Raw genomic sequence first — 72,089 nt, 5'->3', positions numbered from 1 at the left:
ATTGTTAGATCATCTTGGTGGGTAGTCCCTTTAAGAATGATGTAGTGTCCTTCTGTATCTCTGACTACAGTCTTTAGTTTAAAATCTAATTTATCTGATATGATAATCGCTACCCCAGCCTTTTTTTGAGGCCAATTGGCAAGAAAGATGCTTCTCGATTCATTCACTTTCAGTCTGGGTGTATCTTTCGGTTCAAAGTGGGTCTCTTGTAGACAACATATGGATGTGTCCTGTCGTTTTAGCCATATGCAACGCTGTGCAATTTTATGGGTGCATTTAGACCATTCACAATGAGGGTGATTATTGATGGATATGTTTTTATTGACATCGTGTTACCTTTGAAGTCTTTCTTTCTGTAGATTGTCTCTATATTTCTTTTCAATGCTATTTTTGGGCTTTTTCCTCCTTTTAGGAAGCCCCTTAATATTTCCTGCAGTATCGGCTTGGTGGTTGCATAGTCTTTTAAGCCTTTCCGGTCCTGGAAACTCTTTATCTCTCCATCCATTTTGAATGTCAGTCTTGCTGGATAAAGTATTCTTGGCTGCATGTTTTTCTCATTTAGTGCCCTGAATATATCTTGCCAGCCCTTTCTGGCTTGCCAGGTCTCTCTGGACAGGTCTGACATTATTCTGATGGGCTTTCCTCTCTACGTAAGGATCTTCTTCGTCCTAGCTGCTTTCAAGAGGTTCTGCCTACAATTATAATTATTCATTCTTACTATTAAGTGTCTCAAGGACTTTCGAGAATCTGTAATTTGGGGGGAGACCTTTCAGCCTCTAGTATATAAATGCTGGTACTATTAACGAGATTTGGAAAATTTTCATGAAGAATTTGTTCCACTCTATCTTCTAGACTTCTTTCTTTCACCTCCCCTTCAGCAATTCCAATAATTCTGACCTTGGAACATTTCATGACATGATTTATTTCCCTGATTCTGTTCTCATGGCTTCTAAGCTGTTTGTTCCAGGCTTCCTCCTGATCCTTACTCTCTATCTGTTTGTCCTCCAGATCACTAATTCTATCTTCTGTTTCAGTTACTCTAGCATTGAGAGAATTTAGATTAGATTAGAACTCATTGAGAGCATTGTGGAGCTCATCCCTGGTAGCTTTCAGCTCTTCCCAGTATTGAAAACATGATCTCTGGCCGTTTTCAGTTCGGCCCTAATCAATCCCGTTTGGTCACCCATGGCTTTCTCCAACCTAGCTATTGTTTGGATAATTGTTAGCCTGAATTCTCTTTCCAACATATTGTCTAGGTTGTTAGCCATTAGTTCTGTTGCAGAAGGTCCATCCTCTGTATTTCTCTTCTGTTGGGCATTCCTCCTCCTAATCATTTTGGTGAGAGATGGCTGAATGGGTGTAGCTGGGTGTATCGACTGTGGTGCAGTCAAGGTGCATCCTGGAATGCTTCTGAGCAATCAGGGTTCCCCACCCAAATGAGAGGAAAAGAAAAGAAAAAAAGAGAGAGAGAGGGAGAGAGACAGGAATGAAAGGTGAGATAAAAGAGAAGGTTTAGCCCAAATTGGCCCCAAGGTAAGATTTATGAAGTATACAAACAGACACAGACAAACAAAAAGACTGATAAAAGTATATTACAAGAGAAAAATTATATATATATATATATATTTGCATATATATATATATGCAAATAAAGGAAGAACCTCGTCAAAAAGAACCCTGAGTGTAAGATTTATATTCTATCAGGACAAACACAAAAAACACAGAAATACTGGTGTAAGAAAAAGATGGGAGAGTGGTTGTAAATTCTCAGTGTGGGTGAGGAAGGTTGTTTTGATTCTTCCTGGATATATCTTGACATCTTTGTTAAAGGACTCAAATTTTCTAAGATAAGGGGGCATTAGGAATTGGTTTACCTATAGGGGTGGCATTGATTGGGGAAAGGGGATTACCTTGAAGTTTAACTCTATATGAATATTAGAAAATAAAAATTAAAAAAAGGAATAAACTAAACTAAACTAAAATTTTAAAAAAAGAAATTTAAAAAATAGAAATGCAAAATGAAAACACTGGTGTATGAATCAAAAAGTACAGGTTAGAAGGTTATTATGGAATTTCATGTACTGGACATCTCACTGTGACAGTAAATATGTTAAAAAATTATCTATATAAATAAAAAATTATCTATATTAAAAAAATGAGCCAGAATTGTGGGATTGAATTAATAATAAAAATTGTCCTATGAAGTAGTAGTGGTTGTCTCTTGTAGTCTTTTTTTTTTTTTCTTCCACGGTTGGTTTTCTGGGGGACGGGCCTGCCATGTGTGTTTTCAGTCCCTGAAATTCTCTCAGCTAAGTCCTCCCGCCCAGCTCAAGGGGGTTGGCTGTGAGGAAACTGGTTTTTTCAGGCTTTTGTTCTCTGGAGGTTTTTATATTTGTTCACTTTTGTTTTTCTCTATCGCCTTGACCACTTTTGATGGCTTTTGTAGGTTTAGAGGAAAACAAACTGCACCCTGACCTCCCTCTCAGAGAGAAGCCTCAGTCCATCTGCAGAGCCCATATAAATCCCACCATGGCTGCTGGCAGAGCAGGTTCACAGTCGCGGTCCCTGGGGACTCAGGGTTTTTTTGCTTGTACCCAAAACCAAGGCAGCGGTGGCTGTCTGGGCAGCTCAAGACTGCCAGAGAAGTTTGAAGGAGCAATCACACACTGAGATTTTCCCACTGACCCAGGCTGTGAGTGCCTGGTCTTTCTGGTCTGAGAGCACCTGGCTGTCTTTTGTGTGTACCTCTCTCAGGGGTGGGCACGGGGCACAACTCGGACTCTGGCACAGCAGGGTACTTGCGTGGGGACTGCAAAAAGGCTGTGCTTCTGTTGACTGGCGAGGCTCTCAGTCCCTCACGGGAGCCAGGTGCCATGCACTCTCAGGCACTCTGTTGTTTCAGGGACAGGGACATGGTTTCTCTGCCGCACTCTCTCTGGTTCTGCGCCAGGGGTGGCTGTCCTGGGTCTGGGGACTTAAGCCCAGACCCTAACATCTCGATTCCGCAACTCCCCACCCCGCCATGATCCTTTGCTTTTTTTGAGTGCTTTCTACCAGACTCCCTTTAATGCTGGTCCCCAGGCACAGGGCACACTCCTGTTGGGATATTACTTTCCACGGGTCACCTCTGGTGGCTCCCTCCCCCTTTTCTTTATCTTCATATATCAGTCCGACTTTCCCACTCCACTTTACCTGCCCACTGGTGTCTTCAGCTCCAGTAGAGATCCAGACGTGTATCATTCTGATCTAAGGCTGATTTCGTGGGTGATTGGAGATCTTTGGAAGATAATCAGTTCACTTTAGGGTGCAGGTTGAATGGGCCCCTCCTCCTACTTCCCCACCATCTTCTAACCCGATAAAGAGGCATATTGATAAGAATACAATAATCGGGCGCCTGGGTGGCTCAGTGGGTTAAGCCGCTGCCTTCGGCTCAGGTCATGATCTCAGGGTCCTGGGATCGAGTCCCGCATTGGGCTCTCTGCTCAGCAGGAAGCCTGCTTCCCTCTCTCTCTCTCTGCCTGCCTCTCCGTCTACTTGTGATTTCTCTCTGTCAAATAAATAAATAAAATCTTAAAAAAAAAAAGAAAACAATAATCGTAGGAGATCTTAAAATGCCTCTCTCAGAAATAGACAGATCATTGAAGCAGAAAATCAATAAAGATACAAGAGCATTGAATGACACATTGGAACAGATGGACCTCATAGATATATACAGAACATTCCACCCTAAAACAACAGAATACTCATTCTTCTCATGTGCACATGGAACCTTCTCCAGAATAGACCACATACTTGGTCACAAATCAGGACTCAACCGAAACCAAAAGACTGAGATTATTCCCTGAACAATCTCAGCTCACAATGCTTTGAAACTGGAGCTCAATCACAAGGAAAAGTTCAGAAGGAACTCAAACTCCTGGAAGCTAAATATCCCCTTACTTAAGAATGCTTGGATCAACGAGGAGATCAAGGAAGAACTGAAACAATTCATGGAAACCAATGAGAATGAAGGCACTTAGACCCAAAATCTATGTGGTACAGTAAAGGTGGTCCTAAGGGGGAAATACATAGCCATCCAAGCCTCCCTCAAAAAAAATTGAAAAATCCAGAACACAACAGCTGTATCTACACCTTAGAGAACTGGAGAATCAACAACAAATCAAACCAACTCCACACATCAGAAGGGAAATAATCAAGAATAGAGCTGAGATCAATGATGTAGAAACAAGAGATACAGTAGAACATATCAATGAAACTATAGGTTAGTGTTCTGAAAGAATCAATAAGATCAATAAACCATTGGCCATACTAATCTAAAAGAAAAGAGAGAAAGCTCAAATTCATAAAATTATGAATGAAAAAGGAGAGATGACAACAAATACAAAGGAAGTTGAAACAATCATCAGAAGTTATTATCAACAGTTCTATGCCAATAAGCTAAGCAACCTAGATGAAATGGATGCATTCCCAGAAAACTATAAACAACCAAATTTGAATCAGGAAAAAAATTGACAACCTGAAAAGACCAATATCTGGTAACGAGATTGAAGCAGTGATCAAAAACCTCCCCAAAAAACAAGAGCCCAGGACCTGATGGATTCCCTGGGGAATTCTACCAAACTTTCACAGAAGAAATAACACCTCTTATCCTGAAACTGTTTCAAAATATTAAAGCAGAAGGAAAACTTCCAGACTCTTTCTATGAAGCCAGCATTACCCTGATCCCCAAACCAGGCAAAGACCCTACCAAAAAGAAGAATTTGAGAATAATATCACTGATGAATATGGATGCTAAGATTCTCAACAAGATCCTAGCAAACAGGATCCAGCAGCACATTAAAAAATATTATCCAGGAAAACAGCATGGAGGTTCCTCAAAATGTTGAAAATAGAACTGCCCTATGACCCAGCAATTGCACTATTGGGTATTTACCCTAAAGATACAAACGTAGTGATCCAAAGGGGCACGTGCACCCGAATGTTTATAGCAGCAATGTCCACAATAGCCAAACTATGGAAAGAACCTAGATGTCCATCAACAGATGAATGGATCAAGAAGATGTGGTATATATACACAATGGAACACTATGCAGCCATCAAAAGAAATGAAATCTTGCCATTTGCGACAACATGGATGGAACTAGAGCGTATCATGCTTAGCGAAATAAGTCAAGCAGAGAAAGACAACTATCATATGATCTCCCTGATATGAGGAAGTGGTGATGCAACATGGGGGCTTAAGTGGGTAGGAGAAGAATCAATGAAACAAGATGGGATTGGGAGGGAGACAAACCATAAGTGACTCTTAATCTCACAAAACAAACTGAGGCTTACTGGGGGTAGGAGGTTTGGGAGAAGGGGGTGGGATTATGGACATGGGGGAGGGTATGTGCTTTGGTGAGTGCTGTGAAGTGTGTAAACCTGGTGATTCACAGACCTGTACCCCTGGGGATAAAAATATATGTTTATAAAAAATAAAAAATTACATTAAAAAAAAGATAAAAAATTTAAAAAAAAATATTATCCACCATGACCAGGTGGGATTAATCCCTGGGCTACATGGATGGTTCAACATTTGCAAATCAATCAATGTGATAGAATAAATTAATAAGAGAAGAGAGAAGAACCACATGGTCCTCTCAATTGATGCAGAAAAAGCATTTGACAAAATCCCGCATCCGTTCCTGATTAAAATGCGTCAAAATATAGGGATAGTGGGAACATTCCTAAACTTCATAAAATCTATCTATGAAAGACCCACAGCAAATATCATCCTCAATGGGAAAAAGCTTGCAGCCTTCCTGTTGAGATCAGGAACACAAGGATGCTAACTCTCACCACTCTTGTTCAACATAGTATTAGAAGTCCTAGCAACAGCAATCAGACAACAAAGAGAAATAAAAGGTATCCAATTGCCAATGAAGAAGTCAAACTCTCTCTCCTTGCAGATGACATGATTCTTTAGATGGAAAACCCAAAAGACTCCACCCCCAAACTACTAGAACTCATACAGTAATTCAGCAACGTGGCAGGATACAAAGTCAATGTACAGAAATCAGTGGCTTTCTTATACACTAGCAATGAAAATACAGAAAGGGAAATTAGAGAATCGATTCCATTTACTATAGCACCAAGAACCATAAGATACCTAGGAATAAACCTAACCACAGAGGTAAAGTATCTGTACTCGAGGAACTACAGAACACTCATGAAAGAAATTGAAGAAGACACAAAAATTTGGAAGACCATTCCATGCTCTTGGATCAGAAGAATAAACATTGTTAAAATGTCTATACTGCCTAGAGCAATATATACTTTTAATGCCATTCCAATCAAAATTCCACAGCTATTCTTCAAAGAGCTGGAGCAAATAATCAAAAAATTTGTATGGAATCAGAGGAGACCCTGAATAGCTAAGTAAATGTTGAAGAACAAAAATAAAAAAATAAAATGCAAAAAAAAAAAAAAAAAAGACTCAATCAGTACAAAGCACATGGTATAGGGCTCAGCACAAAATAAATTCTAAACTGAATTTACCTATTACTACTATTACTACTGCTACTGTTATTGTGAATGTTCAATAAATGTTATAAATGTTTTTAAAATAAATAAATAAAAAATAAAAAAAATAAATAAAACGGATGGCATCATGCTACCTGATTTCAAGGTGTACTACAAAACTGTGATCACCAAGACAGCATGGTACTGGCATAAAAATAGACACATAGACCAGTGGAACAGAGCAGAGATCCCAGATATGGACCCTCAACTCTATAGTCAAATAGCCTTCGACAAAACAAAACAAAAAAAATGTATACAGTGGAAAAAAGACAGTCTCTTCAATAAATGGTGCTGGGAAAACTGGGCAGCTCTATGTAGAAGAATCAAACTTGACCATTCTCTTAGTTCGTACACAAAGATAAACTCAAAATGGATAAAAGACCTCAATGTCAGACAGGAATCCATCAGAATCCTAGAGGAGAACATAGGCAGTAATCTCTTCGATATCAGCCACAGCAACATCTTTCTAATATGTCTCCAAAAGCAAAGGAAAAAAAAGTGAAAATAAACTTTTGGGACTTCATCAAAATCAAAAGCTTCTGCACAGCAAAGGAAGCAGTCAAGAAAACAAAGAGGCAACCCACGGAATGGGAGAAGATATTTGCAAATGACTATACAGACAGAAGTTTGATATCCAGGATCTATCAAGAACTCCTCCAACTCAACATACACAAAACAGACAATCATATCAAAAAATGGGAAGAAGATATGAACAGACACTTCTCCAATTAAGACATACAAGTGGGTATCAGACACATGAAAAAATGTTCATCATCACTAGCCCTCAGGGAGATTCAAATTAAAGCCACATTTAGGTATCTCCTTACGGCAGTTAGAATGGCCAAAATTATCAAGACAGGAAGCAACATGTGTTGGAGGGGATGTGGAAAAAGGGGAACCCTCTTCCACTCTTGGTGGGAATGCAAGCTGGTGCAGCCTCTTTGGAGAACAGTATGGACTTTCCTCAAGAAATTAAAAATAGAACTTCTCTATGACCTTGCCATTACACTCCTGGGTATTTACCCCAAAGATACAGATGTAGTGGAAAGAAAAGCCATTTGTATCCCAGTGTTTATAGCAGCAATGGCCATGGTCGCCAAACTGTTGAAAGAACCAAGACGCCCTTCAACAGACAAATGGATAAGGAAGATGTGGTCCATATACACTGTGGAGTATTATGCCTCCATCAGAAAGGACGAATACCCAACTTTTGTAGCAACATGGACGGGACTGGAAGAGATTATGCTCAGTGAAATAAGTCAAGTAGAGAGAGTCAACTATCATATGGTTTCACTTATTTGTGGAGCATAACAAATGGCATGGAGGACTTGGGGAGATAGAGTGGAGAAGGGAGTTGGGGGAAATTGGAAGGGGAGGTGAGCCATAAGAGACTATGGACTCTAAAAAATAATCTGAGGGGATTGAAGTGGCAGGGGGGGTGGGAGGTTGGGGTACCAGGTGGTGAGTATTATAGAGGGCACGGATTGCATGGAGCACTGGGTGTGGTGAAAAAATAATGAATACTGTTATGTTGAAAGTAAATAAAAAATAAATTTAAAAAAATGAGGTGGAAAGCAAAACCATCATGTACAGTGTCTGGTTTGTAGGGCGCTGTCACAGGGACGACATGCCCTGGAGCGGTGGAGGTGGCCCCACCAGGCTCCTTCCCCAGGTGCCTGGCTCTACATCCAGCCATTGCAGCTCTGGTCTTTGGGAACACCTGTGTTTCCCCTTGATTCCTGGAGTCCATTTGTCAGCAAGATGCATCCCCAGGCATCAGAAAAGCCTACGAGAGACTATTTTGGAGTCTGGAAATGCTCAAAAATATTTTTAATGGCAATTGCTTTTATTTTTTTTTAATGTATGCACTTCACAATTTCTTTGTTATGTTCATTTAGCCAATGTATAATCCTAAATTTTTGTTGTAATGTCCAACGATTCATTAGTATGCATTTTTGTTCACAAGAGGTTTCATAGGAATGCCCCACTTTGGGGAGGAACATGTAACTTCTTCATTAATACGTTGGGAATGTATTCATTTATTTAAAAAGTAAGGTTAAACTTTGCAATCTCTGTTTGTTTGTTTGTTTGTTTGTTCTAAGTGCTTTTTGTCCAGTCTTGGGAAACCCTTTTCAAATATCACCATGGAGGCTTCCTGATTTGTCTCCCACCTTTCCACTAATTAAAAGCATGTATATGCCCTTTTGTCTTCCCTTAAATATTTTTTAAGATTTTATTTATTTAAAAATAAGATTTTATTTATTCATTTGAGAAAGAGACACGAGAGAGCACAAGCAGGGGGAGAGGGAGAAGCAGACTCCCCAGTGAGCAGGGAGCCCGACGTGGGGATCCATCCCAGGACCCAGATATCCTGACCTGAGCCAAAGGCAGATGCTTAATGACTGAGCCCCCAGGTGGCCCTCTTTCGTTAAATATTATAAGAAAGCAGGAAAAATCCTTCTCTATGATTCACGCTTTTCCTTGTTATGTTATAGTGTGTTTGTAGAAGACTCAAAAGCACAGACATTCTTAGGATGTGGTACATCCTGTATGTCCTAAATGTCAAAGCCTACTTTTTGTGTAAAAGTGATTTACAAGAATAGCATTCCATCCTTGGCCTTTACTTGCAATTGTGTGGAAGTCTACATATATGGGGAAATGTCTCTGATGTATTTTACACAGAATGGACATTTAAAAAGGAGTAGAGCAGTTGTACTCATGGAAGAGTGTTTCAGAGGCCTTGCTTGGAGGTCTGTTTTTACAGTTATTGGCTCTACGATAATGGAATCTATATGAACACAGTTGGGTTCAGGCTGCCTCTACCAGCTGAGAGAAATTCCTATGTCCCACACCCCTGGCCACATGGGAGCACCCCTGAGGATGGGCAGAGCACTAACTCCCAGTGACCCTCAGGGCTTCAAAACCCAGACCACAAGGAAAGACAGCCATGGGGATTGGATATCACACTCAGAGATGATAGCTGAAAATCTGTCACCAGTGCCCTTTGCCCACAAATAAAAATCTATACAACCTTGCAGAACATGCAGAATCAGCCATCAGTCTGTGCTTCCCCAGTCTCAGGTAGACTGGGAGCCACAATGAACCACTGGAACTTCTAAGACACCCAATGTCCTTTCAGAATTAATGGGGTTTCTGCTCTTGTGTTTCTTGTGCCCAGACTCCATGGGACCCACAGATGGAAGCTGCAGCTCTAGGTCTCCCTGGAAACTCTATTCCAAGACTAGTGCCTTTGTGGTCCTTTTTTCCATGACTATGCAGTTTGTATCTCCATTCTGGCCAGCCCCTTCATGCACCCTTGTGGGGACCCAGGAATATCGGCCACTACCTTGTTATTCTATGCCCATGCCAGCTCTCTCCTATGGCTGGGTATAAACCCGGGGTCATCTTCTTTGTTAGGTTTGCACTGGATCCCAGGACCTGGTGCCAAGCTCCTACAACCATCTATGGTAGGAGGAATGCCATCCCTGCATGGTTTTGGAGAGCACAGTAGTATCAACATGGAGCACTGCACAAAACAAAGACAGGCTCTGTGTCTATTACCTGCATTTGTTACATCTCAGGTTTCTTGTATATAATATATGCATCGGGTTTACAGTATTATTTCAGAGAATGATTCCGAATCTTAGATGGGATATTGCATTTATTAATCTATTCCAGAAGCTCTACTGAGCCATCACCCTGTGCACCCAAGGGAAGGACTTTGGAATAAAGCTATGAACAGGATGCATTTTTCTCAAGTCCCTCAAATTGTCTAAAGAAAATCCTAATGTGAATCATTTTTTTTTTTTTAAATACAGCATGACTCCATGAATCCACCTTTGCTATCCTGCACGTATGGGGAGTGGAGGTCACGTGTGTGGGAAAATAGCTACACAGTGGCATTTCTCTCACAGCCCATCCCGTGTCCCACACATGTTCTCTCTGCCTTAGAGTCGTGGGGACCTTCTCTGGTTCATCTCTGTTTCCTGGGTTCCCTCCACGGAGACATGGAGCTCCATGGGCTACAGGTGCCCCTTGCCTAATGAGGGAAGGCTGAGGCTGTGTGCACAAAGGACATCTGCATACCTCAGCTCAAAAAGCCCCAAGGCAGAGTCTGGGGGAAAAGGAGCCATAATAATGCAGGGCATAACGGCTGAATGAAAACCCACCCAAATCCTTTTGAAAACCACAAACAGGAAGGAAAGTGCTGTGTCAGTGGCTGTTGCATTTGTGGTTTTTGAGGTTTGAACTTTTTTTTTTTTTTTTTTTTTTTTTTTTTTTTTTTTTTTTTTTTTTTTGCTGTGGGGTGGAAGGAGCTTGGCTAGAGGAGATTGTGGATCCCCAGAGCTGAACCACACTCTGAGGCCCAGGGAGACCTGAGAGTCTTCAGGAGAATGACAAGGGACCCAGCTAGGAACGACAATATGGATGCCCTGGGGACAGTTAGGGGAGGTGAGCGTGGAGGAATATCCATAGAGGGATGATCCCATGCTGTTGGAGAAGACAGGACACCAATGGGGAGGAGAACTAGAGAAGAGGTACTGGTGAGAGTCAGGGTGGATTTGGAACGAGGCAAACTGAAAAGGACAGGTAAGACTCCAGGAGAGAGTGCGCCAAAATGAGGCCGTGTCCCCACAAGGACATGTTTTGTTCACCTTAGCAGAAAGATTGTGAGAAAATACAAAATTCAATTAGACCAACCCTATTAAACAAAAAAGCACCCAGGTGGTCACTTCTCCTGGCATTTGTAAACACAACAAAATCAAATTATAATCTGTTGCACTCGTTACCTGCAGAGACAGGCTCCAAGGGAAGGGTCTTTCTAAGAACAATGAGGGCACAAACTTCATTTCTCAGCAAGGAGTCTTGAGACAAAGCAGAGCTTAAACTCAGCTTCCCTAGAATCCTATGGGGAAGAACCACTGTCTGATGTCTGCTTGCTCACTCAGCCAGGGTTTTCTGGGTGTACAAACGGGCGTCGCTCTTCCCGGTACTGGGAACATAGCATTACATAAGGTGGAAAAAGCTCTCCTGCCCCATGGAGCTAAGCTCTGTGTGGCCATCCTTCTCCCACCTATTATGCCCTTTGCCCTTTTTGTTTAGGTGACCATATGTAGGGACTTGTGCCAGAGCCTGAACCAGATGTGTGGTGCCCATGAGTCTGACTTATCATTGAACTGCACTGTCAGAGGGACACCAACCATGTCCTCCTGTTTCAGAGTACGCTTGGCAGGCAGAGGGGGACACGGCCTTCTCGAAGCCCCCGGAGATAGAAAGGGACACAGTCCTCAGCATGAACCAGCCTCTGTGTTTGCACTGAGAATCCCGGCACCCTTCTGCCTTCTTCTCTGGCTTATCTCTGCTGCTTTGCCCACACTCATGTCTGTTTGCACTCAGAGAAATCTAGTTTGTTTATGAAACTGGCCTTGGGCAGATGACCTCGAGCCTTCAGATGGTGCCCAGCACCAAGCTTCAGGGCAAGCCCTGGTCCTTAGAATAAAGACCCACATGTGCTGAACAGGTGGCTCAGTAGGAGAAGCATAGGACTTGGGGTTCTGCTCAGGTCATGAACTCGGGGTTATAAAATCAAAGCCCTCCTCCTTGTTGGGGGGGTCCTCGCCCAGCAGGGAGTCTGCTGTACAGTCCCACACCCTCCACCCCTCCCCTCACTCTCAAATACATAAATAAATCTTTAAAAACAAATTAATAAGGGCCACAGACCTCATGGGAGCCCCAGAGACCTGAGTCATCTGCCCCTGCCTCTGACTGGGGGACCTTATCTCCGGCTCCTCCTCCTCATCTGGCCACACACAGCCCGCCTCAAGGGCTGATTCCTGCTGCCTCCCACCACAGTTCATGTGTGTGTGCCCTGCAGTCTCAGAGTGCTCTGTCCTAGGCTTCCCTTCCTGCTTGTTCCTTGGATGGCCCTTCTGTTGTTAGCCCAGAGACCACTGGGAGCCTCACCCAACCCAGCAGGCTAACTCAGAGTCCCCTCATGTTCCTATTGCTGCTGAGCTTTCTCCCAGCCATTACTCAGTGATTGCACAAGATCTCTTGATGCACCCTGAGGTTCCCTGGGAGCTGGTACATAAGGCTTTGAACTTGCCCTTGTGTCTGGGCCTCCGGTAACCACAACATGTGTTGTGGTCAGATTGGATGACTTCGTACAGGCATTCACACCATCACTCCAAATTCAGCAGACCGGAAGTCACATTTTGCTCCAGGAGGGACCCTCCCTGCTTTTGCCACCTCACCATATTTTCCCAAACGGCGATCACATCTTCTCTTAGCTTTCTTCTGCTCCTTACTCACCTATCCAGGCATCACCACATAAGCCCATCTGCTCATGTCTTTATCCTGAGCTCAGTAGTGGAGGGTAAGAGGTTAAAGTTTGGCAAACACTATAAGAAATTATTATGCCATATAAGAAGGACTGGGTGGCTCAGGTGGTAAAGCGTCTGCCTTGGCTCAGGTCATGATCCCAGGTCCTGGGATTGAACCTCATATGGGGCTCCCTGTTCTGCTTTTCTTCTCTGCAGCTTTCCCTGCTTGTGCTCTTTCTCTGTCAAATAAATAAATAAAATCTACCCAAAAAAGAGAAATTATTTTGCCTTACAGGATAAGGAGGCTGTGGGGTAGTTCAGAAAAATAATGGAAGGACAGCTCAGGAATTCTCCCAGTGCCCTAGCAGTGAGAAAAGGAGTAGGGGCTCCATTCAGACATCATGGGACGGGTTCCCCTACACATGCCCAGTTCCCTGGCAACGCAGGGGGACCGGGGAAATGTGAATTCTGTCCTTGTAACTGAGGGCTGGTATGTGACTTGTTGCCAGGAGGGGATCTGCTGGGCTCTTGAACTAGAGCCAGGGATGAAAGCCACGTTGTGCCGGCATCTCCGGAGGCTGTGTGCTCCTCCCTTCCAAGCCAGACGGTGAGCGCAGATAACTGGGCTGCAGAGGAGGGCCGCGCTGCATTAGCAGGCAGCCATGGCCTCCGGGGCACCTGGGGAGCGGCTGCGTGATGAGGCCCGCTGCCCTGTGTGCCTGGACTTTCTGCAGGACCCGGTCAGCGTGGCCTGCGGCCACAGCTTCTGCCGCAGGTGCATCTGCGAGTTCTGCGAGAAGTCCGCCAGCACACAGGGCGGACTGTACACCTGCCCTCAGTGCCGCGGCCCTTTTGGGCTGGACAGCTTGCGGCCCAACCGGCAGCTGGCCAGCCTGGTGGATGGCGTGCGGCAGCTAGGGCTGGGCACGGGGCCCGTGGGCATGCACCAGTGCGCGCGACACGGCGAGGACTTGACCCTCTTCTGTGAGGATGACGAGGAGGCCCTGTGCTGGGTCTGTGACACTACCCTGGAGCACAGGGACCACTGCACCGTGCCGCTGCAGGAGGCTGCCAGGGGTTACCAGGTGAGAACTCGGGCTCGGCAGGGCAAGGTACAGGAGGCCACCAGGGGTTACCAGGTGAGAGCCTTGTGCTCTCTGCAGGGCACAGGTGCAGAAACCCCAATGGGAGCAGCGAGGGCCATGCTTTAGGGGCAAACCCAGAGGAAAGCATCCTGAACTGAATGACTCCTCCCAGCTCTGCTCTCCCTCCCAGCTCAGTGCAAGCTGGGCCTCCTTGCCTGGCCCTATGGTGACCCCCCTGGGACCTCTGTTCAGGAGCTGGAATGCACCACTTCACCTGACCAGATCACTGGAGAGGGTCCCCTGTCCCTGAAGCCTTCCCTTCCGCAGCCCTTGGCTGCCATCCTGGCTTTGTTCTCTGCCATGCTAACATTCCGATCCCAGACTAGAGCTCTACTGTGGGAGGCCGGACTTGTCAGTGCCTGGAGTGGGGGGCAGGCTTTCCAGTGTGGTCTGGGTTACAGTTGTCCATCTTTACTGCCAGTGCCTCCTAAGCTGGTCAAATAATGTCCTGTTTTCCATAGTGCTTAGCTCCATATTAGTTAAAACTGTCACCAAAACAACCCTGGGTTCCACGCACACTAGCATCTTCCCAGTGCACAGCTCTTATCTCCTGTAAGGCCTGCAGTAGAATCTGTCCCCTGAAGTAAAGATTCCAGGAGCTAAGTCCACTCAACACGCATTCCAGGACTGAAAACATGAGCAACCTCAATGAAGAGGGAACTCGTATTGGAGGAGTTGGCACCAGAAGGGGCATCTGTGAAACTCTAAAAGAATACCCCATACTGGTGCACTTCAAAAGCTCTTTGACATATTCTTTTTTTGCTTGTTTAATTTACTTTTTTTCAATTTATTTATTTTCAGAAAAACAGTATTCAATATTTTTTCACCACACCCAGTGCTCCATGCAAACCGTGCCCTCTAAAATACCCACCACCTGGTACCCCAACCTCCCAACCCCCGCCACTTCAAACCCCTCAGATTGTTTTTCAGAGTCCATAGTCTCTCGTGATTCACCTCCCCTTCCAATTTAACCCAACTCCCTTCTCCACTCTAACAACCCTTGTCCTCCATCATATTTGTTATGCTCCACAAATAAGTGAAACCATATGATAATTGACTCTCTCTGCTTGACTTATTTCACTCATAATCTCTTTCAGTCCGGTCCATGTTGATACAAAAGTTGGGTATTCATCCTTTCTGATGGAGGCATAATACTCCATAGTGTATATGGACCACATCTTCCTTATCCATTCGTCCGTTGAAGGGCATCTTGGTTCTATTCACAGTTTGGCGACCATGGCAATTGCTGCTATAAACATTGGGGTAAAGATGGCCCTTCTTTTCGTGACATCTGTATCTTTGGGGCAAATACGCAGGAGTCATAGGGAAGGTCTATTTTTAATTTCTTGAGGAATCTCCACAGTGTTCTCCAAAGAGGCTGCACCAACTTGCATTCCCACCAACGGTGTAAGAGGGTTCCCCTTTTCTCCACATCCTCTCCAACACATGTTGTTTCCTGTTTTGTTACTTTTGGTCATTCTAACTAGTGTAAGGTGATATCTCAATGTGGTTTTAATTTGAATCTCCCTGAGGGCTAATGATGATGAACATTTTTTCATGTGTCTGATAGCCATTTGTATGTCTTCACTGGAGAAGTGTATGTTCATATCTTCTTCCCATTTTTTGATATGTTTGCCTGTTTCGTGTGTGTTGAGTTTGAGGAGTTCTTTATAGATCCTGGATATCAACCTTTTCTCTGTACTGTCATTTGCAAATATCTTATCCCATTCCGTGGGTTGCCTCTTTGTTTTCTTGACTGTGTCCTTGGCTGTGCAGAAGCTTTTGATTTTGATGAAGTCCCAAAAGTTGATGTTTGCTTTTGTTTCCTTTGCCTTTGGAGACATATCTTGAAAGAAGTTGCTGTGGCTGATATCGAAGAGATTACTGCCTATGTTCTCCTCTAGGATTCTGATGGATTCCTGTCTCACATTGAGGCCTTTTATCCATTTTGAGTTTATCTTTGTGTACGGTGTAAGAGAATGGTCGAGTTTCATTCTTCTACATATAGCTGTCCAGTTTTCACAGCACCATTTATTGAAGAGACTGTCTTTTTTCCATTGTGTATATTTTCTTGTTTTTTCGAAGATTAATTGCCCATAGAGTTGAGGGTCCATATCTGGGCTCTCTACTTGGTTCCACTGCTCTGTGTGTCTGTTTTATGCCAGTACCATGCTTTCTTGGTGATCACAGCTTTGTAGTAAAGCTTGAAATCAGGTAACGTGATGCCCCCAGCTTTATTTTTGTTTTTCAACATTTCCTTAGCGATTCAGGGTCTCTTCTGATTCCATACAAATTTTAGGATTATGTGCTACAGCTCTTTGAAGAATACTGGTGGAATTTTGATCACAATGGCATTAAAAGCATAGATTGCTCTAGGAAGTATAGACATTTTAACAATGTTTATTCTTCCGATCCAAGAGCATGGAATAGTCTTCCATCTATTTGTGTCTTCTTCAATTTCTTTCAGAGTGTTCTGTAGTTCCTCGAGTATAGATCCTTTACCTTTTGGTTAGGTTTATTCCCAAGTATCTTATGGTTCTTGGTGCTGTAGTAAAGGGAATCAATTCTCTAATTTCCCATTCTGTATTTTCATTGTTAGTGTATAAGAAAGCCACTGATTTCTGCACATTGACTTTGTATCCTGCCACGTTGCTGAATTGCTGTATGAGTTCTAGTAGTTTGGGGGTGGAGTCTTTGGGTTTTCCATCTAAAGAATCATGTCATCTGTGAAGAGAGAGAGTTTGACCTCTTCATTACCAATTTGGATACTTTTATTTCTCTTTGTTGTCTGATTGCTGTTGCTAGGACTTCTAATACTATGTTGAACAAGATTGATGAAAGTGGGCATCCTTGTCTTGTTCCTGATCTCAACAGGAAGTTTGCAAGCTTTTTCCCATTGAGGATGATATTTGCTGTGGGTCTTTCATAGATATATTTGATGAAGTTCAGGAATGTTCCCTCTATCCCTATACTTTGAAGTGTTTTAATCAGGAACAGATGCTGGATTTTGTCAAAGGCTTTTTCTGCATCAATTGAGAGGACCATGTGGTTCTTCTCTCTTCTCATATTAATTTGTTGTATCACATTGATTGATTTGTGAATCTTGAACCATCCTTGGAGCCCAGGGATGAATCCCACCTGATCATGGTGGATAATCTTTTTAATGTGCTGTTCCATCCTGTTGGCTAGGATCTTGTTGAAAATCTTAGCATCCATATTCATCAGTGATATTGGTCTAAAATTCCCCTTTTTGGTAGGGTCTTTGCCTGGTTTGGGGATCAGGGTAATGCTGGCTTCATAGAAAGAGTCTGGAAGTTTTCCTTCTGCTTCAATTTTTTGAAACACCTCCAGGAGAATAGGTGTTATTTCTTCTTTGAAGGTTTGGTAGAATTCCCAGGGAATCCGTCAGGTCCTGGGCTCTAGTTTTTGGGGAGGTTTTTGATCACGGCTTCAATCTCGTTATTAGATATTGGACTATTCATGTTGTCGATTTCTTCCTGGTTCAATTTTGGGAGTTTATAGTTTTCCAGGAATGCATCCATTTCTTCTAGGTTGCTAAGCTTATTGGCATATAACTGTTGATAATAACTTCTGATGATTGCTTCTACTTCCTTGGTGTTCATTGTGATCTCTCCCTTTTCATTAATAATTTTATGAATTTGGGCTTTCTCTCTCTTTTTTTTTTGGATTAGTGTGGACAATGGTTTATAGATCTTATTGATTCTTTCAAAAAACCAGTTTCTAGTTTCATTGATACGTTCTATTGTATCTCTGGTTTCTACCTCATTGATCTCAGCTCACATCTTGATGATTTCCCTTCTTATGTGTGGAGTTGGTTTGATTTGTTGTTGATTCCCCAGTTCTTTAAGGTGTAGAGACAGCTGGTGTGTGCTGGATTTTTCCATTTTTTTGAGGGAGGCTTGGATGGCTATGTATTTTCCCCTTAGGACCGCCTTTGCTGTATCCCATAGGTTTTGGACTGAAGTGTCTTCATTCTCATTGGTTTCCATGAACTGTTTCAGTTCTTCTTTGATCTCCTGGTTGATCCAAGCATTCTTAAGCAAGGTGGTCTTTAGCTTCCAGGTGTTTGAGTTCCTTCTGAACTTTTCCTTGTGATTGAGCTCCAGTTTCAAAGCATTGTGATCTGAGAATATGCAGTGAATCATCTCAGTCTTTTGGTATCGGTTGAGTCCTGATTTGTGACCCAGTATGTGGTCTATTCTGGAGAAGGTTCCATGTGCACTTGAGAAGAATGAGTATTCTGTTATTTTAGGGTGGAATGTTCTGTATATATCTATGAGGTCCATCTGGTCCAATGTGTCATTCAATGCTCTTGTTTCTTTATTGATTTTATGCTTCAATGATCTGTCTAGTTCTGAGAAAGCCGTGTTAAGATCTCCTATATTAGTGTATTCATATTGATATGAATTGATATGACTCTTTATCTTGATTTACAGTTTTCTTAAGTACTTGGCTGCTCCCATATTGGGAGCATGGATATTTACAATTGTTAGATCATCTTGGTGTATAGTCCCTTTAAGGATTATGTAGTGTCCTTCTGTATGTCTGACTGCAGTCTTTAGTTTGAAGTCTAATTTATCTGATATGAGAATCGCTATGCAGGCCTTCTTTGAGGCCCATTGGCATGAAAGATGCTTCTCCATCCCTTCACTTTCAGTCTGCGTGTATCTTTAGGTTCAAAATGGGTCTCTTTAGACAACATATGAATGGGTCCTGTCGTTTTATCCAATCTGTAACCCTGTGCCGTTTTATGGGTGCATTTAGGCCATTCACATTGAGAGTGATTATTGATAGATACGCTTTTATTGACATCGAGTTACCTTTGAAGTCTTTCTTTCTGTAGACTGTCTCTATATTTCTGTTCAATGCTATTCTTGGGATTTTTCCTCTTTTATAGAACCCCCCATAATATTTCCTGCAGAGTTGGATTGGTAATTGCATACTCTTTTAAGCCTTGCCGGTCTTGAAAACTCTTTATCTCTCCATCCATTTTTGAATGTCTGTCTTGCAGGATAAAGTATTCTTGGCTGCATGTTCTTCTCATTTAGTACCCTGAATATATCTTGCCAACCCTTTCTGGCTTGCCAGTTCTCTGTGGACAGGTCTGACGTTATTCTGATGGGCTTCTCTCTGTAAGTAAGGAGCCTCTTTGCCCTAGCGTCTTTCAAGAGATTATACCTACAATTATAATTCCTCAATTTGACTATCAGGTGTCGTGATTATTTTTTGGAATGTATAATATTGGGTGGAGATCATTCAGCTTCTAATACATGAACGCTGGTTCCATTCGCGAGTTTGAGAAAATTTTCATGAAGGACTTGTTCCACTATATCTTCTAGACTTCTTTCTTTCTCCTCCCCTTCAGGGATTCCAAAAATTCTGACATTGGAATGCTTCATGGCAGCATTTATTTCCCTGATTCTGTTTTCGTGGTTTCTAAGCTGTTTGTTCCAGGCTTCCTCCTGATCCTTTCTCTCTATCTGTTTGTCTTCCAGATCACTAATTCTATCTTCTGTCTCAGTTACCCTAGCTTATAGAGAGTTTAGATTAGATTGGAACTCATGAGAGCATTGTGAACCTCCTCCCTGGCATCTTGAAGCTCCGCCCTAACATTGTGAACATCCTGTCTGGTGGCTTTCAGTTCGGCCCTAATCAATTCTGTTTGGTCATCCATGGCTTTCTCCAACCTAGCTATTGCCTGGATAATTGTTAGCCTGAATTCTCTTTCCGATATATTGTCTATGTTGATAGCCGTTAGTTCTGTTGCAGAATGTCCATCCTCTGTATTTTTCTTCTGTTGGGCATTCCTCTTCCTAGTCATTTTGGTGGGACATGACTGAACAGATGTAGCTGGATATATCAACTGTGGTGCAGTCATGGTGCACCCTGGAACACTTACGAGCAATCAGGATTCCTCACCCAAATTAGAGACAAAAGAAGAGAAAAAGAAAAAAAAAGAAAAGAAGAAAAAAAAGAGAGAGACAGGAAAGAAAGGGAAGATGAAAAAGAAGGTTCAGCCTAGATGGACCACAAGGTAAGGTTTATGATGTAGACAAACAAAAAGAGATAAAAAGACTGATACAAGTATATGACAAGAGAAAAAATATATATGTATGCAAATAAAGAAAGAACCTCGTCAAAAAGAACCCCAAGTGTAAAATTTATATGCTATCAGGACAAACACAAAAAACACAGAAACACTGCTGGAAGAAGATGGGAGAGTTCTTATAAATTCTCAGTGTGTGCGAGGAAGGTTGTTTTGATTTTTCCTGGATGTATCTTTATATCTTTGTTAAAGGACTCAACTTTCCTAAGATAAAGGGGATTAAAAATTGGTTTACCTATAGAGGTAGTATTGATTGGGGAAATTCATATTCTATATGAATATTAGATGATAAAAATAAAAACGAATAAACTAGACTAAACTAAACTAAAATTTAAAAAAAGAATTCAAAAAATAAAAATGCAAAAGAAAAACATACGTGTATGTATCAAAAAGTTCTGGTTAGAAAGGTATTATGGAATTTGATGTACTGTACAACTCGCTGTGATGGTAAATAGGTTAAAAAAATTACCTATGTAAAAAATAATAAAGATAATAATAATGAACCGGTATAGTGGGAATGAGTAAACAATACAAGTTTTCCTATGAAGTAGTGGTTGTTCTCCTGTAGGTCTTTTTTTTTCTCTCTCTCTCTCTCTTTTTTTTTTTTCTTTCCAGGTTTGTTTTCTGGGGGAGGGGCCTGTCACCTGGCTTGTCTGTCAATGATGTTTCCTGAGTTAAGTCCTCCTGCCCCCCTCAAGGGGGTGGGCTCTGAGGAAACTGTTTTTTTTCATGCTTTTGTTCTCTGGTGGTTTTTATGCTTGTTCACTTTTTTTTTCTCTCACCTTGACCGCCTTTGATGGTTTTTGTAGTTGTAGAGGAAAACCAACCGCACCCTGATCTCCCTCTCAGAGAGAAGCCTCAGTCTGGGTACAGAGCCTAAATAACTTCCCCCTTGGCCACTGGCAGTGCAGGTTCCAAGTTGCAGACCCTGAAGACGCAGAATCTTTTGCTTGTACCCAAAGCCAAGGCAATGGCAGCTCTCTGGGAGCTCCCGAATGCCAGAGAGGTTCCAAGCAGCAATTGCACACTGAGATTTTGCCACTGGCTCTGGCTGGGTGTCCCTGGCTTGCACACACCTCTTTCAGAGGCGGCGCGTGTCTTGGTCACTGAGAACGGGGCGCTGGTCCGTAAGCACCAGGCTGGGCTTTTGCGCACCTCTGTCAGGGGAGAGTTTGGGGCGCTCAGCTTAGGCTTTGAAACAATGTCGCAGGTCCAAGAGCGCTGGCTGGGCCTTTGTAACTCTCTCAGTGGAACATGAGGAATGTGCGTGCGTATCTCAGGCTTTGTAGCAGGGCTCGCGCGTTCTGCCCACCGGTGTGACTCCCATCCCCTCACAGGAGCCAGAACTCACCCATTCTCTGGCGCACTGGCAGCTTGACCAAGACCTGGTTTCTCCCCCGCACTCTCTCTGCCTCAGCACCAGGGGAGGCTGTCCTGGGACCGGGGACTTAAGCCTCTGTCCCTAGCTGCCCCAATTCCCACAATTTCCCCCCTCAATCCTTTGCTCTTTTGGAGTGCTTTCAACCAGTCTCCAAGTTAATGCTGGTCCCCAGACGCAGGGCACTCTCGCTCGTATTGGGGTATTACTTTCCAACCAACCAGTCGCCTCAGGTGGCTCCCTCCCCCTTTTGTTTATCTTCCGATATCAGTCCTCCATTCCCACTCTGCTTGACCTGCCCACTGGCGTTTTCTGCCCCTGTAGAGATCCAGACATTTATAATTCTGATCTCAGGCTGATTTCATGGGTGATCGGAGTTCTTTGGTAGGTAATCAGCTCACTTTGGGGTACCGGCTGAAAAGGCGCTTCCTCCTACTCCCCCGCCATCTTGTGTTTGTTTAATTTATTTATTTGACAGAGAGAAATCACAAGTAGGCAGAGAAGCAGGCAGAGAGATAGGAGGAAGCAGGCTCCCTGCTGAACAGAGAGCCCTATGTGAGGCTCGATTCCAGGACCCTGGGACCATGACCTGAGCGAAGGCAGAGGCTTTAACCCACTGAGCCACCCAGGCACCCCATCTTTGACATATTCTGATCACATTTCAATGCCCAATATCTAGAACACCCACTACCCGAAAGGAGATGGTAGTGGTCTTCAAGTCTTCACTCTACCTACGTGGTTAACTGAAGTATTGTCACAATGAGATACATTGTAAACATTGGACTTCCTCAACATTATTATTATTATTATTATTATTATTATTATTTTAACTTTGATCCTTTTAAATCAAGGTTTTGGAATACTGCCCACCTCAACTTCCTTCTTGACATACCTGGAAACATCTCTTAGCTTTTCTTTCTTTCTTTCCTTCTTCTTTTTTTTTTTTTTTTCTTACTTTGGTTGTCATCTACAAGATCCAGCTGGTAGGTCCTTTCCAGGCACACTTTTGAAGTATGCTATTTCTGCTTTCTTTTTACCAGAAGTGACCTAAACGTAATGTGGATGTATGTAATATATCTAAAGACGTTCCATATATTTCAGTAATCCTTAACTAAATAGCAAATAAGTATCCATTAAACGCCTTGGCCTATAAGTCAAGACTTCCTAGGCCCTAAGTTCTGTTTTTACACTTCTTGTCTCAGCCAACCATGAAGTCCTTCAAAACTAACCTAATCACTGTTGTCCTCAAACAAGCCGCATCTTTTTCATCTCCTTGCTTTTTTAAAAACATTTTTAAAAATTTCTTTTCAGTGTTCCAGAATACATTGTTTAGGCACCACACCCAGTTCCCAATGCCATACATGCCCTCCACAATACGCACCACCAGGCTCACCCAGCATTGCCCCCATTCCCCTCCAAAACCCCCAGCTAGTTCCTCAGAGTCCACAGTCTCTCATGGTTTGTCTCCCCCTCAAATATCTCCAGATCACTTCTCCTCTCCAATTCCCAATGCCCTGCACATTATTCCTTATGCTCACAAGTAGGCAAAACGGTATGATAATTGACTTTGTCTGTTGGAGTTATTTCACTCAGCATAATCAATTCCAGTCCCATCCATGTTGATACAAATGTTGGGTATTCATCCTTTCTGATGGAGGCATAATACTCCATAGTGTATATGGACCACATCTTCCTTATCCATTTGGCCATTGAAAGGCATCTTGGTTCTTTCAACAGCTTGGCGACCATGGACATTGCTGCTATAAACACTGGGGTACAGATGGCCCTTCTTTCCACTAACTCTCTATCTTTGGGGTAAATACCCAGTAGAGCAATGGCAGGGTCATAGGGAAGTTCTATTTTTAATTTCTTGAGGAATCTCCACACTGTTTTCCAAAGAGGCTGCACCAACTTGCATTCCCACCAACAGTGGAAGAGGGTTCCCCTTTCTCCACATACCCTCCAACACATGTTGTTACCAGTCTTGCTAATTTTGGCCATTCTAACTGGTGTAAGATGATATCTCAATGTGGTTTTAATTTGAATCTCCCTGATGGCTAGTGATGATGAACATTTTTTCATGTGTCTGATAGCCATTTGTATGTCTTCATTGGAGAAGTCTCTGTTCATTCTTCTGCCCATTTTTTTTTATTTTTAATTTTTTTATTTTTTATAAACATATATTTTGATCCCCAGGGGTACAGGTCTGTGAATCACCAGGTTTACACATTTCATAGCACTCACCAAAGCACATACCCTCCCCAATGTCCATAATCCCACCCACTTCTCCCAAACCCCCTCCCCCCAGCAACCCTCAGTTTGTTTTGTGAGATTAAGAGTCACTTATGGTTTGTCTCCCTCCCAATCCCATCTTGTTTCATTGATTCTTCTCCTACCCACTTAAGCCCCCATGTTGCATCACCACTTCCTCATATCAGGGAGATCATATGATAGTTGTCTTTCGCTGCTTGACTTATTTCGCTAAGCATGATATGCTCTAGTTCCATCCATGTTGTCTCAAATGGCAAGAATTCATTTCTTTTGATGGCTGCATAGTATTCCATTGTGTATATATACCACATCTTCTTGATCCATTCATCTGTTGATGGACATCTAGGTTCTTTCCATAGTTTGGCTATTGTGGACATTGCTGCTATAAACATTCGGGCGCACGTGCCCCTTTGGATCACTATGTTTGTATCTTTAGGATAAATACCCAATAGTGCAATTGCTGGGTCATAGGGCAGTTCTATCTTCTGCCCATTTTTTAATATGATTGCCTGTTTTGTGTGTGTTGAGTTTGAGGAGTTCTTTATATATCCTGGATATCAACCTTTTGTCTGTACTGTCATTTGAAAATATCTTCTCCCATTCCCTGGGTTGCCTCATTGTTCTTGACTGTTTCCTTGACTGTGCAGAAGCTTTTGATTTTGATGAAGTCCCAAAAGTTCATTTCGATTTTGTTTCCTTTGCCTATGGAGACATATCTTGAAAGAAGTTGCTGTGGCTGATATCGAAGAGATTACTGCCTATGTTCTCCTCTAGGATTCTGATGGATTCCTGTCTCACGTTGAGGTCTTTTATCCATTTTGAGTTTATCTTTGTGTCATTGTAAGAAAATGGTTGAGTTTGATTCTTCTACATATAGCTGCCCAGTTTTCCCAGCACCATTTATTGAAGAGACTGTCTTTTTTTCCACTGTAGATTTTTTCCTGTTTTGTCGAAGATTAATTGCCCATAGAGTTGAGGGTCCATATCTGGGCTCTCTACTCTGTTCCACTGGTCTATGTGTCTGTTTCTTTGCCAGTACCATGCTGTCTTGGTGATCACAGATTTGTAGTAAAGCTTGAAATCAGGTAATGTGATGCCCCCAGCTTTATTTTTGTTTTTCAACAGCGATTCGGGGTCTCTTCCGATTCCATCCAAATTTCTGGATATTTGTTCCAGCTCTTTGAAGAATATGGTGGCATTTTCTTCGGAATGGCATTAAAAGTATAGATTGCTCTAGGCAGTATAGACATTTTAACAATGTTTATTCTTCCTATCCAAGAGCATGGAATGGTCTTCCATCTTTTTGTGTCTTCTTCAATTTCTTTCATGAGTGTTCTTATTTCCTCGAGTACAGATCCTTTACCTCTTTGGTTAGGTTATTCCCAGGTATCTTATGTTTCTTGGTGTTATAGTAAATGGAAGCGATTCTCTAATTTCCCTTTCTGTTTTTTCATTATTAGTGTATAAGAAAGCCACTGATTTCTGTACATTGACTTTGTTTCCTGCCACATTGCTGAATTGTTGTATGAGTTCTAGTAGTTTGGGGGTGGAGTCTTTTGGGTCTTCCATATAAAGAATCATGTCATCTCAAAAGGGAGAGAGTTTGACTTCCTCATTACCAATTTGGATACCTTTTATTTCTCTTTGTTGTCTGATTGTTGTTGCTAGGATTTCTAACACTATGTTGAACAAGAGTGGTGAGAGTGCGCATCCTTGTCATGTTCCTGATCTCAATGGGAAGGACGCAAGCTTTTTCCCGTTGAGGATGATATTTGCTGTGGGTCTTTCATAGATAGATTTGATGAAGTTCAGGAATGTTCCCTCTATCCCTACACTTTGAAGCATTTTAGTCAGGAACGGATGCGGGATTTTGTCAAATGCTTTTTCTGCATCAATTGAGAGGACCATGTGGTTCTTCTCTCTTTTCATATTAATTTGTTCTATCACATTGATTGATTTGCGAATGTTGAACCATCCTTGTAGCCCAGGGATGAATCCCACCTGGTCATGGTGGATAATCTTTTTAATGTGCTGTTGGATCCTGTTTCATGGCATCATTTATTTCCCTGATTCTGTTTTTGTGGCTTCTAAGCTGCTTGTTCCAGGCTCCTCCTGATCCTTTCTCTCTCTCTGTTTGTCCTCAAGATCACTAATTCTATCTTCTGTCTCAGTTACCCTAGCTTTGAGGGAATTTAGATTAGATTGGAACTCATGGAGAGCATTGTGATCCTTATCCCTGGTAGCTTTTAGCTCTGCCCTGACTTGTGAACATCATCTATGGTCACTCATTTCGGCCTTAATCAATTCCGTTTGGTCTTCCATGGCTTTCTCCAACCTAGCTATTGCCTGGATAATTAATAGCCTGAATTCTCTTTCTGACATATTGTCTATGTTGATTTCCATTAGCTCTGTTTCAAAAGGTCCATACTCTGTATTTTTCTTATATTGAGCATTCCTCCTCCTAGTCATTTTGGTGATATATGACTGAACAGATGTAGTTGGATGTATTGACCATGGTGCAACAAGGGGCACACTGGAACACTTCCGAGCAATCAGGATTCCCCACCCAAACAAGAGAAAAAAGAAAAGAAAAAGAAAAAAGAGAGAGAGAGAGAGAGAGAGAGGAACGAAAGGGAAGACAAAAGAGAAGGTCCAGTCCAAATGGGCCTCAAGGTAAGATTTATGAAATATACACACAAAAACAGACAAACAAAAAGATTGATAAAAGTATATGACAAGAGAAAAAAATTACATATATATATATATATATATATATGCAAATAAAGGTAGAACCTCATCAAAAAGAACCCCAAGTGCAAGATTTATGTACTATCAGGACAAACATAAAAACACAGAAACACTGATGGAAGAAAAAGATGGGAGAGTGGTTATATATTCTCAGTGTGGGCGAGGAAGATTGTTTTGATTCTTCCTGGATGTATCTTGATATCTTTGTTAAAGGACTCAACTTTCCTAAGATAAAGGGGGATTAAAAATTGGTTTACCTATAGGGGTAGTGTTGATTGGGGAAAGGGGATTACTTTGAAGTTTAACTCTATATGAATAATAGAAAATAAAAATAAAAAAGGAATAAACTAAACTAAAATTTAAAAAAAGAAATTTTAAAAATAGAAATGCAAAATAAAAATGCAGGTGTATGTATCAAAACGTTCAGGTTAGAAGGTTATTATGGAATATGATTGTACTGGACAGCTCACTGTGATGGCGAATAGGTTAAAAAATTATCTATATAAAAAAAATGAGCCAGATTAGTGGGAACAAATTAAAAATAAATGTTGTCCTATGAAGTAGTGGTAGTTGTTCTCTTGTCGTCTTTTCGTTTTTCTTTCCTGGTTGTTTTTCTGGGGGGGGGGGCTGCCACCTGTGTTTTCACTCAATGATGTTCCCTGAGTTAAGTCTTCTAGTCCTGGTCAAGGGAGTGGGCTCCGAGGAATACGGTTTTTTCAGGCTTTTGTTCTCTGGAGGCTTTTATATTTTTTCACTTTTTTTTTTCCCTCTCACCCTGACCGCTTTTGATGGTTTTTATAGGTTTAGAGGAAAGCAAACTGCACCCTAACCTCCCTCTCAGAGAGAAGCCTCAGTCTGTTCTTCTGTGGGTGTTGCAGAGCCCATATAAATTTCCCCTTGGCTGCTGGCAAAGCAGGTTCTGAGTCGTGGTCCCTGGGGATGCAGGATCTTCTGCTTGTACCCAAAACTGCAGCAGTGGTGGCTGTCTGGGAAGCTCCAGACTGCCAGAGAGGTTCCACGCAGTGATCGCACACTGAGATTTTTCCGCTGGCCCAGGCTGGGAGTGCCTGGTCTTTCTGTGTCGGCTTGTGCCCGGCTTGTGTGCACCTGTCTCAGGGGAGGCTGTGGGTCGAGCGTGGGTCTCAGGCTCTGAGAGTGGGGTGCATGTCTGAAAGCACCAGGCTGGGCCTTCGCACACCTCTGTTGGGAGAGTTGGGGCATGTGTCTCAGGATCTGAAACAATGGCGCCAGGCTAAGAGCGCTGGCTGGGTCTTTGTGCACCTCTCTCAGGGGAGGATGAGGGGCAGTGCATCTCAGGCTCTGTAGCAAGGCTCGTGCATTCTGCCATCTGGTGTGGCTCCTATCCCCTCACAGGAGCCAGACCCCATGCAATCTTGGGTGCGCTGACGGCTCAGGGGCCAAGACCTGAATTCTCTGCCACACTCTGGCTCAGTGCCACGGGAGGCTGTCCTGGAACCGGGGACTTAAGCCTGTCCTTAGCTGCCCCCATTCCCACAGTCCCCCACCCTCATGATCCTTTACTCTTTTGGATTGCTTTCAACCAGTCTCCAAGTTAATGCTGGTCCCCAGGACACTCTTGCTCATATTAGGGGTACTACTTTCCAACCGGTCACCTCTGGTGGCTCTCTCCCCCTTTTGTTTATCTTCTGATATCAGTCTGCCATCCCCACTCTGCTTTACCTGCCCACTGGCATCTTCTGCCCCTGTAGAGATCCAGACGTGTATAATTCTGATCTCAGGCTGATTTCATGGGTGATTGGGGTTCTTTGGTAGGTAATCAGCTCACTTTAGGGTACAGGTTGAAAAGGTGCCTCCTCCTACTTCCCCACCATCTTGTCCCCCTCTCTAAAATATACTTACCTTAATTGACTTTGTAATTGTGAATGTTTATTGCCATTCAATATTCTGCAGCATTCTATTTTGATACCATCATGTCAATATAAAATTCATCTTTCTCACTTTCCTATTTTTCACATTTGATAAGTTACTTCTACTATTTTAAATAATGCTGCAATGAACATACGTTTTGATAAATCCTGGATTATATCTGGCATTAGTATTTAAAAACATATTCATATTTTACTTGATCATTGATGAGGCTGAACATTTTTATGTGCTTTCCGGGGTCTGTTTTAGTTGAGCTTTGCATTTCCTGATATTCCTAGTTGATACGAGGTACTGAATTTGGGCATCTATAATGGGCTCAGCACATCTCTCCAAACAGGCAAAGCTCCAGATGGCCCTGGAGCTTGTAAGGAAGGAGATGGAGGAGACCTTCACTCAGGAGGCCAACCTGGGGAAGAAAACTGTCATTTGGAAGGTAAGGAACCTTGGGACTACTGACACATCCCAGTCTGCATCATTAAATTACTCTTCAAGCATCTTCCTTGCTGCACACTTTGGTTTCATTTACATGGTTGCTGTGGGGAAACACCTGGGTCATCTTGGATCATCACATCCCCTCAAATTATATTGTGTGTGTTCTTTATCTCTACCAGTACATCCTCAATCCAAATAATAAATATAGTTTTACTGATCTCGAGTGTGCTATAACTCACTGCTCCATTCCAGTACCTACAGAAGAGTCTCAGACTATCTTTACTAGTTTAAAACATGTGTGTATAAATGTATGTGTATTCATTGGAAAAATGACATAATAAATATTTAATAGGATATATATATATATGAAATATAGCTAATATTGATCATTCTACCTATAGGAGGACAATTTGAACTTTCAGCCTCTTGTCAGTAATCCATACATGTATCTTCTTTATTTTTACACTCCATCAGCTTTTTTGCTTACCTATTTACACACACACACACACACACATACACACACATAGTGGTTCTCAGTTTTCCACTGACCTCCTCCTCTGCTTATGCTATCTCTCTGTCAAATAAATAAGTAAAATCTTTAAGGTTTCACAGTTGCCATATTACTAAGTAATGTTCAAGTTTCTAATGTCTGAGACCTTTTTTTTTTCATATTTACAAATCAGGTCTCTGTAATCTCTCTTCATACTGATACAGTTGTTTTGACCCTTTTATGATGTATGTTAACGTCCTTGTGATACTTATTTTGCTCAGCAGTTTAACAGATATTTCATCTTAATCCCTGTACTCCTCTTGCCCCATAATTTAGATATGGTGGGAATCCTTGTGTGTAAAACTGTCTTGCCCCGGTGTCCATCGCAGGATGAGGACTCAGATCCAGCAGTCTCTCAGACTGTCCACCTGAGGGCCGCATGTCCTCAGAGCAGTGTCTGCTTTCTGTTGTTGATGAGAGGCAGCGCATGAGTGGACAGAGTTAGGGTGCCAAGGTCTCTGCACCTTGCTGCCCCTGCCTGGCCCACACCTGCAGCACCCCTGGTGGGTGTCTGCTTCCGTGTGTCACTCCAGGAGAAAGTAGAAATGCAGAGGCAGCGCTTCAGGCTGGAGTTTGAAAAATACCGTGGGTTTCTGGCCCTGGAGGAGCAGCTGCAGCTGCGGCGGCTGGAGGAGGAGGAGCGAGCCACCCTGCAGAGACTCCGTGAGAACAAAAACCGGCTGGGGCATCAAAGCAGGGCCCTGAGGGAGCTGGCCCAGGAGCTGGAGGAGAGGAGCCAGCGCCCAGCACTGGAGCTGTTGGAGGTGAGCCCTCGTCCCTCAGCGGCTGGGTCAGCATGAGGTGATCCCAGGCCTCTCAGACAAGCCAGGGCCATGTGAGAGAACATGGTGACACACAGACACTTGCCACCACAATCCACTTGCACCTTCATACCTTTTAGGAAAAAGGACCCTTGACATCAGTTTGGAAAGCACCTGAATTCTAAGTCAGCACCAGAATGAGAGGAAACTCTCGAGAATTGTATAAGATGTTTCTTATACTTATCTTATCTTATTTTTATCTTAGAGACCAAAATGAAATATTTTTTAAAAAATAAAGTTAATTTGATATCTAACCTATAAGGTTATACAAAAATATGGATAGGCAATGCTATGTGGCCTGAAAAACAGTTTAAAATCTCCCAGTTAATCTGTCAATGTGCATAACCAATTCCAGAAGTCTTTGGCACCCCTTTTCTGTGTCAGTAGCTGAATGTAAGAATGAGGTCTTAAATTGTCCATCTTTATGTTTTCTGGTTAAATTTTGTGGCAAACATGAATTTACTTGTCCATATTGCTTGGTGGGAAGGGCTTAAATAAGCTCCTTGCCATTTGCCCCAAGTCTGTAAGGGATTGTACAGCAAAGAGACAAAACAGGAAAAAAGGAAAATTCTTGTTTTTAATCGTGCATGAGGTCATCAAAATCCCAAGTGTATTGAGAAAGCCCTCGTTGATAATGCATGTGTATTATCATGACAGGATGCACGGCAGATTCTGAACGAAGTACCCCCACCCTCATCCACCCGCTGACCCTCAGATTCCACCTTGAGTTAGCTCCCAACGCTGAAACTGCCCTGAAATCTCCATATTCACTATCTTCACAGGTTACATAGTGGGCAGTTCATTAATGGAATGAACTTACAGAATGTTTTTATTGATTTTGTCTTAATAGTTCATTTTGTCTTCTATATAGTCATATATATAAGCAACACTTATATTTATTATTTTTTATTTTTATTATTAAAGTTGCTAGGCTTATTTTCATGCAAACAAACTGAGCATCAGAAGGGAAATAATTTCTGAATTTCAAATAGTAAATATACACAGAACTTTCATATTTTGCATAATGACATCCATCACCTTCTTTTACTATATTTCAAAACACAACATTGAGAAAAAGAATTTGTTAACAGAATTATACTACAAATCTTATGGAAAATTTTTTTCTATATTTATTTTCATTTTTATATCCACATTTTGCTTTCCTTCTCAGTACCAGTACGCAGCATTTTACCCCCAAAATGAAGCAGAGGCCAAAAACAAGGTCTGCCATCCCCATAAAAAGGAAAGGCAATTATCTTCCTGCCTTTGTGCCTTCTCAAAATTTATCTGACACTGTGAACTATTTTTAGAGGGACAAGGAAAATATAAAGCAAGTGATTTATTTAAATAATGTCCTTTGAGATAAAACATTGGAATTAATTAGTAACTTCCTTTTTTATCCAATAAGGTAACAAACTCACCCATGAGTTCATAGCTATGGCGTGGTGGTTCAAAGAAAGAGGATTTTTTTTTTTTCCACAGAGACATCAGGAGTAAAATTTTGGGGCTATACCTTTCTCCATCAAGCAAATATCTGGAGATATTTAAGGTCTTACAGAGGCATTGGGAGTAACATTTTTTGTCTATACCATTCTCTGTCCCCCAACTAAATTCTGGAGATATTTAAGGTCTATTTTTACCCTAGTTCCTTCTACATTTGTTACAGAACATAACTCTTTACTAATATATCCAAAAGCCAGAATTATCAATTCAGAAAACAGTTAAAGTGGTTGATACCATTGGAATTAACCTAAACTTGGTGTGGTCTGACTCCCCTGCAGTAGAGGCCAACAGATTTTAAAATTGTTGAGAGACACTCACATCTCCTACAGTTTTATGTTCATACTGGACCATGTCTGGTTATTCCTAAAGCAGGGTTGGTGGTTTGTTTCTGTCAGACACAGTCTTCAGCTATAACTCTCCCCTGCCTCTGTTTCCCCTTTCCTTCCAGGGTATGAAAGGAGCCTTGAGCAGGTATATTCCTTTCTGAACCCGGGACTGGGCTAGGGAGGACAAGGATGCAGGTGCATGAACACTACTGAGAACTTTCACTTCTCTGACCTTCTCAGAAGTAAGGATGTCACACAGCCAGAACTGGAGCCTGTCCCCATGGAGCTGAGGACAACATGTCGCATCCCTGGGATGAGGGAAATGTTGAGGAAGTTCCAAGGTGGGCTGCCTCTTTGAGCTGGGACAACTGCAATGTCTATGTAGTGTTCAGGGATTTCTACGGTTTGTCACCATGCAGGTCAGGCTGCAGTCACAGAACCCAAAGTTTAGTTTTGATTTTTAAGTTGCATTTATTTATTTAAGACAGAGAGTGGGAGAGAGTGACCCAAGCAGACTGTTCACTGGGGGTGGAACCTCATGTGGGACTTGATCTCATGACTCTCAGATCATACCTGAGCTAAAACCAAAACTGAGCCTCCAGGCTGCCTAGCAAAGGTCCATTTTTAGATGATGTCACTGGTTTACTAGGGATTGCAGACAATTTTGTTTCACCTTACCTCCCTCTGGGACCCATGCAGATAGAGCCCCACATCCCTTCTGTTGCTGGTGGCCCTGGAAAGGGTCAGGTTAGGGTGGATTAGGCACTGGTCCTAAGGGCATCCACACTAAAGTGGCACACAGCTTCCCTGAAGATTTTAAGGACTGCAGTGGGTCCCATGATCAAGCCAAGTTAGAAGGGGGACCGGAGAGAGCACCATGTTCAGAAGCAAGAGAACAGGGATATTTGTGTAAAGTCATAAAGGGTAGCAGAGTCCCTAACCCCCATTTAAGCTCCACTTAGTTATCACAATAGGCTTGAAAGTGAGGTTCCCAGCTTATTAGTTATGATATGAGTAACACTAATTCCAATGAATAATTATTTCCTTATTTATAAAATGCTGAAAAATATATACAAATGTGAAAAAGCAATACAATGTATACTAATGTATACAAATGAGAAAAATATATACAATGTATGCAAATGTGAAAAAACAGTGCAATGCACACCTTGCACACAAACAAATTACTGGTTTCATTACTTAGATGGAAGCTTCAACCCATAATGAGAAAACCCATTTTAGCCCCCCTATTCAATGATGGGCAGATTAACAAGTATTAACCAAATGACTTCTTGAAATTTATTACACTCCCATAATCAGTGTCCTCATATTCCTATTTTTAATGAATCAAATAATTAATGGATCAATTCAATAAATGTTCTGTATTTTGTTCCACACACTTTTCTAAGTATTGAAATATATTATCTGGCAATAACAAAAAAAATCCTACAAATCCATAACTTCATGTTTTCATGTTGTACATATTTATGTAAATTATGCAAAATGCACAGAATGTTGGAATATTGACAGAATATTGGGAGAAAAAATAAGGTCAGGGTGGCCAAAAGTTTTCAGGTTAAGACATCTAATTTTGAATTTAATGATCAAGGAAGTCACCTTGGGGCTAACTCATCACATATCTGATGTGGAGGAAAACCTTTCAAGCAGCAGAAACAAGGAGTGCATAGGCCTGAGGCAGAAGTACAAAAGATGTATTCCAGGAGTGATGAGGAGATCTGTGTGGCTGGGGAGGAGTACATAAAGGCAGGGTCAGAGAGGCCAAGGGAAGTCCAGCTAGCACAGGATGCTCTGGGCAGGGCACTGGGACCAGGATGATTTACCTTCTGGTAAAACAGGAAATCCACGGAAAGTAGTAAATGCAAGAAATAACACGACTAGATTAATGTTTTGGAAGTCTTACTCTGAATTTGAATAAATTCAAAGGGGCAAGGCTTTCAGTGGGCAAAGCCATTAGGAACTCTTGTTATAATTCCGTCAGAGATGATGATGGTTCGATTAACATGGTATTATTACCCCAGGCGCTGAGATGTGGAGTGTGGACAGAATCTTGGTCAGATTCAGAGGTAGAACTGCCAAAATCTGCTGGGAGATTAGATGCACATTGTCAGAAAAAAAGAGACAAGTCAGAAATGATGCCAGAAGTTGTTTTTTACATAGACAGTTAAAGCTGCAGGTGTGGCAGAGGAAGGAGTTGGGTTTTGAATGTATCAATGTGGTGGTGTATGTTAAAAATCCAGAGTTTAATGTCAGGTAAGAAGATGATTCTGCAAATGCAGAGTTTTGGGAGAAAGGTCAAATGTAGAGACATGCATATGGAATCAGTAAGTAAATGAGTGGAATTGAATCAAAGCAATGATCCAGCCAGCCCAGAACACATTGAGAGGGAGCTGAGAAAGAAAGAAGTCCCGGTCCTGGAGCTATTGGGGGGAGAAGAGGGGGAAACCGCCAAGGAGACCAGGAAGGAGTGATGAGTAGGGAGGGAAGGAAAGTGTGATGATCAGTGTCTTTGGGAAAGAGAAAGGAGGTTTTCCAGAATGCAGGGATTCTCAACAGCACTGAATGCTGCAGAAAAGTAATTTAAGCTGAACTCCAGTGACTACTAACCAGTGTGGAGGTCTTTGGGAATTCGCATTAGAGTACCATTATAGCGTGATGAGAAGCTGAGTATAGGAGATGATCCATGGCAACAGTGGCCTCTGGGAAACAGGATTTTGGAGGGGAGGGGGGCATGGGGTTGGGTGAGCTTGGTTGTGGGTATTAAGGAAGGCACGTATTGCATGGAGCACTGGGTGTGGTGCATAAACAATGCATTTTGGAACACCGAAAAAAATAAACTAAATTAAATTTAATTTTAAAAAAGAAATAGAAAAAAAGGAAAGAGAGAGAGAAAGGTAGGGAAGCTATTGGGGACAGACCCTATTCACAACCATTTCACAGATTTATTTTCTTATAAATGGAACAAGGACATATGCTGGGGTGGACATGATGTGTAAAGACAACAGATATTGAGTAGGCCTAACACGGTTCCATGGAAACCCACCTGTCAGTCTGTTATGACCTCTAGATTTGGGAAGGTCACATGAACTCTGACTTTGAGTCTCCTCCTCTATAAAGTGGGGATGATACCAGTCAGCTTGAGGGTGGTTAAACAGGTGAGTAGGGATGATATAGTACATACATGACCCACTCAGGTTGCAATGTCAACACAAGACCCACAGATGTGGATTTACAGACAAATTTGTTATTATTATGATATTTTTAAAAAGCTATATTAATGAAATTTATCATTTTTAATGCTTCTAAAGAGAAGACACAGGCTACTTTCCATCCTTCCTCCCTGCAGAGATTTTACTCATAAATGGGTTTACTAATGTGCCTGAGTAAAATGTCACATCCATGTCCTGGGACTTCACAGTATTGGTATTGGTTTTCTAACAAATTACCACAGAGTTCATTACCTAAATCCACCTGCATTTATTGGGTCATAGTTACATGGACCAGACATTTATGTGAGATGAGCTCATTTCTCTGCTTGGTTTTCACAAGATCCATATTAAGGTTTCAGCTAGGCTGGGCTCCTCTGCAGACCCTGGGGAGAGGTCCACTCCCAAGCTTATTCAGAAGAGCAGAATGTTGTTATGGCAGCTGTGGGACTGAGATCCCCGTGTCCCTGCTGGCTGTCTGCTGGAGGTCACTGGCCTTTCTCCTCATGTGGCCTCCTCTGTCTTCAAAGCCAGCAAGGGCACATTAGATTCCAATCTCTCTGACTCCCTGTTCTACCACCAGCCTGACAGCTGGAGAGACCTTTCTGATTTAAGGGCTCTTGGGATTAGAGGAGATCCACCCAGATCCTGTTCTTATCATAAAATATAATCATGAGAGTAGCATCAGGGGCTATAGATCATGGGGCCATCTTAGAATTCTGCCTACCAGAGTGACATAACATTGGAAGTGGTAGGTTTCAAATTAAAGACATTTTCCTGTGATTTTGAGAAGAAAATAAGTAAATACAGAAGATCTCCCTAAGAGCACACAAGTACTCTGAATGTAGGTGACAGGGATCTAAATAATTGCACTGATGGTTCATCACGTCATCGACAGTTGTGTGTTTACTGGCATAGTAATGAATCCCGAATGATGCAGAGGTAGCAATGAGAAGTCTACTAGTGACCTCCAGGGTCAAATATTACTTTGCTTTCTTTAGTACTCATTTGAGAGGGAAGAGTGAGGAGAGGTGAGGCTATTATATGAGATATTGTTCTTCCTAGGCTTTTACCAGTCTCCTCTGACCATTCCCCTGTCCCCCCCCCTGAATCCTTCCTACAGTTGATGTCAAGCTGGACCCCGTCACCGCGCACCCCAGCCTTCTCTTGACCGCCGATCTGCGCAGCGTGCAAGATGGAGAGCTGTGGAGGGAGCTCCCCAACAACCCCGAGCGATTTGACACATGGCCCTGTATCCTGGGTCTGCAGACCTTCTCCTCGGGGAGGCATTACTGGGAAGTCATGGTGGGAGACAGAGCAGAGTGGGGCTTAGGTGTATGTCAGGAGACCATGCCCAGGAAGGGGGAGACCACACCATCTCCTGAGAATGGGGTCTGGGCCATGTGGCTGCTGAAAGGGAATGAATACATGGTCCTTGCCTCTCCATCGGTGCCTCTCCTCCACCTGGAGCGGCCTCGTTGCATTGGGATCTTTCTTGACTACGAAGCAGGGGAAATCTCCTTTTACAATGTAACCAATGGGTCTTACATCTACACGTTCAATCAGCTGTTCTCTGGTATTCTCCGACCTTATTTCTTCATCTGTGACACCATTCCTCTTACCTTACCATCTATGACAGACGTGGAGTCAGGAGACTGGGCGTGCAGGGGTCATCTTGACTCTGCTTCTAGTGTAAGACACGATTGCTCCTAAAATTCACTTCCTGAGGAGTTTATGCCCAGCAGAATTTCCTGGAGTGGAATGAGGATACAGATATGCTAGGCCCCAGCAAGTGCCCCCATTCAGACCAGTTCTTTAATCCTTCCAGCTATGGACATTTTTTTCCATCAGGATAAAACAGAAAATATTAAATATTTATATTTGGAGGAAAATTGTAGAATACACATATATTTATAATATGTAAATATATTAGAAATAAGCATATAAATATATATTATATATAACATATATATAAAATGTATATTTATATCAAATATAATTATAAATTATACATTATTTGATAAAATATACATTTATATATAATATATATAAAACTTATATATATTATATTTGATAATATAATTATATTTGATAGAATATAGAATATAATTATATTTGATATAAATATACATTTATATAATATATATAAAACTTATATATATAAAACTTATATATGTTATATAAATGTATATTTATATCAAATATAATTATAAATTATATTTTACATATATAAATATACATTTATATAGATATATAATGATTATATACATATATTATGACATATATAAATATATATTCACACATGCTTTATAAATAAATTATATATGAATAATAAATATATATATTTAATTTTGTAAGAGATGATTTCTACAGCTCACGTGGAACTTGAACTCATTACCTGAGATCAGGAATCACATGCTCTTCTGGCTGAGCTGGACAGGCACCCACATAGATCATAATTTTAGAAATGGAGCAGACTTCCTAAGTCTTCCAAAGGGCGCTACCCATTTTCTTGATGAGGCTTTGTCCAAGTCAATGGAGCTTGTGTTAAAGATTTCTAGACATTCGTTATAATTTCTCATTCCTTTAAATCTCCTTTCATTCCAACTCTTATTAAGAAGAAGAAATATCATTTCTTTTTAGATATGGCAACACTTAAATTGGTGGAACATTTTAATCCACCACTAATGTCACTCCAGTATCAGATCCATAATTCTGTTTCTCCTCCTCTCTCAGTCTGCCTCTGCCTCTTTCCTTCTTTCTTGCTCCTGATTTTTTATTTATTGTTTTATCCATATGATTGATAATCTCTTTTCTTCTAGATTAACAGGTTCAGAAACATTTCTTTTTACTTTCAATTCTCCTATGACAATATTCATTTACTTTCTAAATCTTCATTAAACTGGACTAATTTCTAAGGTTTATGAAATCCATTCAACTGATTCCAATATAACTGATTATGACCCCAGATCCATCTAGGACTACAACTCTGTCCTTTATCTTTAGGGACATTTTTTATTTTAGAGTAGAAATTTCTCAGAATTCTGATTCAGCTCATTCTTTTACTTGGCCATTTATCAGTGGCAAGACCTCAAACAAATAAACCCTTTGTCTTTAGATCTGAGCAACTTAATATGGTTCCTATAAGGGAAATAATAATAAGGACCTTTCAATGCTCTGGCAAATACTTACGATCATGATTGATATGACTGTTCTTAATTAGACTTATCTACTTAAATACAAGATAAAGATGATGATGGTGAATGGATAATAATATTTGACTTATTTTTTTAATTAATTTGTTTATTTTCAGAAAAGCAGTATTCATTATTTTTTCACCACACCCAGTGCTCCATGCAATCCGTACCCTCTATAATACCCACCACCTGGTACCCCAACCTCCCACCCCACGCCACTTCAAACCCCTCAGATTGTTTTTCAGAGTCCATAGTCTCTCATGATTCACCTCCCCTTCCAATTTACCCCAACTCCCTTCTCCTCTCTAACTCCCCATGTCCTCCATGCTATTTATTATGCTCCACAAATAAGTGAAACCATATGATAATTGACTCTCTCTGCTTGACTTATTTCACTCAGCATAATCTCTTCCAGTCCCGTCCATGTTGCTACAAAAGTTGGATATTCATCCTTTCTGATGGAGGAATAATACTCCATAGTGTATATGGACCACATCTTCCCTATCCATTCGTCCGTTGAAGGGCATCTTGGTTATTTCCATAGTTTGGTGACCATGGCCATTGCTGCTATAAACATTGGGGTACAGATGGCCCTTCTTTTCATGACATCTGTATCTTTGGGATAAATACCCAGGAGTGCAATTGCAGGGTCATAGGGAAGCTCTATTTTTAATTTCTTGAGGAATCTTCACACTGTTTTCCAAAGAGGCTGCACCAACTTGCATTCCCACCAACAGTGGAAGAGGGTTCCCCTTTCTCCACATCCTCTCCAACACATGTTGTTTCCTGTTTGACTTATTTTAAAGTGTACTCTTCTTCCTAAAAAAAAAAAATAAAAAAATTAAGTCATTGAGGGCTAACTTTGCTGCTATGTTTCTATACATCTCTGTCTAATAATTGCCAGACAGGGGGTAAAATACTTCAATGCTAAATCTTTAAGTACCATACAGTTGTTAATTAATGGGAAATTTTAGTTAACATGACTTTGATAATAATCTGCCAACATTTTAATCCACCACTTTAACTCCACCTTGAACTTTAACATATTTTTCTCTTCCTAAATGATCTCTTTGACTAAAATCTTTCATTTACTTTCCAATAACATCATTAACATAGTTTTCTTCCTAGAGTTTTCAAACATTTTTCTTTGTCTTGACAGTCCTTTTACATTTGGAGGGCTATCCTAAAGTATAATAATTTTAATGGACCAATCTCATAAACTCTATTTCCAGATGGCTCTACATACTTTATTGATGAGTCCTTGTATTAAACAGATTTCTGTGCATTCATGTGTGATGCATTCTGTTTGATCATAAGCAAGCAAGTCCTCTCTTCATCTCTCTTCTCCAGATGGAGGTAATACTAATGTATTATTTATGCCTCCTGTTGATATTTTATAGACCACACATACCTGAGGCCTCTTCCATGCATGGTCTAAGTGGAGAAGAGGCTCATGCCCTGGGTTTCCATTCACACTTCCCCATCCTCAGGGATTAACCAGGAGCTGGCAATTTATCAAGCATAACACCTACCCATATCGTTGTAATGCGAGGGGTCCATGAGAGGAGGCCATACAGAGAACATACCCTCAGAGAAGTAGGGACCCTTGTCTATGGGCTTCAAGAGGGACATAGTCGCTGCTCTGAAAGCATGTTTCCCCAGGAGGTCCCACCCATCCACTGGAGCTCAACACACAGAAGGACTCCATGGCACACTCTCAGACCTTCCACCATGTCCAAGGCATGAACAGAGAATGATAGTTCCTAGACAAAGTTAACATAGGGCACCTGGGTGGCTCAGTGGGTCAAGCCTCTGCCTTCAGCTTAGGTCATAATCTCAGGGTCCTGGAGTGGAGCCCCACATCGAGCTCTCTGCTCAGCAGGGAGCCTGCTTCCCCCTCTCTGTCTGCCTGCCTCTCTGCCTACTTGTGATCTCTCTCTCTCTGTCAAATGACAGAGATATATTAAAAAAAAAAAAAAACTACACAGTCTGAACCACCTCGGGATCTACTCAGAGCCCACTCTCCCCATCCTTTTTACTAGGCCCAATGGAGGATTTTTCACCCCAATATTACACTTAATGATTTCTAGATGCATTCTACTATATTGTTATCTTATTTAATGGGTTTGCTTTTGTTTGTTTGTTTTGCCTTTTCTTGGTAGAATGTGAGCTCTCTGACGGAAGGGATCTTTGTCTATTGATAACAATATTTTCTACATATCTCAAGCCCCTCAAATACTATTGGTTTGAATGTAGTTATCACTTAATGCATATTTGTTGAATAAATGCATTATTGACTTTCACGGGACAGAATTTAATGGTCTAAAAGTGTTTTTCAGAATGTTATATATTATTATTATTGTCATTATCATCACTATTATTTATAACTGCACAACCACTGAGCAATGACATTCTCAATGCATAGAATCAATTTTTGGGTATAGAGAAACTTGATTAGAAGGGTCAGTTGGAGCTAGTAGTTTCCAAAATGGCAGGGAGTAGGGGGACCCTGAACTTGCCCTGTCCTCTGAATACAACCTTCAACTATTTTGAACAACTAGGAAGAAGATCAGAGGAGTAGAGAAACAATGTGCACATTCAGAATGACTGAATTTGGCAGGAGGAAGGTTCAGAGCCATGAACTGGGGGACAGGAAGCTGTGGGTCTGGGAATGGAAGGAAGCTGGGTTCATGGAGCCAAGCCAGGAAGAGGGAGAACATGGGAAAGACTGCCCTGGTCTGTGACTCTGAGTACATCCTGGCGAGCAGATCCCTGGGTTGCTCAGGGGGAGATCTCTCCCCTTTCTGGGAGCTGAAGAGCATTGTTTGTCTTCTCTAGAGACCAGTAACAGCTGGGGAGGCATGGAGTGGAGCTCCATGGTGGGGTCAGAAGGGCATGCAGAGAGCCAGAAAACCTCTTACTTTTTGGTGTGAGCCAAAGCAGGCCTGAACCTCTGTGTGTGCTTGAAGAAGCTGATTTCTGGGACTAGCTAGGCACAGAGCAGAGAATGGAGTAGATCACCACTAGCCTGGACACTGCTTTGCTGTCTACCACACAGATTCAGGCCTCTGCAGCAGCTTTTCTGGGACACGGGGCAGGAGGGGACTGAGTCAGGGACACATGGCTGATACCCTGGCTGCAGGTTTTTGCTGAGTATTACAATGAACTCTGACCTCCGTGTGTGCACTGTGTGAAGACTTTTGGGGACTGGATTGTGCTGGGCAAGCCTGGAGCCTCCCCACTTGCAACAGCAGTGGGTAAACCCATATAACCAGGCTTTTTCAAACTTGGAGTTTTGGATCTTAGGCAATGGCCAGAGATAAATCAGCATGCACCAGAATTGTTTCCTGAAGACATGGTAGCTGTGGATAGAAGTATTGCTGTCTGGGCTGATTTATGTGTTTTTTTTTTTTTCCTCTCCTCCCCCACCCCATTCTCTTTCCTTCCTCCTTTCTTCTCTGAACAAAACAACTAGAAGGAGAAATTCACAACCGAAGAAAGAACCAGAGGTAATACTCCCTGCCATAGATTTAATCAATCAGGATGTAAGACGTTGGAGCTGGAATTCAGAACAATCTTTGTGAAGATAACAGTCTGGGGCTGAAAAAGGAACAAAAGAAACGGGAGAATCCCTCAGTGCAGAAATAATAGAACTAAGATATAATCATGCAGAAGTTAACAATGTCATTACTGAGATGAAGTGAAAAATGGAGGCCCTGACCACTAGGTTGAATGAGGTAGATGAGACAATCAGTGACATAGAAGACTAAATCGTGGAAATCATGGGAAGAGGTCTGTTTACGGATTAACAGAAGCCTGGCAAGTCGAAGACCAAAGCGGGTAATGTCCCTAAGTGTTGGGGGATGGCTTTTTTCAGGTGAGTTATGGAAGTAAGGCCATGATTCCAAGGTGTTAAGAAGGCACAGAATAAGGGGAAGAGGTAGGAGAGTCATATGCAGGATGGGGTGGAAGCAGGGAGTCCAAGACCCGGGTTAGTGGGGAGAGAGCACTCAGCAAATTTAGGGTGGTGATCTCAAGTCTGCATGTTTCCAAGGGCAGAGACATTGGGAACACTGGGATTCCTTAAACCTGTCTGCCCCTCAAGCACGTGGGTTTCCTGGGTTATGCTGGGGTCCAACACTGCTCCTCTTACACAGGAAAGGTGGTCTGATACAGAGAGGGTACAGTCCACCAACCTGCATGTCACACCTCTTACTTTATATGGGATATCCTCCTCATCCCCTGATTCTGTAGCTGTATGAATGCAGAAGCACCCAAACCATCCCTCTAATCCCCTTGCTGATTGACTCAAATGGGGCAGATGATTCTCTGATATCACGAGGCTGATTGCCTGGACTCAATTTCAATTTATTCACTTTATCATTATTAAAAAAAAATAAACTAGCTACCTGAAGTCATACTGGCTTCTCCAAAAGCTTTTAAAAACATGCTCATAGGCACATAATCTAATAAAATTAGGGGCTTATGATGCCTGCTTAATGTTCCTCTAGTTTTAACATGATGTAGTACAGATCAGTATATGCTGACATCCTCCCTTCAGGTCCAAAAACAAATAAATGAATGGAACGAATGACTTCACTCAATTACCTCCTTAAATCAACAACAAAATAGTTCTTAATCAATGCACCTGTGTCATTTTTTTACTATTTCTACTATTATTTATATTTCTTCCTATTTATTTACTATTATTATAATAAGTAATTATTTACTATTTCTACTACTTTTACTATTATTTATATTTCTTACTATTTACTTACTATTTATTATAATAAGTAATTATTTACTATTTACTACTATTTTTACTATTATTTACTAGATAATGCTGTCTTCTTATCATACATTACAGTTTTAGTAAAAAAAAAAGTCAAAATACTTTTGCTATATTTTCCATAGATTAAGGAGGAAAGAAAAAAAAAAGGAAGAATAAGTAGGAATAGATAAAGCATGATCCTATTCCAGGTTGTGTGGGACTGATTATGCCTCATTTGTTTTTTAGACACACAAAATTGGGAGCAACTTTGGGAAATTTGGGGATTGGGGGGAAATTGGGGGGCAATATTGATGGTAGCAAAGGGCCCATCAGTGTTTATGTTTAAAGAACAACACACTGAGTCCCCAGATTTAGTTACACGAAGGAATAAATCCCTTTTATATCAAGGGACAAATTCTCCTGGTCCTCATTTGAGTCTAGACCCTACAGGGGATTGAATAGTTCAATGTCATGCATGCCTACAGCACAGCTCCGTGCATGTACTAATGACCCCTGTGGGCTTACAGGTTCCCCAGAGCACTGGGCTGTTGATTAATCAGGACCACCATTAAAACCCCTCCCGTCTCTCCTCAGAACAGCCATCTGCACTGCCCTCCTGGCTCTCTGCACAAACATTGTGGTCCATTGCATTTATAGGGGTACGGCAAGCCCAGGAGAGGTGCCTTCCTTTCCTCCCATGTCTGGAATTACCCCTGCCTAGAACAGCCGTGTGAATGCACAGTCAGGGAGAGGACACTGCACAATCCCCTGGGACCCTCCACCTAGATCTGCACCTTCTGCTTGACTTTTAGTGACATCCAGTACATACAAGTAAAAATGGTGAGTATATCTCTGGATTTAGGGACTCCACTTATGAATCTGTACTTTTCTTTTGGTTTGTTAAAAAAAAAAAAAAAAAGGAGGAAAAGATGTATGGAATGAACCAAAGGAACAGAAAAGTAGGAAATGAGGAGCATTGTTCTTGCTGTTGGAAAGCTTATGGGTTATGGCCAACAGATCAAGACAAAAGCTGCACACAAACCCAGACTTCACAACTCATGTTCTTTAACTACAATAGGAAAAAAAAAAAAAAAAAAAAAAAAAAAAAAAAAAAAAAAAAAAAAAAAAAAAAAAAAAAAAACCATCTACCAAAGCAAAATCACTTTAAAGGATAACACGTGGTCACCTGAATGGCTCAGTCGGTTAAATGTCTGCCTTCGGCTCAGGTCATGATCCCAGATCTTGGAATCGAGCCCCGTATCAGGCTCCCTGCTTAGCAGAAAGCCTGCTTCTCCCTCTGCCCTTCACCCTGCTTGTGTTCCCTCTCTCACTAGCTCCCTCTCTCAAGTAAGTAAAAAATCTTTAAAAAAAAAAAAAAAAGGAAAGCAAGTAAAAGTGCTAACAAGGCAAAATATGAAGAAACAAACATGTGAGTTCCTTTTTTTTTTTTTTATGTTGGAATCAGTGTTAATAAGGAAGGCAGTCAGGAAAACTTGAGAAAACAAGATCTGAGATGTGGGTTTCCTTTTGAGAAAAAGAAAGAAAAGGAAATAATATTCCCAATTTCTTGGAGGGAGCTGGGGTGATGTCAGCCCTTGCCTGGAGATGGGCCTGCCCCATCCCCTCCTCAATACATCGATCGAATTCCTTATCATCCACCATTGGGGCCACAGTTCTTGTGAGTTTAAATGTCTTTAAGATTAAAAATACTTGTAAAACAAGCTAAACTTCTGGATCACATGGCCACCTGCCCTCCAGAACTGAAAGGCAGTAGGTTTCTTTGACTTGTGTTTGAAAGGTGGGTGTTTCTGCAGTAGGATGGTGCATTTAGGTGCAATGGCATTCCCAGAGTTCAACCAGCACCTATAGGGAGAAACATGTTATACCTTTCCATACCCTGCCAGAATACACACCCCAAAACACAAAAATCTGTTCTTTTGCAAAGCAATAATCTCAGTTCTGCAGGCACGAGGCTCTTTTAGCTCCAATTCCACACAAAACTAGGTCTGAAAAACCGAGTCATCAGTCACTAGGTTGATGTCCTGACCTTTCCACGAGTCGCCACCTGCATGGGTGGGGAGAGGTCAGGTCTTTCCAGTTAAGCATCTGATGCTGCCTTTCTTCTCCAGCTTTGAGCAATGGAGAGGATGTGCTTCCAGGGAGGGCAAAGTTGAAATGCCACATGAGGCAATTAATTGTCTATCCTTTGAGCTACTAAGTTGTGTCCATGTATGAAAGGTAAAATAACGGTATTGCCCAATCTCTCCAACACCAGGAAAGTGGTGGCAAATTTGCATGACACACAGTAAGATATGCTTTCTGCAGGGGCGGGTGTCCAATAAGGTCAAGTATGAAGACAGTCACAGTGGCTCTAGAGAGTCCTTCTAACATGTGAAACGTGTGTTGGGAGGTTGTTAATGCTGAGCTAGTGTGCTGAGAAGGATCTCCACACAAGGAAAAAAAATGATCACATTCTTTCCAAAGTTTGAATTTAAGGGAAAAAATAGGTGTGACTTCCCCAGAATCATTCAGAAAATGACTGTATTCCATGTTCTTCGTGAGACACCAGGTTCCCCCATGGAGAGAGCCTTTGCAAGCCGCAGGGCTCCTGCATCAGCCCTCCCAGAACTCCAGTGGTGGGACAAGGGACTCCCCTCATCCCAAACACAAGACAAGACAAGGAGCTGGGAGATGAGCTATGACATTAACGGTGTCTCCTCACTGTCTCCCACACCTTCCCCTAGGGTCTTTTTTACCTCCACGTGGGAGCTGTGGAAACAGTTCAGAAGGAGACTGGAATTCAAATTATCCTGAAAGGCAAACTCAGGCCCTTTCATTGTATTTGGATTATTTTGAGCTCCCCAGTCTTACTTTTCTGTTATTTCAGAGGATTCATAATTTTACGGTGAGAAGCTTGTGCAGCTGTTTGATGAAAAACACTGACATTATTAGAGTGATTGGAAATTTGTTTCAGTCTTATTTGCCTCCTTATTTTCTATCTTTCTTCCTACGTTTATGTCCTTTTTAGTTTGTTAATTAATGGAACAATGATTTCTGTAAAAAAGGAATGTCAAAGTTAAAAAGACATATTAACAGATTCAGGGGAAAAAATCATCCATAGGGGAATTTCCTGAATATCAAATCTCCTTTTCCTCTTGCTGTAAATATTTTATTTTATTTATGTGTATATATATATTTTTTTCATTCATTCATTCATTTATTAATTTTTACAATGTAAGAGCCCCTTTGGTTTTTGTTTTGTTTTGGTTTGTTTGTTTGTTTTCATATTCTTGGAAACAGTCCACAAAACAAAGAGACAACCCACAGAAATGGAGAAGATATTCACAAATGACACTAGAGTCAAAGGGCTGACATCCAAGATCTACATATATCCTTTTTGATTTCCCAATACATGATTATGTATTACTAATTAATAAAGAATAGATCATGTAAAAATCAAAGTCTTTAAAATCCATCACACTCAGGGTATCTGGGTGGCTCAGTGGGTTAAAGCCTCTGCCTTCGACTCAGGTCATGATCTCAGGGTCCTGGGATGGAGCCCTGCATCGGGCTTTCTGCTCAACAGGAAGCCTGCTTCCTCCTCTCTCTGCCTGCCTCTCTGCCTGCCTGTGATCTCTGTCTGTCAAATAAACAAATAAAATCTTTAAAAAAAAATCCATCACACTCTCTGGAAGTAGGCCTCTTTAACGGTTCAGGGTATGCTTTCAGATAGTGTTTCTATTTTAATATAATATATAGAGCGGTATTTTTTTAAGATTTATTTACTTATTTTAGAGAAAGAGAGGGAGTGCATGAATGGAGGAAGGGGTAAAGGAAGAGATAGACAGGGGGAGCGGACTAATTAATTTTAAATTTTATAGAAGATAGGTGTTTCTATTGTTAAAATGACATGGACAATGTCAACAATGTCCAGATAAAAATTTTTTTTAAAGATTTTTTATTTATTTGACAGAGATTACAAATAGGCAGAAAGGCAGGCAGAGAGAGAGGAGGAAGCAGGCTCCCCGCTGAGCAGAGAGCCCAATGCGGGACTCGATCCCAGGACCCTGAGATCATGACCTGAGCAGAAGGCAGCAGCTCAACCCACTGAGCCACCAGGCGCCCCCCAGATAAAAATTTTTAATTAATGATCTTTAACCTTCCAAAGATATTATCCCCATTTAATTCTTATCAAAATTTAATGGGCTTATTTCCCCATACTTTCCCAGCTCTGTATATAACACGTGTTCAAATACTAACCTATCTAAAAAGCAAATAACCTTATATTTATATTTTAAAACCTTAATGTTTCAAATCACAGTTTTGTAAATAACTTATTTTCTTGTGCACTGTTTCTTTAAGTCCTTACCTATTTCTCATTACATGTTTTCACTCCAGTTTCTTGAAAAAAATGGTAAACAAGGTACCCTGTCCATCATCATGTTGATTTCTTCTATTATTGTGATTATTTCTTAGGTGTTGTTAGTAGTAGTTCTTAAAGATTTTTTATAATATGCTATCAAATTGATTTGTATTTTGCCTCAGAGCTTTTGAGAATTGCAACTTGTTTTGTGAGAACTGACTAAATCCAAGATAATCAGGGGGAAAAAAAAGAGAACAACTGTCATTCTTCCTTATATACTAGCTGTTTGATTTAAATTTTTTTTGTGAAAGTAGTGAATTAGGGATCCACAGTGACCCCATTCAAATTCCTTGTCAGTGATCCTATTTTAATCATTGTATTTTGGGGGTGCCTGAGTGGCTTAGTGGGTTAAAGCCTCTGCTTTCAGCTCAGATCATCGTCTCAGAGTCCTGGGATCGAGCCCCGCATCAGGCTCTCTGCTCTCTCTCTACCTGCCTCTCTGCCTACTTGTGATGTCTCTTTCTGTCAAATAAATAAATGAAATCTTTAAAAAAATTATCATATTTCCAAAGTATGTCTGAATATACTTAAAGGTACTTTCCTCTCACTAGAAAAAATTTTTTTTTCTTCAGACCTTCCTTTTCTAGGGGCGCCTGGGTGGCTCAGTGGGTTAAGCCTCTGCTTTCAGGTCAGGTCATGATCCCAGGGTCCTGGGATCGAGCCCCACATCAAGCTCTCTGCTCAGCAGGGAGCCTGCTTTCCCCCTCTCTCTCTCTCTCTCTGTCTGCCTCTCTGCCTACTTGTGATCTCTGTCTGTCAAATAAATAAATAAAATCTTTTTTTAAAAAAAAGAAATTCCTTTTCTAGTCTCATGGGCTTATTTTGCCATTACCTGATCATATGAGACATAGCCTTTATGTCACATACATACAGATTTTCACACTGATTGACGTTCTTTCGTTATTTAAAAAACAATCTTAAAACTCACCTGTAAAATAAACAATGTTGTTTATTACTATTTTAGATTAGAAAACTCTGAAGAAGGTGAAGAACTTTCTGAGATCTCATAGTTGTGTCTTGTTGGCTAAGGGATTGTGAAGAGGGAGATTGGAGCTGTAGCCCAAGATTTTTTTATGTCTCTTCCTCGACACTAATCTGCAAGAGTTGTGGGTTAGGCTCTCCTTGGATTGTGATTCATTCTTGGTGTTTAAATGGGATCGATGTTTCTGCACATACATGTGAATTATTGCCTTCAAGTTTTATTGTCTGTTGGATAATGTGATATTTTTTTCCTCAAACACTATATAATGTTTTAAAAGAAAAAAATATACCCGTATTTCTTTCTTTTTAAAGATTTCACTTATTTGAGAGAGGAAGAGGACGTGTGTGAATGAGAGTGCATCGGGGGAGGGGTAGACGGCAAGGGAGAAATGGGGTCCCAGCTGAGCAGGAAACCCACACAGGGCGCAATCCCAGAACTCCAGCATCATGACCTGAGCCTAAGACAGACAGTTAACTGATGGAGCCACCCAGGCACCCCAGATACTCATTTCTTAAATACCATCCCCAGTTGAGAGAAGGAGAGAGGGAAGTGTGGGGGGGTGATTTTATGTGTATGTTGCTTTAGTAATATTCTATTGTTCCTACATTATTTATCTACTCAAAATCATCTCAGGAACATCACAATGAATGAGGTTTGTCTTTTGGATAAAGACTGGATAAAGTATTCCACATATAAGGGATAGTCTCCAAATACTATTAATTGGTTATTCTGGAGCTCCACTGGGTGCCTTTGAAGTTTGAGCAGGAGCTTAGGAAGTTGGCTTTTGAGAGGAATCAATGATTGGGCTGAAGCAGCATTTCCTTTCCTGTCATGGAATTAGAATCTGTTCCAGTAAAGGATGAAGATTCTAAATTCCATTTCCTGGATTCAAAATCAGCTCTGCTCCATTCTAGAATATGGTAATTTGCTGAACACATCTGTCTCTGTTTCCTCTTCTGTAAGTCATGGATAATAAGAAGGCCAATTCCATATCACTGATATTTGATATTAGGGCTTAAATAGCTAAATAAGTGTAAAAAGCATGAAGGAACATTTGAGTCATTGTAAGTGTTCTTCTCTAATAGGTGCTACTATTACTAGTATCAATATTCCTCCTCAGGTACAGTAGAGATGGATGGGACCAATGAGAGCACTCAGGGAAATTTCATTCTTTTGGGGTTTTCTGACCGCCCCTATCTGGAGAGGATCCTTTTTGTGGTCATCTTGATTGCATATCTCCTGACCCTTGTGGGCAACACCACCATCATCCTGGTGTCCTGGTTGGACCCCAAACTCCACACTCCCATGTACTTCTTCCTCACCCACCTATCCTTCCTGGACCTCAGTTTCACCACCAGTTCCATCCCTCAGCTGCTCTATAACCTGAATGGGCATGACAAGACCATCAGATACACAGGATGTGCCATCCAGCTCTTCCTGTTTCTCGGCCTGGGTGGTGTAGAATGCCTGCTCCTGGCGGTCATGGCATATGACCGGTTTGTTGCAGTCTGCAAGCCCCTTCACTACATGGTGATCATGAATCCAAAACTCTGCTTGGGCTTGGTATTGGTAGCCTGGGGCTGTGGGGTGGCCAACTCTTTGATCATGTCCCCAGTAACCCTGCGTTTACCCCGCTGTGGGCACCGCAGTGTGGACCACTTCCTGTGTGAAATGCCTGCTCTGATCCGGATGGCCTGTGTCAACACGGCTGCCATTGAGGGCACCGTCTTTGTCCTCGCAGTGGGTATTGTGCTGTCACCTCTGGTGTTCATCCTGGTGTCCTATGGCTACATTGTACGGGCCGTGGTGCACATCCAGTCATCCTCAGGGAGGCACAAAGCCGTCAACACCTGTGGCTCCCATCTCACCGTGGTCTCCCTTTTCTATGGAAACATAATCTACATGTACATGCAACCTGGAAACAGCTCTTCCCAGGACCAGGGAAAGTTCCTCACCCTCTTCTACAACATTGTCACACCACTCCTGAACCCTCTGATCTACACCCTCAGAAACAAGGAGGTGAAGGGGGCCCTGAGGAGGCTGCTGCTGGGCAACAGAGAGGTGGGGAAGGATTGAGAGTGAGTGGGAGACATGCATCTCCATCAGGTGGTCAGCTCCTTCAGAAGCCAGTGATGGCATCTCGAACCATTGAGTCAGACCTGCTTTTCACCTGTCCTTCAAAAATTACATAACTTTTCCTGTATTTCTACAACCATTTCAGTCCCAAATGTTTCAATGCACAACGCTTGGCATTCGAATACCGCCAAATGATCTATAAAGCAGGACTGAAGTACAGAGTGCTGAGTTGTTATATTTTTCACAACTTACACCAGAATGCCAAGTGGGAAACTACTTTTCTTAATCAGAATTTTGCCTTTTTCATCTATTTGTAACTTATTAATATTTTTAACTTATTAACAACTTGCTGGATATTTTAGTTAGAATGATCAGGAATAATAAGTTCTTTTAGGTGAAAACCATCAAACATGGGCTATTTTAACACATCGGGTATTTTTTCCCCAAATACCAAAGCCTTTCATCAAGTAAAGGTTTTTTGTTTTTGTTTTTGTTTTTGTTTTCTCCTACCCTTTGTCCCAAATCTTCAGCATTTCCATCAAATCTGGCTTAAGTTGTAGACAAATCAAGAAGTTAACTCATATAAATGACACATGAGTCATTTCAGTCTTTTTTTTAAAGATTTTATTTATTTATTTGATAGAGAGAGATCAGAAGCAGGCAGAGAGGTGGGCAGAGAGAGAGAGAGAGAAGGAAGCAGGCCCCCAGCTGAGCAGAGAGCCCAATGTGGGGCTCGATCCCAGGACCCTGCAATCATGACCCGAGCCGAAGGCAGCGGCCTAACCCACTGAGCCACCCAGGCGCCCCTGAGTCATTTCAGTCTTAATGCAGCACTGTTTTTCAGGTATGTTTTTATGTCATTAGTGAGAAAAACCTGATGTTTATTAAGGTCCTGCTGTGAGTCAGTTGCCCTTAAATCATATAGTCCTCTTGGCATTTGTCAGAAATGAGCATGATTTTCATTGTTTTTATGTTACCTATATGGTCTTTGAGGCTGCACATTAAATCACTCACTCATGAATAAATGAATGAAAGATTTACTCCAAGTTTCATCTGACTCCCAATCCCTGCTATCTCTCCTGCTACATTAATTTTTAAAGAGCAAAAATCCTTAGGCATTTAAGTAGTGTCAAAACCTTTTAGGTCTAGAAGAGCAGGATTTACTGTCATTGCTTGCATAATAGAGCACAGAGTGTGGGGAGGAAAAGGTTTTCCTGGACCCTTATCATGTCTGGACTGGTTGTGAAAATTAAACCAGCAAAGGTATGTTAATCAGAGAAAAGCATACAAATTTGTTTAATATAAGTTTACATGACATCGTAGACTTCATAAGGAGATAAAGGCCCTGAAGAATGATTGTTACACTAGATTTGATGAAGGGTGGACAACAATGGAGAAATATGATAGAACAAGTGGGGATATAAGTCAAATGTAATAAACGGGGGAAATCTATCAAGGCCTGTGTCTTCAGACTCCTTTCTGGTCCTGCCATCTTGGGAATAAAGATGTCTCTGTCCTCTAGGAATAGGGAGCAATCCCACATGAGCATCTTAGGACTTGATTCAGGGAGAAGATCAGAAAGCCCTTACTACTTGTACCATTTCACAAATTCCTCCATTTCCAAATATTCAGCACACCAAAGTGCCATATTTTTAGGCAGCGTGTACTAAACCCCATCAAAGGCGTCTTCCACTTAATGTGCAAATGAATGATCTGTGGTCTTATTAACATGCAGATTCTGATCCAGCAGGTCTTAGGACAGGCTGAAGATTCTGCATTTCTGCAGACCTCCCTTGTTTGCCGTTGGTTCTTGGACCCCATTTTAACATAAAGACATAAAGATTTTGCAGTAATTGGAGGACAGACATCTTCTAGAATAAGCTGAAATGGGATGCATAGAACAAGGGGAGAGAGGTTGGGGAAGGAATGAGGAAAAGAGCCTGGCTAAGTGATGCCATCCTTTCTATTCTCAGCAGCTAAGCTTCATAGTCTCCCCTGTTTCACAATGGTCCTCAAATGCCACTCTCCCTTTCTAACCTCCTTATTGCCTGACCTCACCTTATCTTGAATGGTACCAGCCCAATGAAATATTTAACTGTGGACAAACCAGGGCCTCTTTAAAGAAGGCATACCACATTTCAGGGTGACCCTGATCAGAATATTCAAAACTGCCATCCTGCGGAAGTAGTGATGTTCAGGAGTTGATGAGTTACTTGTATGACAAGGTTTCCTCCAAAGAGTTTTAAAACTCCACAACACCTCCTTAGTACACAGTCCATGGGGCAGTGTGCCCAGAACTTCTGCAAACCCACCTTCGTTTTGGAAAGAACTTGCAGGATGCCCCAAGGGGACCAGAGGTACACCTACGTGGGCTCTGAAGTAGGCAGTGTTTCTACTTTTGGAAAAGTGCCCCAGAGAGAACAAAGAAAGTTTGCAGAACTCTAACAAAAGTAGTCATGTGCACTCTGCTGAATAGTTTTGTTGTTTCCTCTGTTAAGAGAAAAATCCAGTGGAGCCAATTTTAAAGATCTTATTGCTTTATTTGGTGATAAAAGAATTGGGCAACATTCAGTCTGACAGGTGGATAGGAATCCCGGAGAGCTCTACCAAATGAAAGGTTCTTACAGGCAGAAGAGAGCAGGAACAGGGAAGTACTGCCAAGCAAAAGTGACCTGAGTATTGCAAGGCTGCTGTCCTTGTAGACGATGGCAGAGGCTTCCCAGGCAACCCTCTAAAGAAGGCTTACCAGGGGGGGCCTGGGTGGCTCAGTGGGTTGTGGCCTCTGCCTTTGGCTCAGATCATGATCTCAGGATCCTGGGATCAAGCCCCAAAAAGGGCTCTCTGGTAAACGGGAGCCTGCTTCCCCTCTCTCTCTCTCTCTCTCTCTCTGCCTACTTGTGATCTCTGTCTGTCAAATAAATAAATAAATAATTTTTTAAAATCTTAAAAAAAATGGGGGGGTTTACCAGGAAATTCCCGATGAGCCAGTGTAAGATTCCATTTCTGGGAGAACTGAAACTGGAATTAAGTCTTGGTTTGGTAATGTGGGGCTTCATGTAAATGACTACATTTGGGGATCATTGTTTTGTCTTTAACCCATCTGATTTTCTTGTGACAGAGTCAGCATAAAGGTAGTCATTCAATCCTGGAAAAGACTCCATTTCCTGGAGCTGAGCCAGAGCAAAGTTGACTTTACCAGAGCCCTGTGCTCACAGAAAACAGGTACACGTAAGAAATTCCTCTACTCTTTCTTCTGTGCCCCAGGGGAATATTAACTATAGAGAAAAGACTTCTCTAAATGACTCAGATACATGCTCCCTCCTGTTCCTCAGAGTCAGGACACCCTTACATAGTTTCTAGATAAGTCTTTAGGCCCCTTCCTTTTCTAGGTGATATTCCTTGGGTTGAAATAAATTTCTAGACCTGAGATGGAGCAGGTGCCATGTCAGCAAACCGAACTTTTGTATTCCTGTAAATACTCTGATTGTCCAGAAACACCATATATCCAAGCAGCCAATCTTCAAATTCCAGGCAAATTCAGTTCAAAGGAAACAACAGGCCTCACATGGAGTCATGTGGGCTCAGCTCATGTCATCACACCAAGGCTTTCATCTAACTGTCATTTCATACTTGTCTAGGAATGTAAAGGAACTGGACAGCCTGGGATTTTCTACTCAGCACCAAGAGGTAATCTGCCACAGAGACCCTTCCCATTCCCCAAAGAAAAAAATGAGCTAATCTGCTCTTTCCCTATCCCTTTTTCCTTCTGTCTAAAAGCCTTCCATTGTGCACAACTCCTTGGAGGGCCTTTCTATTTTCCAGACAGGATGCAGTCTGATTCATGAATTGTTAAGAAGCCCAATTAGATATTAAAAATTTATTGTGCTGAACTCATGTTATTTAATAGATTTTGGAAAATGATGATCAGATCCAAAGGAAACTTCTCACACTGTTCCCATCTGGGGACAAGGAGAAGCACAGGTATATGGTGCCTATAAACCCTTTCCAGTTCTCTTTCTTGCCATATCTGAGGGCTGTAGGTAAGTTGCTCTCAGTTCTGAGCTCTGTTTGTTTTGCATTAAACTTCCCAAATTAATTGGCTTTTCAGTCAGTTCTCCATTTGTTTGAAATCACTAGTTCTACCTTAGACACTGCTGGACTTTTGGACCACAATTCCCCATTTGACTGGAGCCCCAGCGCTTGCTTCTTCTGTTCCAGATACCTCCTTAAGAACTGCCGGCTGGAGTTCCTCATTTGTTTGGAAATCTTCCTCAGATTACACACTGAGAACTACTGGTGGCAACTAAAGTCTCACATTTGTTTGAAATCAGCTTTGTCTTTGAGAACTTGGCTTGGGATCCATCAGGCTGGGGCCCCAAAATATGATTGGACAGAAATGTGGGCTGCACCCCATATGTATCCAGATATGGCTGGACAAAAAATGTGGGTTAAACTCCATTTACAACTAAGGGTCCTACCACATGGCTTCTGCCCCTCAGGGGATTTATAATGGTCATTATGAGGAAAATTCCAGTTAGATAAGATTAGTTAAGAAGTGCACTTGAGGGACACCTGGGTGGCTCAGTGGATTAAAGCCTCTGCCTTTGGCTCAGGTCATGATCCCAGAGTCCTGGGATCAAGCCCCACATTGGGCTCTCTACTCAGCGGGGAGCCTGCTTCCCCCCCAACACACACTTCTCTGCTCATCTCTGCTGACTTGTGATCTCTGTCAAATAAATAAATAAATAAAATTTTAAAAAAAAAAAAAAAGAAGTGCACTTGAAAGTAAGAGTTCCCAAATTAAACAAAGAAAATGGGATACCAGGGCCCCTGGGAGGCTCAGTTGGTTAAGTGTATGCCTTCTACTCAGGTCATTATCCTAAGGTCCTGGGATCAAAAGCCCTGCATTGGGCTCTCTGCTCAGTGTGGAGTCTGCTTCCCTCTGTTCCTCTGCCCTACCCTACCCCTTCTCCTGTCCTCTCTCTTGTCTCTCTTTCTCTCTCAAATAAATAAATTATATATATATTTAAATAACCTTAAAAAAACAAATAAATATGCAAGAGGTACCTAATTAAAAAAAAAAAACCATAAAACCGATGTAATTCTTACTGCTCCCTTATTTGAATATTCATCTTAGCAATCCTCTGTAGGAGTTGTCTTTCTACTCTGAAGAGACTACTGGTCTATAAACAGAAGTCAGACAAGTTAATGGCCTTCCAGACAACCCCATATCTACCTTTGAAAGGTGGTCTCTGTGAGCACCTTCCAGATTTGATGACACTCTGAAGGATTTTCTGGTAAATTGATACATTATTCCCTTAAACAGCTGAGGGAAATAAAAATTAAAAGGAAAATCTTTGCAAACCCTGCTAAATATTGAAGCTGTGATTCTCCACTGAAACCCCACTCAGAACCTACGCAGATGAGCTCCTTGACAAAGTGATGAAAACTATGTAAGATTTCTCCAAAGTCAGCCCCCACCCCAGATCTGCCTGTAGTTGTTCTGGGTAAAAATTAGAAGATATTTAAATGAAGTTTCTAAGTGGCTCTGTAGTCAAGTGTTGGCCAAACTGGAAGCTGACATCCAGAGCCTGATGCTAACATTTTTTTAGGTGTCTCCCCTAAGGGAGAATAGTTCAATGGATGGGTGTCATTTTTATGCCATTTAGTCTGCAGTTCTTTGAGGAACTGAGAGCAACTGACCTTTCTTACACATCTTTGCAAAAGTAGAAATACAGCTCTAGAGGCAGTTCAAAGTCTACCTATTTCTTTTTACCACTCTTAAAACCTCCCTTATTTTTTAAATTTATTTTTTATTTATTTTCAGCATAACAGTATTCATTATTTTTGCATGACACCCAGTGCTCCATGCAATCCATACCTTCTATAATATCCACCAACTAGTACCCCGACTTCCCATCCCCCACTCCTTCAAAACCCTCAGATTGTTTTTCAGAGTCCATAGTCTCTCATGGTTCACCTCCCCTTCCAATTTCCCTCAACTCCCTTCTCCTCCCTAACTCCCCTTGTCCTCCATGCTATTTGTTACACTCCACAAATAACTCAAACCATATGATAATTGACTCTCTCTGCTTGACTTATTTCACTCAGCATAATCTCTTCCAGTCCCGTCCATGTTGCTACAAAAGTTGGGTATTCGTCCTTTCTGATGGAGGCATAATACTCCATAGTGTATATGGACCACATCTTCCTTATCCTTTCGTCCATTGAAGGGCATCTTGGTTCTTTCAACAGTTTGGCAACCATGGCCATTGCTGCTATAAACAAAACCTCCATTTTTTTTTCTCAAAAGGGTTTGCAAATACTGACCTTGAGAAACCAAAATCTTACTTGAAGAACTTGCCTCCCTTCTTCATTTCTTTAGTAATTCTTATCTATAGCATCCCAATTACTGAGACTAAAGAGAAAATAATAATAAAGGATATAAGAGGTTTAAAAAAAAAAAAAGGCTGTTCACAGCTTCCATTAAGATTAGTTGTCAGAACTCTACAAATCATAAGTGTCCTCTTCACATATACTAGTGATAAAAAGCTTTAGCTACAGAAACTGTAGGATGAGGATTCTTTATCTGCCCATATGTTCATATGTGTCTATCTATAAGTGTGTTGTAGATGTGGAGCCTTTTCTAAATCTGGATGGTTTTGAAAAAATAAGTTGTGGGGGACAAGATGGTGGGAAAGTAGGAGGAGGTGCCTTTTCAACCTGTACCATAAAGTGAGCTGATTACCTACCATAGACCTCCGATCACCGATGAAATCAGCCTGAGATCAGAAATATACACGTCTGGATCTCTACAGGGGTAGAAGACGCCAGTGGGCAGGTAAAGCGGAGTGGGAATGGCGGACTGATATTGGAAGATAAACAAAAGGGGGAGGGAGCCACCAGAGGCAACCGGTTGGAAAGTAATACCCCAATCCGAAAGTGCCCTGCATCTGGGGACTAGCATTAACTTGGAGACTGGTTGAAAACACTCCAAAAGAGCAAAGGATCGTAGCTGGTGGGGGGGGGGGGGGATTGTGGGAATCCGGCCACTAGGGAGAGGGGCTTAAGTCCCTGGTCCCAGAACAGCCTCCCCTGGTGCTGAGCCAGAGAGAGTGCCATGGAGAAACTGGGTCTTGGTCCCTAAGCCGCCAGTGTGCCCAAGAATGTGTGGGTTCTGGCTCCTGTGAGGGGATGGGAGCCAGGCTAGATGGCAGAACTCACGAGCCCTGCTACAAAGCCTGAGATAGGCCTGTGCCTCCCTCATACTCCCCTGAGAGAGTTACAAAGGCCAAGCCAGCACTCTTTGACCCACATTATTGTTTCAGAGCCGAAGACATGCATCCCAATCTCTCCCGTGACAGAGGTGCACAAAAGCCAAGCCTGGTGGTTTTGGACCTGTGCCCTGTTCTCAGTGCCTGATATGCGCACGCGACATATAGCCTCCCCTGAAAGAGGTGCACACAAGCCAGGCACTCTTAGACCCAAAAAGACCAGGCATTCCAGCCCAGGCCAGCAAGAAAAACTCAGTGTGCAATCACTGCTTGGAACCTCTTTGGCAATCTGGAGCTCCCAGATTGCCGCCACTGCTGTGGTTTGGGTAACAAGCAAAAGATCCTGTGTCCCCAGGGACCACGAATTGGAACCTTCTCTGCCAGGGACAAAGGGGAACTCTTTTGGGCTGTGCAGCCACACTGAAGCTTCTCTCTGAGAGGGAGGTCAGGGTGCAGTTCATTTTCCTCTAAAACTACAAAACCATCAAAAGTGGTCAAGGTGTGAGGAAAAAAAAAGTGAACAAACATAAAAACTGCCAGAGAACAAAAGCCTAAAAAAAAAAAAAAAAAAAAAAAAAAAACAGTTTCCTCAGAGCCCAGGCCCTAGAGGAGGGCCAGAGGACTTAACTAAGGGAACATCATTGACTGAAAACCCACGTGACAGGCCCCTCCCCCAGAAAACAAACCAAGAAAGAAAAATTTACAAAAAAGACTGTAAGAAGACCCCGAATCACTAAGGAAATTTTGAAAAACAAAAATAAAATGGAGGGCATAACATAACCTGATTTCAAGCTTTACTACAAAGCTGTGATCACCAAGACAGCATGGTACTGGTATAAAAACAGACACATAGACCAGTGGAACAGAGTAGAGAGCCCAGATATGGACCCTCAACTCTATGGGCAATTAATCTTCGACAAAACAGGAAAAAAGTATACAGTGGAAAAAAGACAGTCTCTTCAATAAATGGTGCTGGGAAAACTGGGCAGCTATATGTAGAAGAATCAAACTTGACCATTCTCTTACACTGTACACAAAGATAAACTCAAAATGGATAAAAGACCTCAATGTGAAACAGGAATCCATCAGAATCTTAGAGGAGAACATAGGCAGTAATCTCTTCGATATGAGCCACAGCAACTTCTTTCAAGATATGTCTCCAAAGACAAAGGAAACAAAAGCGAAAATCAACTTTTGGAACTTCATCAAAATCAAAAGCTCCTGCACAGCCAAGAAACAGTCAAGAAAACAACCCAGGGAATGGGAGAAGATATTTGCAAATGACAGTACAGAAAAAAGGTTGATATCCAGGATCTATAAAGAACTCTTCAAACTCCACACACACAAAACAGAAAATCATATCAAAAAATCTCACAAAACAAACTGAGGGTTGCCAGGGGGAGGGGGTTTGGGAGAAGGGGGTGGGATTATGGACATTGGGGAGGGTATGTGATTTGGTGAGTGCTGTGAAGTGTGTACCTGGTGATTCACAGACCTGTACCCCTGGGGATAAAAATATATGTTTATAAAAAATAAAAAATTAAAAAAAAATTGGCAGAAGATATGGACAGACACTTCTCCAATAAAGACATACAAATGGCCATCAGACACATGAAAAAATGTTCATCATCACTAGCCCTCAGGGAGATTCAAATTAAAACCACATTGAGATATCACCTTACACCAGTTAGAATGGCCAAAATTAGCAAGACAGGAAATAACATGTGTTGGAGAGGGTGTGGAGAAAGGGGAAGTCTCCTACACTGTTACTGGGAATGCAAGTTGGTGCAGCCTCTTTGGAGAACAGTGTGGAGATTCCTCAAGAAATTAAAAATAAAACTTCCCTATGACCCTGCCATTGAACTCCTGAGAATTTACCCCAAAGATACAGATGTAGTAAAAAGAAGAGCCATCTGTACCCCAATGTTTCTAGAAGCAATGGCCATGGTCGCCAAACTGTGGAAAGAACCAAGATTCCCTTCACCAGACAAATGGATAAAGAAGATGTGGTCGATATACACTATGGAGTATTATGCCTCCATCAGAAAGGATGAATACTCAACTTTTGTAGCAACATGGACGGGACTGGAAGAGATTGTGCTGAGTGAAATAAGTCAAGTAGAGAGAGTAAATTATCATATGGTTTCACTTATTTGTGGAGCATAACAAATAGCATGGAGGACATGGGGAGATAGGAGAAGGGAGTTGGTGGAAATTTAAGGAGAGGTGAGCCATGAGAGACTATCGACTCTAAAAAACAATCTGAGGGGATTGAAGTGGCAGGGGAGATGGGAGGTTGGGGTACCAGGTGGTGGGTATTATAGAGGGCACAGATTGCATGGAGCACTGGGTGTGGTGCAAAAATAATGAATACTGTTATGTTAAAAATAAAAAATGAATTTAAAAGAAGAAATTTCAAAAGAAAAAGAAAAAGACTGTAAGAGAACAAGCACCACTACTTCATAAGATAACTTTTATTTTCAACTTGTTCCCACTATTCTGGTTTATTTTTTTTAATTAGATAATTTTTTAGCCTATTTACCATCACAGTGATCTGTCCAGTACATCAAATTCCCTAATAACCTTCTAACCTGAACTTTGTGCTACATACACCTGTGTTTTTCTTTTACATTTCTATTTTTTGAATTACTTTTTTTTTTTAATTTTGGTTTACTTTAGACTAGTTTATCCCTTTTTACTTTCTTTTCTAATATTCATATAGAGTTAAACTTCAAAGTAATCCCCTTTCCCCCATCAATACTACCCCTATAGGTTAGCCAATTTTTAATCCCGCTTTATCTTAGTAAAGTCGAGTCCTTCAACAAAGATATCAAGATACATCCAGGAAGAATCAAAACAACCTTCCTCACCCTCACTGAGAATTTATAAGCATTCTCCCATCTTTTGTTTCCACCACGGTTTCTGTGTTTTTGTGTTTGTACTGATTGTATATAAATCTTATACTTGGGGTTCTTTTTGACAAGGTACTTATTTATTTGCATACATTTATTTTCTCGTGTCATATACTTTTATCAGTCTTTTTGTTTGTCTGTTTTTGTTTATATACTTCATAAATCGTACATAGGGGCCCATTTGGGCTGAACCTTCTCTTTCATCTTCCCTTTCTTTCCTGTCTCTCTTTCTCTCTCTTTTTTTCATTTTCTTTTCATTTGTCTCTCGTTTGGGTGGGGAAACCTGATTGCTCAGAAGTGTTCCAGGGTGCACCTGGAATGCACCATGGTCAATACATCCAGCTACATCTGTTCAGTCATCACTCACCAAAATGACTAGGAGGAGGAATGCCCATCAGAAGAAAACACAGAGGATGGACCTTTTGGAACAGAGATAATGGCTATCAACTTAGACAATATGTCGGAAAGAGAATTCAGCCTAACAATTATCCAGGCAATAGCTATGTTGGAGAAAGCCATGGGTGACCAAACAGAATTGATTAGGGCTGAACTGAAAGTGAACAGACAGGATGTTCAAAATGTTAGGGCTGAGCTGAAAGCTACCAGGGATGAACTTCACAATGCTCTCAATGAGTTCCCATCTAATCTAAGTTCTCTCAAAGCTCGGGTAACTGAGACAGAAAATAGAATTAGTGATCTCCAGGACAAACAGATAGAAAGGATCAGGAGGAAGCCTGGAACAAACATCTTCAAAACCATGAAAACAGAACCAGGGAAATAAATGATGCCATGAAACATTCCAATGTCAGAATTATGGGAATCCCTGAAGGGGAGGAGAAAGAAAGAAGTCTAGAAGATATAGTGGAACAAGTTCTTCATGAAAATTTTCCCAATCTCGCGAATGGAACAAGCATTCATGTACTAGAGACCAAAAGGTCTCCACCCAAGATTATAGATTCCAAAAAACACCAAGGCACCTGATAGTCAAATTGAGGAATCATAATTGTAGGTATAATCTCTTGAAAGCCACTAGGACAAAGAGGCTACTTACTTACAGAGAAAAGCCCATCAGAATAACGTCAGACCTGTCCACAGAGTCCTGGAAAGCCATAAAGGGCTGGAAAGACAAATTCAGGGCATTAAATGAGAGAAACTTACAGCCAAGAATACTTTATCCAGCAAGACTGACATTCAAAATGGATGGAGAGATAAAGAGTTTCCAAGAACGGCAAGATTTTAAAGACTATGCAACCACCAAGCCGACACTGCAAGGAAAGATTAAGGGAGGTTCTAAGAATAGCATTGAACAGAAATATAAAACAATCTACAGAAAGAAAGACTTCAAAGGTAACACGATGTCAATAAAAACGTATCTATCAATAATCACCCAAATGTGAATGGCCTAAATGCGCCCATAAAATGGCACAGGGTTGCAGACTGGATAAAACGACAGGACCCATCCATATGTGGTCCACAAGAAACCCATTTTGAACCTAAAGATACACCCAGACTGAAAGTAAAGGGATGGAGAAGAATCTTTCATGCCAATGGGCCTCAAAAGAAAGCTGGGGTAGCAATTCTCATATCAGATAAATTAGACTTTAAACTAAAGACAGTAGTCAGAAATCCAAAAGGACACTACATCCTTCTTAAAGGGACTATCCACCAAGATGATCTACAATTGTAAATACCTATGGCCTCAATATGGGAGCAGCCAATTACATACAAACCTGTTAATCAAGATAAAGAGTCATATTGATATGAATACACTAATCGTAGGAGATCTTAACATGCCTCACTCAGAAATAGATTATTGAAGCAGAAAATCAATAAAGAAACAAGAGCATTGGGGGGACAAGATGGCGGTGGAGTAGGAGGAGGCGCCTTTTCAGCCGGTACCCCAAAGTGAGCTGATTACCTACCAAAGAACTCAGATCACCCATGAAATCAGCCTGAGATCAGAATTATACAAGTCTGGATCTCTAGAGGGGCAGAAGACGCCAGTGGGCAGGTAAAGCAGAATGGGAACTGCAGACTGATATCAGAAGATAAACAAAAGGGGGAGGGAGCCACCAGAGGCGACCAGTTGGAAAGTAATACAAGCGCGAGAGTGCCCTGCGTCTGGGGAACAGCATTAACTTGGAGACTGGTTGAATGCACTCCAAAAGAGCAAAGGATTGCAGGTGGAAGTAGTGGGAATTGGGGTGGCTAGGGATAGGGGCTTAAGTCCCCGGTCCCAGGACAGCCTCCCCTGGTGCTGAGGCCGAGAGAGTGCGGCAGAGAAACCAGCTCTTGTTCCCTAAGCCGCCAGCTCACTGGAGAATGCCTGGGTTCTAGTTCCTGTGAGGGGATGGGAGCCAGAAAGGTTGGCAGAGCAAGTGTGCCCTACCACAAAGCTTGAGATATGCACGCATGTCCCTCATGCTCCCCTGAGTTACAAAGGCCCAGCCAGCGCTCTTTGACCCGCACCATTGTTTCAAAGCATAAATAAGCCTTGCACCCCAAACTCTCCCCTGACAGAGGTGCACAAAAGCCCAGCCTGGTGCTTACAGACCAGCGCCCCGTTCTCAGTGCCCGAGACGTGCACCCGACCCATAGCCACCTCTGAAAGAGGTGCACGCAAACCCGGCACTCCCAGCCCGGGCCAGCAGCAAAATCTCAGTGTGTGATCACTGCTTGAAACCTCTCTGGTGGTCGGGAGCTCCCAGACAGCTGCCACTGCCTTGGCTTTGGGTACAAGCAAAAGATACTGCGCACCCAGGGACTGCAAATTGGAACCTGCTCTGCCAGAGGCCAAGGGGGAACTTATTTAGGCTCTGCACCCAGACTGAGTCTTCTCTCTAAGAGGGAGATCAGGGTGCGGTTTGTTTTCCTCTAAAACTACAAAAACCATCAAAGGCGGTCAAGGTGAGAGAAAAAAAAAAAAAAGTGAACAAGCATAAAAACCGCCAGAGAACAAAAGCCTGAAAAACACCAGTTTCCTCAGAGCCCACACCCTTGAGGGGGGCGGGAGGACTTAACTCAGGAAACATCATTGACTGACAACCCACATGACAGGCCCCTCCCCCTGAAAACAAACCAAGAAAGAAAAAAAAAAAGAGAGAAAAAAAAAAAAAGGACTACAAAAGAACAACCACTCCTTCATAGGAAAACATGTATTGTTCACTCGTTCCCACTATTCGGGTTCATTATTTTCTTTTTTACACATAGGTAATGTTTTTAACCTATTTACCATCACAGCGAGTTGTACAGTACATGAAATTCCATAATACATTTCTAACCTGAAATTTTTGATACATACACCTATTTTTTTTTGCATTTTTATTTTTTTAATACCTATTTTAAATTTTAGATTAGTTTAGGCTAGTTTATTCCTTTTTATTTTTATCCTCAAATATTCATATAGAGTTAAACTTCAAAGTAATCCCCTTTCCCCAATCAATACTACCCTTGTAGGTAAACCAATTTTTAATCCCATTTATCTTAGGAAAGTTGAGTCCTTTAACAAAGATATCAAGATACATCCAGGAAGAATCAAAACAAACTTCCTCGCACACACTGAGAATTTATAAGAACTCTCCCATATTTTTCCACCAGTGTTTCTGTGTTTTTTGTGTTTGTCCTGATAGCATATAAATTTTACACTTGTGGTTCTTTTTGACGAGGTTCTTTCTTTATTTGCATATATATATTTTTTTCTCTTGTTATATACTTGTATCAGTCTTTTTATCTCTTTTTGTTTGTCTACTTCATAAATCTTACCTTGGGGCCCATCTGGGCTGAACCTTCTTTCTCATCTTCCCTTTCATTCCAGTCTCTCTATCTCTCTATCTCTTTTTCTTCTTTTCTTTTTTTTTTTTTTCTTCTTTTTCTTTTCTTTTGTCTCTCATTTGGGTGGGGAATACTGATTGCTCAGAAGTGTTCCAGGGTGCACCTTGACTGCACCACAGTTGATACATCCAGCTACATCTGTTCAGTCATCTTCCACCAAAATGACTAGGAGGAGGAATGCCCAACAGAAGAAAAATACAGAGGATGGACCTTCTGCAACAGAGCTAATGGCTATCAACATAGACAATATATCGGAAAGAGAATTCAGGCTAACAATTATCCAGGCAATAGCTAGGTTGGAAAAAGCCATGGATGACAAAACAGAATTGATTAGAGCCGAACTGAAAGCGACCAGACAGGATGTTCACAATGTTAGGGCAGAGCTTAAAGCTACCAGGGAGGAGGTTCACAATGCTCTCAATGAGTTCCAATCTAATCTAAACTCTCTATAAGCTAGGGTAGCTGAGACATAAAATAGAATTAGTGATCTGGAAGACAAACAAATAGAGAGAAAGATTCAGGAGGAAGCCTGGAAAAACAGCTTAGAAACTACGAAAACAGAATCAGGGAAATAAATGCTGCCATGAAGCATTCCAACGTCAGAATTTTTGGAATCCCTGAAGGGGAGGAGAAAGAAAGAAGTATAGAAGATATATTGGAACAAGTCCTTCATGAAAATTTTCCCAAACACGTGAATGGAACCAGTGTTCATGTACTAGAGGCTGAAGGATCTCCACACAAGATAATACATTCCAAAAAACATCACGACACCTGATAGTCAAATTGAGGAATTATAATTGTAGGTATAATCTCTTGAAACCCGCCAGGGCAAAGAGGCTCCTTACTTACAGAGGGAAACCCATCAGAATAACGTCAGACCTGTCCACAGAGACCTGGCAAGCCAGAAAGGGCTGGCAAGATATATTCAAGGCACTGAATGAGAAGAAAATGCAGCCAAGAATACTTTATCCAGCAAGACTGACATTCAAAATGGATGGAGAGATAACGAATTTCCAAGACTGGCAAGGCTTAAAAGACTATGCAACCGCCAAGCTGACACTGCAGGAAATATTAAGGGGGGTTCTATAAAAGAGGAAAAATCCCAAGAATAGCATTGAACAGAAATATAGAGACAGTCTGCAGAAAGAAAGACATGAAAGGTAACTCGATGTCAATAAAAACGTATTTATCAATAATCATTCTCAATGTGAATGGCCTAAATGCACCCATAAAACGGCACAGGGTTACAGATTGGATAAAACGACAGGACCCATTCATATGTTGTCTACAAGAGACCCATTTTGAACCTAAAGATACACGCAGACTGAAAGTGAAGGGATGGGGAAGCATCTTTCATGCCAGTGGGCCTCAAAAGAAGGCTGGGATAGCGATTCTCATATCAGATAAATTAGACTTCAACTAAAGACTGTAGTCAGAGATACAGAAGGACACTACATAATCCTTAAAGGGACTATACACCAAGATGATCTAACAATTGTAAGTATCTATGTTCCCAATATGGGAGCAGCCAATTACTTAAGAAAACTGTTAATCAAGATAAAGAGTCATATTGATATGAATACACTAATTGTAGGAGATCTTAACATGCCTCTCTCAGAATAGGACAGATCATTGAAGCAGAAAATCAATAAAGAAACAAGAGCATTGAATGACACATTGGACCAGATGGACCTCATAGATATATACAGAACATTCCACCATAAAACAACAGAATACTCATTCTTCTCAAGTGCACATGGAATCTTCTCCAGAATAGACCACATACTGGGTCACAAATCAGGACTCAACCGGCACCAAAAGACTGAAATTATTCCCTGCATATTTTCAGATCACACTGCTTTGAAACTGGAGCTCAATCACAAGGAAAAGTTCAGAAGGAACTCAAACACCTGGAAGCTAAAGACCACCTTGCTTAAGAATGCTTGGATCAACCAGGAGATCAAAGAAGAACTGAAACACTTCATGGAAACCTAGGAGAATGAAGGCACTTCGGCCCAAAACCTATGGGATACAGCAAAGGCGGTCCTAAGGGGGAAATACATAGCCATCCAAGCCTCTCTCAAAAAAATTGAAAAATCCAGAACACAGCAGGTGTGTCTACGCCTGAAAGAACTGGAAAATCAACAACAAATCAAAACTGCACACATAAGAAGGGAAATCATCAAGATTAGAGCTGAGATCAATGAGGTAGAAACCAGAGATACAGTAGAACGTATCAATGAAACTAGAAGCTGGGTTTTTGAGAGAATCAATAAGATCAATAAACCAATGTCCACACTAATCCAAAAGAAAAGAGAGAAATCCCAGGTTCATAAAATTATGAATGAAAAGGCAGAGATCCCAACAAACACCAAGGAAGTAGAAACAATCATTAGAAGTTATTATCAACAGTTATATGCAATAAGCTAAGCAACCTAGATGAAATGGATGCATTCCTGGAAAACTATAAACTCCCAAAATTGAACCAGGAAGAAATTGACAACCTAAATAGACTGATATCTAGTAATGATATTGAATCAGTGATTTAAAACCTCCCTAAAAATAAGAGGCCAGGACCTAAAAGATTCCCTGGGGAATTCTACCAAATTTTCAAAGAAGATATAACACCTATTCTCCTGAAGCTGTTTCAAAAAATTGAAGCAGAAGGAAAACTTCCTGACTCTTTCTATGAAGCCAGCATTACCCTGACCCACAAACCAGGCAAAGACCCTACCAAAAAGGAGAATTTGAGAGTAATATCACTGATGAATATGGATGCTAAGATTCTCAACAAGATCCGAGCCAACAGGATCCAACGCACATTAAAAAGATTATTCAACATGACAAGGTGGGATTCATCCCTGGGCTACAAGGATGGTTCAACATTTGCAAATCAATCAATGTGATAGAACAAATTAATAAGAGAAGAGAGAAGAAACACATGGTCCTCTCAATGGATGCAGAAAAGGCATTTGACAAAATCCAGCATCCTTTCCTTATTAAAATGCTTCAACGTATAGGGATAGAGTGAACATTTCTGAATTTCATCAAATCTATCTATGAAAGACACACAGAAAATATCATACTCAATGGGAAAAAGCTTGTGTCCATCCTGTTGAGATCAGGAACACAACAAGGATGCCAACTCTCACCAGTCTTGTTCAACATAGTATTAGAAGTCCTAGCAACAGCAATCAAACAACAAAGAGAAATAAAAGGTATCCAAATTGGCAATAAAGAAGTCAAACTCTCCCTCTTCACAGATGACATGATTCTATACATGGAAACCCCAAGAGACTCCACCCCCAAATTACTAGAACTCATACAGTTATTCAGCAACGTGGCAGCATAGAAATTCAATGTACAGAAATCAGTGGCTTTCTTATACACTAATAATGGAAATACAGAAATGGAAATTAGAGAATTGATTCCATTTACTGTAGCACCAAGAACAATAAGATACCTGGGAATAAACCTAACCAAAGAGATAAAGGAACTGTACTCGAGGAACTACAGAACACTTATGATAGAAATTTAAGAACACACAAAAAGATGGAAGACCATTCCATGCTCTTGGATCAGAAGAATAACCTTTTTAAAATGTTTATAGTGCCTAGAGCAATCTATACTTCTAATGCCATTCCGGTAAAAATTCCGCCAGTATTTTTCAAAGAGCTGGAGCAAATAATCCAAAAATGTGTATGGAAGCAGAAGAGACCCCGAATCACGAAGGAAATATTGAAAAACAACAATGAAACAGAGGGCATCACGCAACCTGATTTCAAGCTTTACTACAAAGCTGTGGTCACCAAGAAAGCATGGTAGTGGCATAAAAACAGACACATAGACCAGTGGAACAGAGTACAAAGCCCAGAAATTGACCCTCAACTCTATGGTCAAATAATCCTTGACAAAACAGGAAAAAAGATACAGTGGAAAAAAGTCTCTTCAATAAATGGTGCTGGGAAAACTGGGCAGCTATATGTAGGAGAATGAAACTCGAACATTCTCTTACACAGTACACAAAGATAAACTCAAAATTGATAAAAGACCTCAATGTGAGACAGGAATCCATCAGAATCCTAGAGGAGAACATAGGCAGTAATCTCTTCTTTCAAGATATGTCTCCAAAGACAAAGGAAACAAAACCCAAAATAAACTTTTGGGACTTCATCAAAATCAAAAGCTTCTGCACAGCAAAGGAAACAGTCAAGAAAACAAAGAGGCAACCACATACTAAGAGAAGATATCTTCAAATGAAAGTACAGACAAAAGGTTGATATCCAGGATCTACAAAGAACTCCTCAAACTCAACACACACAAAATGGACAATCATGTCAAAAAATGGGCAGAAGATATGAACAGACACTTCTCCAATCAAGACATACAAATGGCTATCAGACACATGAAAAAATGTTCATCATCACTAGCCCTCAGGGAGATTCAAATTAAAACCACATTGAGATATCACCTTACACAAGTTAGAATGGCCAAATTAGCAAGACAGGAAATAACATGTGTTGGAGAGGGTGTGGAGAAAGGGGAAGTCTCCTACACTGTTACTGGGAATGCAAGTTGGTGCAGCCTCTTTGGAGAACAGTGTGGAGATTCCTCAAGAAATTAAAAATAGAACTTCCCTATGACCCTGCCATTGCACTCCTGGGTATTTACCCCAAAGATACAGATGTAGTGAAAAGAAGAGCCATCTGTACCCCAATGTTTATAGCAGCAATTGCCACGGTCGCCAAACTGTTGAAAGAACCAAGATGCCCTTCAACAGATGAATGGATAAGGAATATGTGGTCGGTATACACTATGGAGTATTATGCCTCCATCAGAACGGACAAATACCCAACTTTTGTACCAACATGGACGGGACTGGAAGAGATGATGCTGAGTGAAATAAGTCAAGCAGAGAGAGTCAATTATCATATGGTTTCACTTATTTGTGGAGCATAACAAAAAGCATGGAGGACATGGGGAATTAGAGAGTAGAAGGGAATTGGGGGCAATTGGAAGGGGAGGTGAATCACGAGAGACTATGGACTCTGAAAAACAATCTGAGGGGTTTGAATTACCAGGTGGGTGGGAGGTGGGATACCAGGTGGTGGGTATTACAGAGGGTACAGATTGCATGGATCACTGGGTTTGGTGAAAAAATAATGAATACTGTTATGCCGAAAATAAATAAAAAATAAATTAAAAAATAAATAAAAAATAAGTTGTAAAATAGTGCCATCTAGTTGGTTTAAAAATAAATAAGTGGTTATATGAATGAAGTGTTGCCCAAACTCTCAGAAATATTATTAAAAAATAACCCAAATGCTTTTCAGGTCCACACAATGGGAAAATATTCAATTAGACTTTTTTGGTTTAATTAAATGGAAATGTCTAGTGTTACCAACATTGATTATAATGTAGACATAGGCTATTAGTCTATTCTGCTTATTTGTCAAGTTACTTCATATCATCTCTGCCAAAAAGTTGTCATCAAGAAAAGCAACTTATTATGATGAAATTCTCATAAGTAATCAAAATGTAATTGTTGAGATAAGTAAATAAATGAATGTGAAATAAATAAAGGTTTTAAAGTGATTTTTAAATTAGTTTCTTCAGATCTTTTAGGTAATCTGAAGTCTTACTGTTTTATCAAGTAAAATTAAATGATGGTTAATCATTAAATAGATCACTTTTAAGCCGGGGGGAGGGGGTTTGGGAGAAGGGGGTGGGATTATGGACATTGGGGAGGGTATGTGATTTGGTGAGTGCTGTGAAGTGTGTAAACCTGGTGATTCACAGACCTGTACCCCTGGGGATAAAAATATATGTTTATAAAAAAAAAAAAATCTAAAGCAATGAAACATTAATTAGTGAACATAGCATTTCTACTTTTGACTTTTTACTACAAATAAGTAAAGATTTTGGGTCTGTTAGTAAGTATATGTTATGCCATGTTGAGAAATTTTCGTTAAAAACTGTTTCTAGAAATTATAAAAACTATTTATGTCTGCTATTCTACAGAATGCTAATGTAAAGGACAACTCATAATTGCTTGCTCCTTATTTCCCACTAGAAATCAAAGATCTTTAAGGCTGAAAATGATAATTTGTGTAATTAAAACTACTAGAAATAACGAAAAAGTTAGAGTTGACTAAGACTGGAATAAATATAAGTGAATTTAGGTAAAAGATTTTTAGTATCAAAAGCAAGTTGGAGGAGGAAGTTCCTGGGTGGCTAGTCATTTAACTGTCTGCCTTTGGCTCTGGTCATGATTCCAAGGTCTTGGGATCAAGCCCCACAAGGGGCTCCATACCAGGGAAGTCTGCTTTTCCCTCTCCATCTGTCCCTTCTCTCTGCCTGTGCCCTGTTTCTCTCAAATAAACAAATAAGATCTTTAAGAAAGAGCAAGTTGGTTTAAAAATTGCAATTCCATTTTCTCTGTATTAAAAGGACAAGTTTTCTTAATTTTTTTCACTGTTTTTAATGAGGAATTTAAACAAATATAATATGTGAATACATGTATATGTATATTTGTTTAAATATATATATTTATTTAAATATATATATTTGTTTAAATATATGTTTAAACATATATACAAACATATAAACATATATTAAAACATATTGAACATATATACAAACATATAAACAAATATACATATTTGTATACATATATGTATATATGTATATTTGTTGAAATATATATATTTATTTAAATAAATATATTTTTGTTTAAATATATGTTTAAACATATATATATTTGTTTAAATTCCTCATTAAAAACAGTGAAAAAAATTAAGAAAACTTGTCCTATAATATAATGAGGAATTTAAACAAATATATATGTTTAAATTCCTCATTATTATATTATATATATTTAAACAAATATTTAAACAAATATACATATATATTTGTTTAAATTCCTCATTATATATATATATATATATATATATTTGTTTTGTTTTTTCTTTACCTTTTAAACATTTGCCTACAAAGAACATATTTTGAGTTTAATCAACATAATTTCCTGCATTATTTTAATCAGGTCGCTGATTACTTTAAAATTTTGAGTATTCTGTCTTATAAAACCTAAGTATTATTTAACAGTGACCTATGTTACTCTTTGATCCAGTGTTTTAAAACCTTTTGATATTTTGACTTCCCCAAATCAAATTCTGAATGGAATCTTTCTGATCTCAAACAGCTGAGAATTCTCAGAAGGCCCCTGTAACAATCCCAACTTTCTCTTTCTTTCTCCATTTCTTTTTTAGTTATTTTTTAAAAGGACACGTTAAACTAATTAGAC

The 72,089-nt window shown here is 41.1% G+C and overlaps 2 protein-coding genes across 2 annotated transcripts; both read left to right on the top strand.

Annotated features, from left to right (window-relative positions):
* The first annotated feature begins 13,532 nt into the window (after positions 1–13,532).
* On the top strand, positions 13,533–37,214 carry TRIM58 (tripartite motif containing 58). The gene is made up of 6 exons (XM_004782010.2): positions 13,533–13,969; positions 28,799–28,894; positions 29,977–30,207; positions 32,216–32,238; positions 32,334–32,434; positions 36,441–37,214. The coding sequence occupies exons 1-6, from the start codon at positions 13,547–13,549 to the stop codon at positions 37,028–37,030; spliced, it is 1,464 nt and encodes a 487-aa protein (XP_004782067.1). The 5' UTR covers positions 13,533–13,546; the 3' UTR covers positions 37,031–37,214.
* A 12,607-nt stretch (positions 37,215–49,821) lies between these two features.
* Positions 49,822–50,766, top strand: LOC101671859 (olfactory receptor 2W3). Its single transcript, XM_004782009.2, has one exon. It carries the CDS (start codon positions 49,822–49,824, stop codon positions 50,764–50,766), a length of 945 nt encoding a protein of 314 aa, XP_004782066.2.
* The last annotated feature ends 21,323 nt before the right edge of the window (positions 50,767–72,089 follow it).

This window comes from Mustela putorius, unplaced genomic scaffold (assembly GCF_011764305.1).
Source record: "Mustela putorius furo isolate JIRA1106 unplaced genomic scaffold, ASM1176430v1.1 tig00001009_pilon_pilon_pilon, whole genome shotgun sequence".
In the NCBI taxonomy this organism is placed as follows: domain Eukaryota; kingdom Metazoa; phylum Chordata; class Mammalia; order Carnivora; family Mustelidae; genus Mustela; species Mustela putorius.
The sequence above is the reverse complement of the archived record's forward strand: the minus strand, read 5'-3'. Positions and strand labels throughout refer to the sequence as shown.

What these genes read in the sequence shown, in the direction of transcription:
- LOC101671859 (XM_004782009.2), top strand. Translation starts at nt 49,822, where the DNA reads ATGGATGGGACCAATGAGAGCACTCAGGGAAATTTCATTCTTTTGGGG.
- TRIM58 (XM_004782010.2), top strand. Translation starts at nt 13,547, where the DNA reads ATGGCCTCCGGGGCACCTGGGGAGCGGCTGCGTGATGAGGCCCGCTGC. An exon ending in AGGCTGCCAGGGGTTACCAG is followed by an intron (nt 13,970 to 28,798) that starts GTGAGAACTCGG and finishes CTCTCCAAACAG; the next exon opens with GCAAAGCTCCAGATGGCCCT. An exon ending in ATGAAAGGAGCCTTGAGCAG is followed by an intron (nt 32,239 to 32,333) that starts GTATATTCCTTT and finishes TGACCTTCTCAG; the next exon opens with AAGTAAGGATGTCACACAGC.